Consider the following 72089-nt stretch of genomic DNA (forward strand, 5'->3'; position numbering starts at 1 on the left):
GAGGTTGGGAGCGAGAATTGATGGCACCGTCGTGCTGAGGGTGCATTCATTAGTAGCTGAGCAGGCGACAGACCGGTGGAGAGCGGGGCGGAGCGATAGGCTAGCAGAGCAAGTTGGAAATCTGAGCCGGCGTCTGAGGCCTTGCTGAGGAGCCGCTTAACGATGTGGACCCCCTTTTCCGCCTTCCCATTGGATTGGGGGTATAGGGGACTGGACGTAACGTGCTCAAAGTTGTAGTGTCGGGCGAAGCCGGCCCATTCCTGGCTCGCGAAACAGGGGCCATTGTCTGACATGACCATCAGCGGTATGCCATGTCGGGCAAATGTCTCCTTGCACGCCCTGATCACAGCCGAGGATGTGAGATTGTGCATCCAGGTGACCTCCGGGTAACTGGAGAAGTAGTCGATGATGATGACGTAGTCCCTGCCCAATGCATGGAACAAGTCGATGCCCACTTTGGTCCAAGGCGATGTGACGAGCTCATGGGGCATCAGGGTCTCCCGTGGTTGGGCAGGCTGAAAACGCTGGCAGGTAGAGCAGTTGAGCACCACTTTGGCGGCGTCATCATTGATGCCCGGCCAGTAGACGGCTTCTCTGGCCTTGCGGCGGCATTTCTCGATTCCTAAATGGCCTTCATGGATTTGCTCCAACACCAGCTGGCGCATGCTTTGTGGAATGATGATGTGATCCAATTTCAAGAGCACCCCGTTGACAACCGCCAGGCCATCGCGGACATTGTAAAATTGCGGGCATTAGCCCTTGAGCCACCCGTCTGACATTAGGCGCATCACTCGCGGCGAATTTGCATCAGTCGTGCATCCGAAGCTGGCAAATGGGAGGCTGCAAGTTGAACTTGAGCATCTATTTGGCAAATAAAGCCGTCATGATCACACAGAGTCGTGATCGATCTTGAGAGAGCATTGGCAACGGCAAGGTCCTTGCCAGGGTTATAGATCAGTTGAAAGTTGTACCTGCGCAGCTTGAGTAGGATACGCTGGAGGCGAGGCGTCATGTCATTCAAGTCCTTTTTGATAATATTTACAAGGGGGCGGTGGTCGGTTTCAACCGTGAACTGCGGAAGTCCATAGACTTAGTCGTGGAACTTCACGACTCCACTGAGAAGGCCGAGACACTCTTTCTCAATTTGCGCATAGCGCTGCTCTGTGGGAGTCATCGCCCGCGACGCATATGCAACGGGGGCCTATGACGAGGCCACGTCTCGTTGCAGGAGCATGGCACCAATCCCCAACTGACTGGCATCAGTAGAGATTTTGGTCTATTTGGTCGGTTCGAAAAAGGCAAATACTGGGGCCATGGAAAGCTTGGCCTTCAACTCCTGCCATTCACGCTCGTGAGCAGGGACCATCGGAAATCTGTGGTTTTGCAAATCAGGTCTCTGAGGGCCGTGGTGTGTGAGGCAAGATTCGGAATGAACTTCCCGAGGAAATTCACCATACCCAGGAACTGGAGGACCGCTTTCTTGTCCTTGGGCGTCTTCTTGCTGCAATCTTGTCCTCGTCCGGACGCACCCCCTGGTGGGAGCTGGCCGAAGGAGCATTTGGCCCTATTGAGGCAGAGGCCATGTTCGTGGATGCGCCTGAAAACACGCTTAAGGCGGGCAATGTGTTCCTGCGGGGTGGTTGACCAGATAATAATTTCGTCGACATATACCCGGACGCCGTCGATCCCCTCCATCATCTGCTCCATGATCCGGTGGAAAACTTCGGACGCAGAAATGATGCCGAAGGGCATCCGGTTGTAGCAGAACCTGCCAAAGGATGTGTTGAACGTACACAGCTTCCTGCTTGACTCATCTAGTTGGATCTGGCAGAAACCCTTCGAGGCATCCAGCTTTGAGAATAGTTTGGCATGGGCCATCTCGGACGTGAGCTCCTCACGTTTCGGAATCGGGTAGTGCTCCCGCATGATATTCTGTTTCAGGTCTTTAGGATCAATACAGATCCGCAGCTCGCCGGATGGATTCTTGACGCAGACCATGGAGCTTACCCAGTCTGTGGGTTCCGTGACCCTAGAAATGACTGCTTGGTCCTGGAGGTCCTGGAGCTGTTGTTTGAGGCGGTCCCCAAGGGGCGCTGGGACTCTGCGAGGTGTGCGAACGACAGGCGTGGCGTTGGGCTTGAGTAAGATTTTATACGTGTACGGGAGCGGGCTATGCCTTCGAAAACATCATGGAGTCGAGCTGCGCCCTGAAGTCTGTCAGAGGATGCAAACACATCGCTTGAAGAGAGAGAGTGTACTCTCTGCACTAAGTGGAGCAGCTTGCATGCCTGCGCACCAAGCAAGGAGGCTTTTGAGGCAGCAACAATCTCGAACGGGAGAATGACTGTGTGAGCACGATATGTCACCTCAAGGCAGCAGGAGCCGCTGACGGCGATGGCATTGCTATTGTACTCCAGCAATTTGCAGGCAGATGGCAGGACAGCAGGCTGTACGCAGAGCTTGCGAAAATCAGACGACGCGATGAGATTGGCAGAAGCGCTAGTGTCCAGGTGGAACCTGACTGGGGACCGGTTGACCGTAAGGGTGGCACACCACTCATCACCCTGGCTGACGCTGTGGACGTGGACGGGTTCAGTGCCACGCTTGGGGGACATTCAGTTCGTAGTAACGACGCCGCCTATTTGGAACGGGACCTGTGGGTCATTGCAGGCACAGTCGGAATCAAGGTCTACAGTAGGTTCATTGATGGCAGACTGGATAACCCTGACGTCTCTGAGGCTGGGTGGGCCTCCTAAAAACAGCAGGCCTGGAAGATCTGCACATTGCAGCGTAGTGACCTCGTTTGCCACACTGCAGGCAGCGTCAGGACTTCACGGGACATTGCCGCTTTAAGTGGGCGGAGCCGCAGTTGCCACACGCCGAAGCGTCGGGACATGCGACGGCCACCGCGCATGCGCGGGGTGATCCAGCGTAGCGTGCACCTGCACGAAGCGGTCAGTGACGTCAGCACGCTCGCTGCGTGCAAGCGCGGATTCCGCATAAAGCGCGTGAAATGGCCGCCATCGTTCAGATCCAGAGCAGATTTTTTAAAATAAATTTAGATTACCCAATTATTTTTTCCAATTTTTGGGTTGTGGGAGCGAAACCCAGCGGACACGGGGAGAATTTGCAAACTCCACATGGACAGTGGAGCCTGAAAAGATTTAATCATTTGGACCCGTTCTGCCTCGTAAGGGGCTTGCCGCGCCATTTCAGCAGCCTGGATGCAGGAGTAGCGCGTGGAGGCATGTTCATGAAGTACACACGTCTCAATGGCCGTAGAGCGAGTGAGCTGCTTTACTTTTAGTAGCTGCTGGCGCAGGGGCTCAGATTGAACACCAAAAACGATCTGGTCATGGAGCATGGAGTCAGAGGTGGACCCATAGTTGCAGGACTGCGCAAGGACGCGGAGGTGGGTAATAAAGGACTGCAAAGGCTCGTCCTTACCCTGAATTCGCTGCTGAAACATGTATCTCTCGAAGCTCTCGTTGACCTCGACCGCGCAGTGGCTGTCGAACTTCAGAATTATGGTCTTGAACTTCGATTTGTCCTCCCCCCTCATCGAAGGTGAGCGAGTTGTAAATGTGCAGAGCATGGTCACCGGCTGTGAAGAGGAAGAGAGCAATGGAAGAGTCCATTCTGTAGGATGGCGCGAGACTGGTGGAATGCAAATCACTGAAAGGTAGGTCTCAGAAGTGCGAGCATCCCTCAACTCCTGGTACTATGAAGTGTTGGCTAGTGTAGACTTAAGAGATGAACAGACACGTCCAACACTGATGAAGGTTCAACTCAATTTTCTTAACTATTTCTGCTAACAAACACACGATGACTGTGGGTCTAAATGATGCTAATTTAAACTAGAGACCTAAGCCTTGTCCGAACCAATTGATTCTCTCATCACGTGTTGTGAGTCTGTGCTGGGCTGGATGAGTTCTTGTTACACTCAGAGGCAGCATCCAGAATGAGCGGGAACCATGGTGCCCTCTGCCTTTATATTGTGTGTATTCTAACTGGTGATTGGCTGCGGTGTTTGTACATGTTGATTGGTCCCTGTGTGTGTCCATCAGTGTGTGTCTGCACCATGATATACTCGTGTATATTATGACAGTACGACTTTGACTTAGTGTACACGCCTGGCAAGGAGCTCATCATCGCTGATGCATTGTCCCGCTCCATCACATTGCCTCGTGAACCACTGGAAATCATCTGGCAGATTAAATCACAGGTGCAGCTGTATGCTAGCACCCTCCCGACGTCTGATGAGAAGGTGGTTCGTATCCGCGAGGAGACAGCCAAAGACTCCCTCTTGCAGCGTGTCATGCACCACCTCGCCAATGGCTGGCAGAAAGGGCAGTGCCCTCAATTTTACAATGTAAAGGACGATCTGACGGTGATTGATGGTATCCTCCTCAAGCTGGACCGGATTGTCATTCCATTCAGTCTCCAGAGCTTGGTGTTCCGACAAATCCATGAGGGACACCTGGGCGTCGGGAAGTGCAGATGCAGAGCCAGGCAGGCTGTCTACTGGCCCGGTATTAGCCAGGACATCTTGAACATGGTCCTCAACTGTGCGGCCTGTCAACGCTTCCAGCCAGCGCAGAGCAAGGAGACAATCCAGCAGCATGAAATCGAGACTTCCCCGTGGTCCAAGGTTGGCTTCGACCTCTTTCGTGCGAATGGTCATGACTGCGTGTTGATTATTGACTATTTCTCCAATTACCCTGAAGTCGTGTAGCTTTCAGACCTCACATCTCAGACCGTCAGCAAGATCTGTAAGGAGACGTTCTCCAGGCATGGTATCCCATTCACTGTCATGAGTGACAGTGGCCCATGCTTCAACAGCCACGAGTGGTCTATGTTTGCCAAGTCATACCATTTCAAACATGTCACTTCCAACCCACACTATCCGCAGTCCAATGGGAAGGTTGAAAAAGGGGTGCACATTGTGAAACAGCTCATCTGCAAGGCCGCGGATTCAGCTTCTGACATCCACCTCGCGCTGCTTGTGTACAGGGCGACCCCACTGTCCACTGGCATGTCGCCGGCTCAACTCCTGATGAACAGGGACCTGCAGACGACACTTCTAGTCATACACTTGCCCAACCTGGTACAGCAGCTCCGAAACCAGCAAAACTAGGGCTATGATGCTCATGCCACCGATTTGTCCGTGGTATCCCCGGCAGACACTGTCAGGATCAAGATACCGGATGGTGGCTGGTCTGCTCCAGCTGTCGTTGTTCGACAGGCTGCACCCCGCTCGTGCGTTGTATGTATGGCTGATGGTTCTGTTGTGCGATGAAACAGACGGGCACTGCGCAAAGTTGCCTGCCCGCAACCGCTTTCTTCTCCGTTTCCGTCCGTTGATTTGCCACCTTCTGATACCTCGAACCACGAGGCCACTAATCAGGCTTCCATCCCACCTGTCAAGGCGCCGTCGTCCCCATCACCACCTCACCGGCGGTTGACAAGGATCAGACGAAAGGCCCAGAGACTGGACTTCTGAACATTTGTTTTGTTTGCTTTGTTCTGTATTCTCACATTAGACAGCTGTCTTCACATGTAAATACGTTCACATATGCCACCGCTTGTAAATATGTTAATATATGCCACCGCATGTAAGTACGTTCCCATGTGCCAACAAAACGTAAAAAAGGGGAGATGTCATGATATGCAGACATGCAGATAATGATATACAGACAGGCAGCTAATGAACACAGAGAACAGGACATGACCAATGAGCAGGCAGAACACTCGGGTGGTATCTCACTATAAAAGGCACGAGACACTCACACTCCGCCTCTTTCCACTAATGAACATCTACAGAGTGAGGCAGGGTGTATGTACACTATCACACCTCCAGCACATGGCTGAGAGCTAGTCTGGTTCAGTCAGACAGAGTAACCACACTTAGGTTAGCAGAGAGTCGAACACATAGAGAACTGTGCTAACTGTGCTACTGGTTCAATAAATCTAACTTCAAGGTCTAGAGTATCTTTTGGTTAAAGTTGCAGCCTGTGTTATCCCAGAGTACGTAACACATCACCTCGATGTGAGGGGTCTCCGACAATGCTGACTGCGTTCCTGAGGCAGTGGAAGGTGTCGACAGAATCAATGGGAGGGTGGCAAGCTTGTTTTATGCGTTGAGCTGAGTTCACCATACTCTGCAGTTTCTTGCAATCTTGGGCCGAGCAGTTGCCATACCAGGCTGTACTACGCTCCTTGAAGTCGATAATCAGTTCCAACATTTAGTGAGAGATTGTTTTCGGTACACCATGCAATCAAGTGATCTATTTCCCTTTTGTACTCTGATTTGCTGTTGTTTGAGAAACGACCCACCAAAGTCGTACCATCTGCAAAGTTATAGAGTGAGTTGGAGTTAAATCTTGCCGCACAATCGTGTGTGTGTGCCTAGGCAGTACAGTAGAGGGCTGAGCACACATCCTTGTGGGGCCCTGGTGTTGAGGACTATTGTGGAGGAAGTGCTGTTGCCTATCCTGACAGATTGCGGTCTGTTAGTGAGGAAGTCTAGGATCCAGCTGTACAGGGAGGGGTCAAGTCCAAGTTTACAAAGTTTGGTTATTAGTGTTGGCAGGATGATAGTGTTGAAGGCAGAGCTGTAGTCTATGAACAGCAGTCTGACGTAGGTGTTCCTGTTGTCGAGATGTTAGAGTGTAGATTGTAGGGCCAGAGAGATAGCATCTGCTGTGGATCAGTTGCCGCGGTAGGCGAACTGCCCTGTACACCAAGGTCTAGGGCTTTAGCATATTTCTCAGGAAAAGAAAGGGTCCAAACAGGGCGGCACGGTGGTGCAGTGGTTAGCACTGTTGCTTCAAGGCACCTAGGACCAGCATTCGATCGCTGCCCTGGGTCACTGTCTGTATGGAGTTTGCACATTCTCTCTGTGTCTGTATGGCTCTCACCCCCACAACCCAAAGATGTGCAGGGTAGGTGGATTGGCCACGCTAAATTGAAATGAAAATTAAATGAAAATCGCTTTATTGTCACGAGTAGGCTTCAATTAAGTTATTGTAAAAAGCCCCTAGTTGCCACATTCCGGCGCCTGTTCGGGGAGGCTGGTACGGGAATCGAACAGTGCTGCTGGCCTGCTTTAAAAGCCAGCGATTTAGCCCAGTGAGCTAAACCAGCCCCTAAATTGCCCCTTAATTGGAAAAAAAGAATTGGGTACATACTCTGAATTTATTTTTAAAAAGCAAACAGCAACCCCTAGGGAATTCCACCACAAACCTTCCTCCATTCCAAAAAATGTCCAATAACCACTACTCTGTTTCCTGTCACTCAACCAATTTCATACCCACGTTGCTACTTTTATTCATGAGCTTTGATGTTGTGCAACTCTTTATTAAATACCTTTTGGAATCCCATGAACATGACATCACCAGTGTTATCTTCATCAACCCTCTGTTATCTCATTAATAAATTTGAGCAAGTCAGTAAAACATGATTTGTCCTAAGCAAACCAGTACAGTTTTTTCTTAATTAACCTGCATTTTCCTCCATGGCTATTAATTTTGTGTTGAACTGTTGTTTCAAGAAGCTTTTCCAACTCTGAAGTTAAACTGACTGGCCTTTTTTGAACAAGGTAGCAACATTTGCAATTCTCCAGTCCTCTGTCATATCCTGAGTCCGAGGAAGACTGGTAAATTATAGCCAGTGTCTCTGCAATTTCCACTCTCACTTCCCTCAGTGTCCTTGGATGCATTTCATCAATCTTGGTTCATTATCAGCTTTCAGTACAGACAACCTATTCAATACCTAAGCATCAATTGTAAAACCATAATGTATCTGAATTACTTCTTCTTTCACCATGAACTTAACAGCATCTTCTTCCTTGATCAAGAAAAATGCAACGTATTCATTTAATATCTCATGTGTACCCCTTGCTTCTATAGGTAAAACCTCCTTTTAGTCCCTAATCAGTCCAACTCTTCATTTTACTGCCCTTTTATCTAAGAGCAGTGAGAAATTCCCCTGCCCCTATCTCGCTCCTCAATGTTGACGCTAAGTTGCTGGCGAAGATCCTGGCCACCAGGATAGAGGACTGTGTGCCAGGGGTGATACACGAGGATCAGACAGGATTTGTCAAGGGATGGCAGCTCAACACGAATGTGCGGAGACTGCTAAATGTTATTATGATGCCGGCAGTGGAGGGGGAGGCGGAGATAGTGGTGGCGCTGGATGCGGAGAAAGCGTTTGATAGAGTTGAGTGGGGGTACCTGTGGGAGGTGCTGGAGCGGTTCGGATTCGGGGAGTGATTCATCAAATGGGTGAGGCTGCTCTACGCGGCTCCGATGGCAAGTGTAGTTACCAATGGAAGGAGATCGGAGTACTTTAGGCTCTACCGTGGGACCAGGCAGGGGTGCCCCAAGAGTGAGGTATTTGTAGTACACCCGGGTGATCAGGAGGAGGGAATTGGGAGACTCCCATTTAAGAGGGCAGTGAAGAGTTTCAGATACCTGGGGGTGCAGGTGGCCAGGAGTTGGGGGACTCTCCATAAGCTTAATTTTACCAGGCTGGTGGAGCAGGAATTTAAAAAGGTGGGACATGGTGCCGCTATCGTTGGCGGGTAGAGTGCAGTCCGTCAAAATGACAGTTCTCCAGAGGTTCTTGTTCCTTTTTCAGTGTTTGCCCATCTTTATCCCTAGGGCCTTTTTTAGAAGGGTGACTAGCAGCATCATGAGCTTTGTTTGGGCGCATGGGACCCCAAGGGTGAAGAGGGTCTTCTTGGAGCGGGGTAGAGATGGGGGGGGGGGGGCTGGCGTTACCCAATCTCTCGGGGTATAATTGGGCGGCCAATGTGTCGATGGTGCGCAAGTGGGTAATGGAGGGGGAGGGGGCAGCATGGAAATGGATGGAGAGGGCGTCCTGTGGAGATACAAGCCTGGGGGCCCTGGTAACGGCGCCGTGGCCGCTCCCTCCTACGAGGTATACCACGAGTCCGGTGGTGGCGGCTACCCTCAAGATTTGGGGGCAGTGGAGGCGACATAGGGGAGAAGTGGGGGGCTCGATGGAGGCTCCGTTAAGGGGGAACCATAGGTTCATCCCGGGGAACATTGATGGGGGATTTCAGGGTTGGCACAGAGCGGGCATCAGACAGCTGAGGGACCTGTTTATTGATGGGAGGTTTGCGAGCCTAGGGGAGTTAGAGGAGAAATTTGGGCTCCCCCGGGGAACATGTTCAGGTATCTGCAGGTAAAGGCATTTGCTAGGCGGCAGGTGGAGGGATTCCCTTCGCTTCCCGCGATGGGGGTGAGCGACAGGGTGCTTTCGGGGGTTTGGGTCGGAGAGGGGAAGATATCTGATATCTACAAGGTTATGCAGGAGGCAGAGGAGGCGTCAGTAGAGGAGCTGAGAGCTAAGTGGGAGGGGGAACTGGGGGAACAGATCGAAGACGGGACATGGGCTGATGCCCTGGAGAGGGTTAATTCTCCCTCCTCGTGTGCGCGGCTTAGCCTCATCCAATTCAAGGTGCTGCACTGGGCCCACATGACTGGGACGAGGATGAGTAGGTTCTTTGGGGGTGAAGACAGGTGTGTCAGGTGCTCGAGGAGTCCAGCGAACCATGCCCATATGTTCTGGGCATGCCCGGCACTGGAGGAGTTCTGGAAGGGGGTGGCGAGGACGGTGTCGAGGGTGGTGGGATCCAGGGTCAAGCCAGGATGGGGACTCGCAATTTTTGGGGTTGGGGTGGAGCCGGGAGTGCAGGAGGCGAAAGAGGCCGGTGTGCTGGCCTTTGCGTCCCTAGTAGCCCGGTGAAGGATCTTGCTACAATGGAAGGATGCGAGGCCCCCAAGCGTGGAGACCTGGATTAATGACATGGCGGGTTTCATTAAGCTAGAGAAGGTCAAATTCGCTCTGAGAGGGTCGGTACAAGGGTTCTTTAGGCGGTGGCAACCTTTTCTCGACTTTCTGGCTCAACGATAGGGTACGGGGACAGTAGCAGCAGCAACCCGGGGGGAGGAGGGGGGGGGGGACGGACGATGACTATGTTTGTTTATTTAATTTAAATTTATTTTTAAGTTCTTTTGTTGTTCATTGGGGTTGGGGGGGGGGGGGGGGGGGGATGTGATACATGCGTCGATACGGTCTGGGGGAGTTAGTTATGGGTTATTTTGTTGCATTTCATAGTTTGTTGTTATTTTTTTTAATATTTTCTCTAAAAAATTCCAATTAAAATTATATTTAAAAAAAAGAAATTCCCCTGCCCTTACTCAGTGGAAGTTCTTCGAACTGATATACACATCAGGTTGACTCTACCTGTGCTAATATAAATGTGATTCACTCTCTAATGGTCGGTTATCTTGCCGATTTCGTTCCCCGTTTTAAAAAATGTTTCAATGGAGTTTTTGGTTTACAAAATAAATACAAATATGAACAAACAATGAGAGTTACACATAGATACATAACAGTTTCCCCTTTTTTTTTATTGCTTCCTTAAAGTGTTAGAAGTGGCGATTGTGGCCCCCTGCAATTCGCTTCCCACGTCCTCGTTTCCCTTTATAGGAAGTTTTTGATTTGTAGGTACCCAAGTTTGTTTCCCACTGTCAGCTGGAATCTTTCTGTCAGCTCTTTGAGCGTTATTGACCTGTTGTTGACAATCCCTAATTGTCAGCGTCCCCCCATCCTGTCTCCACCTTTTGAAGGTGGTGTCCATAGTCGCCGGCGTGAACCTGTGGTTGTTGCAGATGAAATGAAATGAAATGAAAATCGCTTATTGTCACAAGTAGGCTTCAAATGAAGTTACTGTGAAAAGCCCCTAGTCGCCACATTCCGGCGCCTGTTCGGGGAGGCTGTTACGGGAATCGAACCGTGCTGCTGGCCTGCTTGGTCTGCTTTCAAAGCCAGCAATTTAGCCCTGTGCTAAACAGCCCCTGGGGGCTTTATCCAACATTTTGGTTAACCTGAAGTGCTGTCGTAGTTGGTTCCATGACCGGAGTGTGGCTATCACCACCGGGCTCGTTGAATATTTACTAAGAGGGGATGGGAGTGCCGCCATGGATAGGGTCCCGAGGGAGGTCCCTCTGCAGGAGCCCTCCTCCAAAAACACCCACTCATCTTCTGGCTCCTTTATCCATCCCTTTACTCGCTCTGTTGTTGCTGCCCAGTGACAATATCAGGTTTGGGAGGGCTAGGCCACTCATGGATCTCATTCACTGTAGTATTTTCTTTGGGATCCTTGCATTCTTCCCCTCCGTACAAATGCCATAATGTGTTTGTCCAGTGAGTTGAAAAAGACCTTGGGATGTAGATCAGGATGGATCTAAACAGGAAGAGGGACCTGGGCAGTACGTTCATTTTTACCATCTGCGCCCTCCCCGCCAGGGAGAGTGGGAGTGTGTTCCATCTCTGCAGGTCCTTTTTAATTTCCTCCGTCAGGTTGCACTTGTGGATCCCTGTCTAGTGGTGAGCGATTTGGATCCCCAGGTAGCTGAATTTGTGCCAGGCTTGTTTAAACAGCAGTCCCTCCAGATCTGCCCCTCCCCCTTGCGGGATCACCAGGAGGATCTCGCTTTTGCTCAAGTTAAGTTTGTAGCCCGAGAAGGTTCCAAACTTTTTCAACAGCGCCATGATTCCTTCCAGCAAGTCTGTGACCATCTCCTGCAGGTGCGGGGCCAGTGCTGTCGCAAATCTTTTGTAGAAGAAGTCTGCCAGGAAATCGCCTGGTCCTGGCGCCTTTCCCGCCTGCATTGAACTAATACACTCCATGACCTCTCCCAGTTCTAGCAGTGCTTCCAGGCCCCGTCTCCTGTCCTCTCCCACGTCCAGTCCATCAAGGAACTGCTTCAGTCACAAGTCCCCTGCTCGGGATTCTGAGGTGTACAGCCCCTGCTAGAAGGTCTCAACACTTTGTTGACCTTGTCGGTTCTGCTACGAATTTGCCTCTGCTGTCCCTGATCTGTGCTATTTCCCTCATGGTTGCTTGCTTTTGGCAGCACATGGCAAGTGGTTAGCACTGCTGCCTACGGCGCTGAGAATCCAGGTTCGAATCCCAGTCCTGGGTCACTGTCCGTGTGGAATTTGCACATTCTCCAGGTCCAAAGATGTGCAGGTTAGGTGGATTGGCCACGCTAAATTACCCCTCAATTGGAAAAAAAAATAATTGGGTACTTGGGTAAAATGGCTGCTTACTTCCTCAGCTGGTGAGCCAGCAGGTGGCCTTGTCTCTGTGCTCGTACAGGGTCCCCTGTACCTGGTGGAGTTGGTGCACTGCTTTCCTCGTAGAGAGCAGATCAAAACCATCTGTAGCTTTTTCCTCTCCGCCAGTATCGCCCGTCCACCTCCAGTAGGGAATGACTAGCTGCCCTCTCCTCCCTATCTCTTTGTGCTTTATGTGGTGAATGTGTAACCACTATAAATTCACACTGTACATTACTGTGTCTCTGTGGGCTCCATCTGTGAGCCATTGCATGGCTCTGCCCACAGGGGGAGATGAGGAGCATGTACAGGGCTCTGCCCTTTGCTCCGCCCCCAGCAGGAAGTATAAGTGCTGCGGTCCTGCGAGTCCGCCCTCAGTTCAGCACAGTTGCAGGCAGGCTCAGTTGTAAGCCGATTAAAGTCACAGTTTACTTCAACTCGTGTCTCTGAATGAATTGATGGTCGCATCACTTTAGAAGTGAGAATTTCACCCCTGATCATAGCCTTCAGCGCCTCTCAGAACATGGAGGGTGAGACATCTTCGTTCTGGTTATTAGTAATATACTAGTCTCTGATCTCTGATATTTTTGTGCAAAAAGCCTTGTCGGCCAGGAGGGCCGTGTCCAGCCTCCATGGGGGGAATAGAGCCTGGCCCGTATCCAACCTCACAGCCATATAGTGTGGAGCGTGGTCGGAGATTGCGATCGTGGAGTATTCTGCCCTTACTATCCCTGGAAGCACCGATTTCCCCACAACAAAGTAGTCGATCTGTGAATAGACGTAATGTACTTGGGAGAAGAAGGAGAACTCCTTCTCCCTGGGTGGGTGAACCGTCATGTGTTCACTGCTCCCATCTGCTCCATGAATAGTTCCTTCATCATGTTGCCGGCCGTTCCCATTTTGGGGTTCGACCTGTCTGTCCGTGGGTCCTGTACAGAGTTAAAGTTCCCCCACCCCCATAATCAGTCGGTGCGTGTCGATGTCGGGGATTTCCGCCATGGTCTTCTTTATAAACTCAGTGTCCTCTCACTTAGGAGCATATATGTTAACAAGGCCCCATCTAGGACGCCGCTGACCATGACATAACCGTCCTCGTCACTGTGAACATTTCCCTCTTACTTAGCAAAATGGCTGCTCCCTGGCCCTCATCCCATAGCAGGAATGGTAGGTCTGTCCCACCCAGTCCTTCCTTATCCGCAGTCGGTTCTTCTCCCTCAGGCGCATCTCTTGGGAGACGACTATGTCACGTTCCATGTTTTTCAGGTGGGCGAAGATTCTGGATCTTTTCACCGGGCCGTTAAGTCCCCTGACGTTCCAGGTGACTATTCTGATGAGGGTTTTTTGTTTCCCCCGTCTTTTGTGGGATCAACCATACTGACCTGTTAAACATGTCCCTGCACTCCAGAGTTTCCCTTTGTTAGAGGGCCGTCTAAAATGGCCACAGTTACTGTTCTCCCCATGAGTTCGCATCCCTGCCCGCCGGGGTTTCCCTTTGTCCAGGTGGCACCCAAGATGGCCGCAACTGTGAGCTTGCCATGTGAATGAGCCCCTGCACACCGGGGATTCCCTTTGTCCGGGGACCTTCCCAAGTGGTTACTTGCAGCGCCATTTTGTTCCAAGTCACCACGTATTGCCTGTTGTAGCCAGTCTAATGCCCTCCAATTTTCTTCACCTATTTCTCCCTTATGGTATCTTCTCCTCCCCCCCCCATCCCGCAGCTAAACCCCCCCTTCCCCCCTGCGTCTTCCCCTGGTGTACCCTCCATGTCCGTTATCTACCCCCTCCTCCGCCAGGCATCTTTCCCCTTCATCTTTCTTCATGTAACCCAGTGCTAGCTACCTCGTTAGTGTGGTGACACCCCCCTCCCCCTCCTCCACCATGGGCTTGTTGCACTCCTCTCGTTATCCGATCTCTGGGGTCCCTGTCCGCCATTCCCCTCACCTTCCCCTGTGCTTAACTATACTTGCAGGGACTGTGAAAAAGTGCTCCCTGCCTTGACATGTGACCCAGAGCTTGGCTGGGTACAACATTCCAAATCTTACACTGTTTCTGCACAACGCAGCCTTCGCTTTGTTAAATTCAGCCCGGCGCATGGCCACGTCAGTCCCAATGTCCTTGTAGATCCCGATTAGATGGCCTTCCCAGCTGCAGTTTTTGGACTGCCTGGTCCAGCGCAGGATTCTTTCCTGGTCCTGGTACCAGTGCATTGTTGCAATAATCGCCCTCAGCTGTTCCCCGGTTTTGGCCTTTGGTCGGAACGATCGGTGCGCTCTGTCGATTTCTGGTGGGTTGTGGAAGTTGTCCCTTCCCACCAGGTTACCCCGAATTTGGGCCACATTGTTTGTGGGGTTCCTGCCTTCGATCCCCTCTGGTAGGCCCACGATTAATAGGTTCTGCCGCCTCGACCGGTTCTCCTGATCCTCAACCTTTCCTCTCAGGTTGCTTTTTGTCGCGACCAGCCTTGCCACCTCCTTTTCCAGGGCCACGATCCGGTCTCTCAAGTCCATTGCGGCCCTCTCCACATCTTTAATTGTTGCCTCCATGGCCTCCAGTTATTTTTCGGCCTTGTCCAGGGCCACCTGGATGGTTGGCAGTGCTTCGGCCACTGCACTCTTCACCGCAGCTTGTTTGTCTGATTTTTTTCCATCTCGGTGTTCCTTCAACTGTCTTGAGAGGGACATCCTCCACCCCATCCCCTGTTGTGGGGGGGGGGGGGGGGGGGGGGGGGGCTTCTCGTGCGGCGGGTCGGTTCCTCAGTCTGGCAAAGTCAGTGTTTTGCCGCCTCATGCGTTGGTGGGTTCATCCGATTGCTGTCTGTCCTGGCTTTTTCCACTTGTCTCCATCCGTCCTCTGGACTGGCTCTTCTTTGGCATCCTTCCACCTTTCTTAATTTTGTTGGAGGTGTGGGGATGATTTGTATCATTTTCAGGCGTTTTTCAAGCAAAAAGTGCCTATTTTTCAGATTTGCGGGAGGAGAGCCACCTGATGTGCAGCTCCTCAGCACATCCGTCACAGAAGTCTCCTTTTATTTCTTTATTGATGTAATAAAACCCAATTCAGGAAATTCAATGTGGCAGGAGTTGTTTAATTAGTGAAGAAAGTACTCACTGACCTAGTGCATTTTATGACTGAATGGTAAAGTTAACAGTTGTAATCTAGGACCGTATATCCTATCTCCTGCAAGGAGATAGTCACGCTGTGCTTCACCACAATTTTTAGTAAGCAAGAGTTCATGTCATGTCTGTACAGGATGTAGGAATGCATACGTTAATGTGCAAAACAGAACAACAAGCTTTCCAAGACCTTCAGCTACGTAGGTCTCCAATGCCAGTTGAGACACATTCAACAAAGCAGCTGTTCAGCACACAAAACTTGTTACTAGGAGACATTTTGGAAAACAAATGTTATCTGATCATATACAATATGAGTTATATCGAGGGCAAAGCGTTCTACAAGCAATCTCAGCTCAGAGATAGGGAAAAATGCTCCCATCCTTTTTCAAATGGATATGAATTACATTTTGTCCTTTCAAGGGATGTGGATGTAGCTGGCAAAGCCACTATTTTTGCCGATCCCAAATTACCCTTGAACTGAAAATTTCAGAGGACAATTATAATAATAATAATCTTTATTGTCACAAGTAGGCTGACATTGACACTGCAATGAAGTTACTATGAAATGCCCCTAGTCGCCACATTCCAGTGCCTGTTCAGGCATACTGAGGGAGAATTCAGAATTCTCAGCTGGTATGGGAATTGAACCCGCGCTGCAGGCCTTGTTCTGCATCACAAACCAGCTGTCTAGCCCACTGAGCTAAACCAGAGGTGTCATCTTTCAAATGAGGCATTAAACTGAGACCTGAGCCTGAGGGAACTGGTGGCGGGAATATGCTATCAGTGAGACCAGAAGACCCCACTACTGTGAATGGCCAGAAAATTCTGGCCTCTGTAACTGAGCCACATCAAAGACAATGGATGAAGCGTCAATTATTTCCCGAACTGTGGATAAAATGGAATAAAAACAGAGAGGTCTGGCAGCATCTGTGGAGCAAGAAACAGGGTTAATGTTTCAAGTCCACCATAACTCCAGAATTAAAGCCACATTTATTGTCCATCCCTAATTTCCCTTGGGAAGGTGATAAGCCACATTCTTGCATTGCTGTAGTCTGTGTGATGTAGCTACACCACAGTGCTGGTAGGAAGGAAGTTCCAGGATTCCAGCGATAATGATGGAATGATCATATAGTTGCAAGTCATGATGGTGTATGACTTGGAAGGGAATTTGCAATTGGGACACAGTGGCTAGCGCTACTGTCTCACAGCACCAAGGAAATGGTTTCAGTTCCGGCCTTGGGTGACTATCTGTGAGGAGTTTGCCCTGTGTCTACGTGGGTTTCCTCCGGGTGCTCAGATTTCAACCCCACAGTCCCAAAGATGTGCACTTTGGTGGATTGGCCATGCTAAATTGCCCCTTAGTGTCCAATGATGTACAGATTAGATGGGGTTAGAGGGATGGGCTGGGGGAGTGGGCCTAGGTAGGGTACTCTTTTGGAGGGTCAGTGCAGGCTTGAGGGGCTGAATGGCCTTCATCTGCACTGCAGGGATTCTATGAAGTTCCCTTTCAGATCACCTGATGGTATTTAAGAAGAGGGAATCCTCTTTAGTATTCTGGACAAACCAACACCGTACAAAATCCCAGATTTTCGGGTGTTGTCACATTGCTTTTTATGATTTACATAGAATTTACAGTGCAGAAGGAGGCCATTCGGCCCATCGAGTCTGCACCAGCTCCTGGAAAGAGCACCCTACCCAAGGTTAACACCTCCACCCTATCCCCATAACCCAGTAACCCCACCCAACACCAAGGGCAATTTTGGACACTAAGGGCAATTTATCATGGCCAATCCACCTAACCTGCACATCTTTTGGACTGTGGGAGGAAAAGGGAGCACCCGGAGGAAACCCACACACACACGGGGAGGATGTGCAGACTCCGCACAGACAGTGACCCAAGACGGAATGGAACCTGGGACCCTGGAGCTGTGAAGCGATTGTGCTATCCACAATGCTACCCCCAATGATATCTTGTTGTATGCAAAATTGGCTGTTGCATTTTGTACAACTAATTAAATTTCAGAAGTATGTCAATAATTGTAAAGAGTTTGGGGATTCTGAGGTTGTGAAAATAGCTATAGTTTGTTCTTTATCTTTCTGATGAAGTAACAAAGATTGCATGAAGTCTTTTATGGGCACTACCAATACCCCATAGCAGGCAAGGACTCAGTAACATGCTATTAGTGGGATAGAGCTCAATAGTTAATATCTATATCCATGTGACCCAACCCTTGATGACCAAGGGAATGGAGGTCATTGTATTGGCCAGACTGCAACTGCAGTTTATTTTGGCTTCTGTGATATGGCCGTTGTAATGATACATAGATAGGAGCAGGAGGTGGTCTTTAGGCTCTTCAAGCCTGCTCCGTCATTCATCACAATCATGGCTGATAATCCAACACAATAGCCTAATCCTGCTTTCTCCCCATAGCCTTTGATCCCATTCTCCCCAAGTGCAATATCTAGCCGCCTCTTGAATATATTCAAAGTTTTAGCATCAACTACTCCCTCTAGTAATGAATTCCACAGGCTCACCAAAGAGTCAGCTTTGATAAAGAGTCATCGGACTCAAAACGTTGGCTGTTCTCTCCCTACAGATGCTGCCAGACTTGCTGAGATTTTCCAGCATTTTCCCTTTCGTTTCTTCCCTGCATTTACCCTGTCTCATCCTGTTAGAATTTTATAAGTCTTTATGAGATCCGTCCTCATTCTTCTGAACTTCAGCGAGAACATTCCCAACCTAGTCAATTTCTCCTCGTATGACAGTCCCACCATCCCTGGAATCAGTCTAGTAAACCTTAGCTGCACTCCCTCGAGAACAAGAACATCCTTCCTCAGAAAAGGAGACCAAAACTGCACACAATACTCCAAGTGTGGCCTCACCAAGGTCCTGTACAATTGCAGCAACACATCCCTGTTTCTATACTCGAAACCTCTCGCAATGAAGGCCAACATACCATTAGCCTTCTTTACCGCCTGCTGCACCTGCATGCTTACCTTCAGCGACTGGTGCACAAGGACACCTAGTTCCCGCTGCACACTCCCCTCTCCCAATTTACAACCATTCAGTTAGTAATCTGCCTTCCTGTTTTTGCTTCCAAAGTGAATAACCTCACACTTATCCACTGTACACAGAACATCCAGTTTAACTAGAAAGATGATTTATTAATGAACACATGGAAAGATAACTAACAGATTACTATACAGACAAAGGCTACTAAATGAATTCAGTGAATTCTCCTGGAACTACTCTAAGTGCGACTATCCTCTCGTACATCCTACGACCAACTGGAGGGTATCTCAAATCACGTGATGAATGTCTGACACCATCAGTTGGTTGGAGGTCATATTGCTAACTATATACAGAACATGCACAGGCATAGAACCACATCCCCCTTCCTTTGGAAAAAGTAATATTTATATTTAAATGCAACTATATATAATTATATATATATATATATATATATATATATATATATATACACACGATGAAGACCGGTTTCCTTGCTGGCCTTGTCTGTGTCACCAGCTTTAATTTCCTAACACAATGCTTCTTTTTGCATAGCTGTGTACTTTCTGGTCTGTTGGCCACATTGCCGATGTCTTGATCAATATTGCAGGTGGGACCAACGATAACCTCCACGCTCCTCCTCTTTTGGAGGGAGGGATCCTGTGACTGCGCCTCTGTTTTTGCTTTGGTAGCTCCCGTCATGCCGCTGGTCTGTGCCATGGGAGTAGTTGCTTGTGGATTGTCTGCTGAGATGTCCAGTGTTGGAATACTTATGAGGAACTGTGCGATTGCGGTCAGGTCTGCACCTTCATCTTGTGTTTAAACCCCATTGGTAGCTCATCGTCACTCAATATGATAATGTATGGGTCAATTTTTCTCTGAAGAGCCAAGTAGTGGTTCATCCTTGTCTGGTAGGATGATATATGTATCGTCTGTCGTCGTAGAGCTGCAGACAGACATAGCTATCTGTTCCTCTAGCATGTCTTTTTGTGGAGTGGCCTTGAGTATTGGGGAGTCCATGACCGGAACCATTTCATGAGCCTGAGATGATTCTCATGGCTCCGGAGCCAGTTTCTCCAGAGTGGGAATGATTTCCTCAGTTATCAGTCTGTTCGCAGATGAGTTGCTCTCATCTGAAGTGTCGGCTACTAAAATTTCACTTTCAGTCTCTGCATACGCCATCTCAGAGCTGTCACACTTCAGTGTCCTGCACAGACTTGGCATCCTTTGTGATCCATGTCGGTGCAACATCGAGGGCCGAAGGGCCTGTACTGCGCTGTATCGTTCTATGTTCTATGTTCTATCACCTCGTGACGCCCGTCAAACCGCAGAATGGCATTTCACGGCCGTCCCCTTCTGGCTCATCATCTGAGTATTCACTTTCCTCATCATAAGCCTGATCGTAATAGTTTTCATCATCATAATCGTAGTCAGCATCATTGTCTGTAATAGCGTCTTCCGTGAAGTATAAGACTACTCGTGGAATTATTATTATTTTATTTTTTTCAATTTTCAAAGGCACGTTTATTGTATCTGTCACCTCATTTTTAAAAAAAAAATAAACAATTTTATTGAGGTAGTTTTTGGCTTTGTAAACAGTTACAGACATCAACAGAAAGAAAGCAAAAAAGGCAAAAATGTGCAAACATCCACGTACATTCAATACTTCAGTCGTAACCTACTGCACAAGCCCACTCCTCTCCCACCGGTACTACCCGCCAATTTATCCCTCCTACTCTACTCTATTCTCCCCCCCCCCATCCCCTCCCCCTGCTGACGCTCACTCTCCCGCAAAGAAGTCAATAAATGGTTGCCACCTTCGGGCGAACCCCTGTACAGATCCCCTCAAGGCGAACTTAATTTTTTCCATACCCAGGAAACTCGACATGTCCGCAAGCCACAACTCAGTCTTCGGAGGCTTTGAGTCCCTCCACGCCAATAGTATTCGTCGCCGGGCTATCAGGGAAGCAAAGGCCAAAACATCGGCCTCCTTCTCCCCCTGGACGCCCGGGTCTTCCGAAACCCCAAAAATTGCCACCCCTGGACCCTTGTTTTTAGCACCCGGGACATGACGCCCGCAAATCCCTCCCAGTACCCCCTGAGCTGGGGGCATGCCCAGAACATGTGAACGTGGTTCGCTGGTCCTCCTGCGCACCTAACACATTTGTCCTCTATCCCAAAGAATTTGCTCATCCGAGCCACCGTCATGTGGGCCCGGTGAACGACCTTAAATTGAATCAGGCCGAGCCTGGCACATGTTGCGGTCGATTCTACCCTACTCAGGGCCTCTGCCCACAGCCCGTCCTCCATTTCCCCGCCTAGCTCCTCCTCCCATCTGAGTTTCAGTTCCTCCGTCTGGGACCCTTCCTCCCTCATGAGCACCTTATAAATATCAGAGACTCTACCCTCCCCTTCTTCCCCCCTAGAGACTATTCTGTCTTGGATCCATATTGTCGGGAGGCGTGGGAAAGATGGGACCTGTCTACGGACAAAGTCCCGCAACTGTAGGTACCTAAAATCATTTTCCCTTACCAGACCAAATTTCTCCTCCAAGCTCCTCAAACTCGCAAAGCTCCCTTCCAGGAACATATCGCCCACCCTCCCCACCCCCGCCCGCCGCCATGCTCGAAACCCCCCATCCATACTCCCGGGGGCAAACCGGTGGTTGTCGCAGATTGGCACCCAAAGCGACGCCCCTACATGCCTCCTCCACTGGCCCCATATCCGCAGGGTCACCACCACTACCGGGCTGGTGGAGTACCTGGCCGGCGGCAGCGGCAGAGGGCCGTGACCAGGGCTGCCAGGCTGGAGCCCCTGCACGAAGCCACCTCCACCCGCTCCCAGATAGACCCCGTACCCACCATCCACTTCCTTATCATAGCGATGTTGGCCGCCCAGTAATAATTGATCAGACTCGGCAAAGCCAGCCCTCCCTCACTGCGGTTCCTCTCCAGCTTCGCCTTCTTCACCCGCGGGGATTTTCCCGCCCAGACAAAGCTCATGATCATCCTGTTAACTCTTTTGAAGGACTGCGGGACAAAGATCGGGAGGCACTGAAAAACAAACAGGAATCTAGGGAGGATTGTCATCTTTACAGTCTGCACTCTCCCTGCCAGTGACAGCGGGAGTGCATCCCATCTCCGAAACTCTCCCTTCATTTGCTCCACCACCTTGGCCAAATTTAACTTGTGCAGCCTGCCCCAGTCTCGCGCCACCTGGATTCCCAAATACCGGAAATTTTCCTCAACCAGCTTAAACGGTAGCCCTCTCAATCTGTTCTCCTGGCCCCTTGCCTGTACCACAAACATTTCACTCTTGGCCATATTCAATTTGTATCCTGAAAACTGGCCAAACTTCCTCAACATTCCCAGTATACTTCCCATCCCGGCCACTGGGTCCGACACGTACAGGAGCAGGTCGTCCGCATAAAGAGAGACCCTATGTTCTACCCCGCCCCTCACCATCCCCTTCCATCCCTCTGCGGCTCTCAGCGCAATCGCCAGGGGCTCTATGGCCAGTGCAAACAGCAGTGGGGAGAGCGGGCAGCCCTGTCTGGTCCCTCAGTACAGCCTAAAGTACTCTGACACTTCTCGGTTAGTCCTGACGCTGGCCTTTGGGGCCTGATATAATAATTTGATCCAATTCACCAGTCCCTGCCCGAACCCAAACTGTCCGAGCACCTCCCATAGATAGTCCCACTCCACCCGGCCAAAGGCCTTCTCGGCGTCCATCGCCACCACTACTTCCACCTCCCTGCCCGCCAGGGGGCATCATTATCACATTAAGTAATCTTCTCAGGTTGGCCGCCAGCTGCCTACCTTTCACGAACCCAGTTTGGTCCTCCCTAATCACCTCCGGTACGCAGTCCTCAATTCTAACCGCCAGTACCTTTGCCAGGAGCTTGGCGTCAACATTAATCAGGGAGATTGGCCTGTAGGACCCGCACGCCTCCGGGTCTTTACCCCGCTTCAATATCAGTGATATAGTGGCTTGCGACATTGTCGGCGGCAGGGTCCCTCGCCTCATTAAAAACCCTCGCCAAGACCGGGCCCACCAGCTCAGAGAACTTCCTATAAAACCCTACTGGGTATCCATCCGGCCCCGGGGCTTTCCCCGACTGCATGGCCTTTAGGCCCCCCAATACCTCCTCTTCCCCGACTGCATGGCCTTTAGGCCCCCCCAATACCTCCTCCACTCTAATCGGGGCCCCCAGCTCATCCACTCGCCCCCCACCTACTGTTGGGAATGTTAACCCGTCCAGAAACCTTTTCATCTCCTCCGGCGGCTCCGAAGTATACAGCTTGCGATAGAAGTCCCGGAATACCTTATTCAATCCTGCCGGGTCCTCCACTTTGCGCCCCTCACCATCCATCACTCTACTTATTTCCCTGGCCGCCTCCCTCTTCCTGAGTTGCTGCGCTAACAGTCTGCTAGCCTTTTCCCCCATGCTCGTACACCACGCCCCTCGCCTTCCTAAGCTGTTCCACGGCCCTACTCTTAGATAGTGCCCCCAGTTCCACCTGTAGTCTCTGCCTCCGAGTAAAACCTCCCCTGGGGACTCCGCGTGCTCTTCATCTATCCGACCCATTTCCCTGACCAATCTATCCATTTCTGACCTGTCTGCCTTGGCTCTTTGGGCCCCAATTGAGATCAGCTCCCCCCGCACTACTGCCTTTAGCGCCTCCCACAGGGTCACCGCTGAGACCTCCCCCGTGTCATTCACCTGCAAGTAATTTTGCATACACCTCCGAAGCCTCTCACAGATCCCCTCCTCCGACAGCAGTCCCACGTCTAGCCTCCATTGCAGGCGTTGGTAGTTCGCTCCCCGAAACTGCAGGTCTACTCAGTGCGGGGCATGGTCTGAGATAGTAATTGCTGAATATTCCGTGTTCTTTACCTCCCCTATACAATCCCTGCTTAGTACAAAGAAATCTATCCTAGAATATACTTTATGGACGTGCAAGTAAACGAGTAGCCCCTTCGTCGGCTGTCTGGCTCTCCAGGGGTCCTCTGCCCCCATTTGCTCCATAAATCCTTTCAGCTCCCTTGCCATTGCTGGGAGTCTACCCGTTCTGGGACACGACCGATCCAGAGGCGGATCAAGGACCATGTTAAAGTCCCCCCCCCATTATTAGCCTGCGAGAGTCCAGGTCTGGGATCTTCCCCAGCACCCTTTTAATGAAGTCCACGTCATCCCAGTTCGGGGCATATATATTCACCAGCACCACTCTTCTCTCCAGTTTGCCCCTTACCATCAGGTATCTGCCCCCCTGTCTGCGGCTATGCCCTCCGCTTCAAATTGCACCCGTTTGTGGATCATGATTGCCACGACCCTGGACTTCGAATCCAAGTCCGAGTGGAAGACCTGGCTAATCCAGCCCTTCCTTAGTCTGGTCTGGTCAGACACTTTCAGATGTGTCTCCTGCAACATAATTACGTCCGCCCTCAGAGCCCGCAAGTGCGCGAACACCCCGGCCCCTCTTAACCGGCCCATTCAGTCCCCCGGCCCGTGCGTCACGCCATTCTTGGCCCGAGTCTTGGTTGCCTCCACCCTCGACCTCCTTTCCAGTGCCTATTTCAAGTCCCTCCCACATCAGCAGAACAACCCCCCCACCCCCCCTAACAACATTCCCCGACACCCCCATCCCGGCCAATCTGCTAGCCCGGTGACTCAACACTCCGGCGCCCTCCTGTCTCATTCCCATTGTTTCCCCGTCCTCCTCCCCACTCCCCGGCACCCCATCCCCCTCTCCAACCCACTGGAGCAAACTCACTGGCACAGGAAGGCCATGGACATCAAACAAAACAAACCCCAACCCACGTCCTTGGCCCCCCTTGCTGACCGGCACCCCATAGTTACCGTGCCGGCTCCAGTGTCCTCCGCGAGCCGCACAAAAAGTAATAATCCGCCCGAAAAAGGAAAAAACAGAAAAGAAGAGGAAAAAACAAAAACCTAAGAGAAAAAAAAACAAAAAACAACCAGTGGTCCATGAACAAAGGAAAGAGTCCCCAAATGTTCTGCTTGGCACCTTTGACCCAGCAAACCGTTGAGCAGCAGTCCAGGCCCATTCAGCGTACCTTCATACGGTAGTCCTCGGGCCCTAATTCGTGCCCGTGGGGGCTCTTTTCGGGACCAGCCCCTGATCCCTCGCAAAGTCCATCGCTTCTTCAGGCTCGGAGAAGTAGTGGTGTTGACCCTGGTGCGTGACCCATAGACGAGCCGGGAACAGCAGACCAAACTTCACGTACTTCTTGAAACAGCACCTCCCTTGACTTGTTTAAAAAGGCTGCTCGCCGCCGAAGCCACCTCCTGGCTTAGGTCATGGTAAATGCGGAGGACACTGTTGTTCCACGCGCGCTCCGGCGCTCTTTGCCCACGCCAGCACCCGCCCCTTGTCCACGAACCTGTGGAACCAATCACCATCAGGGCGGGGGGGGGGGGGGGGGGGGGTGGGTCCGCCCGGCCGCCCCTGCACTCTGTATGTCCCCTCCAGCTCCGGCGGTTGCGGAAAGGCTTCAGCCCCCATCAGCTGCATCAACAGGTCTGCCACAAACGCTGCGGCATCAGCTCCCTCCGGGAGGCCGACCATCCTCAGGTTGTTCCTGCGGGCTCTATTCTCCAGCTCCTCCACTCTGTCCAGCAGTTTTCACTGCCGCTCCTTCAGCCGTCAACTTCTAGCGCCGCAACCGTCTGCGCATCCGCCTGCTCCTCCACTGCCTCTCCCAGCTCCTTAACTTTAACATCTTGCGCATCCAGCCTCTGGTTCAGCTGATCCACCGCTTTCTGGATTGGGTCCAAGCTGTCCCGCTTCAAAACTGGATTTCATTACCTGGAGCATGTTATCCAGCGCCTGCTGGATTGCTGAGTTCGGGGTCCGTGTCTTAGGTTCCAGGTAAGTTTCTTCAGCTCCTTGTCTTTGTCCCTTTTTCTCTCTTTTCTTCTGCCTCCTGGACTCCCGCTGTTCCATGTGCCGCAGCCCGCTCTTCAGTACTTTCACTGCTGCCTTCCTTCAGGTCCGTGGTCCCGCTATCGCGGGGAATCAGCCCCTAACGCCTGCCGGAGTGAGAGCCCGCCGAATGTGCGGCTCACTCGGACATCGCCGCCACCGGAAGTCTACTCGTGGAATTATGTGTTCATGTAGGAAATGACAAGCCAGCAGCGAGTCTTGCTGCAGAGCTTCCATCTAATAACGCTCCATGTTTTAGAACCTCAGGAGGAGTGAAGAAATTGAAGAACGAGTCATTTAGTACAGTTGTCTTAACTACTTTACGAGTATCCCAACCCTTATGTGTTTACTTCATTTTAATGGTTTTCAGTGTGACATTTTTTCCTTTCTTCCAGTTGATCTGGCACCCTGTGCATCCCGTGATTGCAAATACGAAGAAGTCTGACCCATCAGGTATGTTTTTGCAATACCGCATTTGTGAAGTACTCATTCGGTTCAAACTTAAACTCTAGAGTGATGCTCATTGGCTGTCCTGTATCTGAGAGGTTTACGGCCACATCTTGTAGATATTGCAGGATGGGCTCAGGTTTAGGGGCTGGTTTAGCTCACTGGGCTAGATCGCTGGCTGTTAAAGCAGACCAAGCAGGCCAGCAGCACAGTTCGATTCTCATACCAGCCTCCCCGGACAGGCGCCAGAATGTGGCGACTAGGGGCTTTTCACAGTAACTTCATTGAAGCCTACTCGTGACAATAAGTGATTTTCATTTTTTCATGCTCATGTATCATGTCACTGAGAATATCCTCATTTTTGAAGACCGCTAACAATAACTCCGGAGTTCCCTTTGGATCCCCCATCTCTGCCTCTGGTTGATCTTCCTCCACTTCCACAATTGCTTATATCTCATCGGATAATTCTGCCACAGTATCTCGTTGCGAGTTGTAGTAATCTTCTGATACCTCCCTGTCTGGAACATACAGTTGCTCAACTAGGTTCAGGGCCTCACATGCATCCGCTCCTATGATGGACTCACATTTCGTGTCCACAATGGAAAATGGTATGATGTGACAACTGTTATGTACCCGTGCTTTGAGTTCATATCCACCCAACATCTCAATCTCATTCCTACTGTAATCTATGAGCAGTCTTGTTTAATTGACGACTTTTGGTTTAAGTCGGACAGACTGAGGAGGTTTGCCCTTGCACCCGTGTCGTGCTTGCATTTTTATCAATAGGACTCATTTTATCATTCCTATGGGAAGTAACTCACCTCCTGATCCCCCCTAAACCTGTCCACCACCTACAAGTCACAAGTCATGAGTGTAATGGAATACTCTCCACTTGCCTGGATGAGTGCAGCTCCAACAAGACTCAAGAAGCATCCAGGACAAAGCAACCCACTAGATTGCTCTGCATTCCACAAAAAACATTCAAACCCTCTGTGGTGAATGTGATTCACACTATATATAGTTGCCAATATCACTCCATGTATATATGTTCGTTATCTACCCAATGTAAATGCAGTTGCACTATCCGACCACCAGGGGGAGTCGCTCTGGGAGTACGAGAGAGTTTGTACTGGGCTCCTCCCTTGGTTCCGCCCAGGACTCCTCCCCCTGGGACCGATGTACAAAGATCAGTGCCTTAGAGCCAGCCTGCCATTTCACCTGAAGTTCAATGACGAAAAGGCTAGCTCTATTGTAAGTGTATTAAAGCCTCTGTTCAGATCCAACTACACGTGTTCGCTGGGGCAGCATCCCTAATAGCACAGTGGGTGTACCTACATCTTAAGGACTGCAACGTTTCAAGAAGGCAGCTCACCACCACGTTCTGAAGGGGAACAAGGATGGGCAATAAATGCTGGCCTAACCAAAGTCAGCCACATCCCGTAAATGAAGTTTTATAAAATGTCTAAAACAAAAAATAAAGAGAAATGCTATTGCATACAAGGCTATGGACCAAATGCTGTAAAGTGGGATTAGAACAGATAGGTGATTGATCACTGGTGCAGACACGGCGGGCCGAAGGGCCTCTGTGCAATAAAGCGCTATAACTATGACTCGAGTAGAAGAGCAAGGAAGTGATGGTGAACTTGTATAAGCCACCAATTTGGCCTCAGCTGGAGTATTGCTGTCCAGTTCTAGACGCCACACTTTAGGAAGGATATGAAGAGGATGCAGAAAAGATTCTTGATAGTGCTTCCTTCCAGGGTTAAGAAAATTCATGTATGAAGATAGACTGGAGAAGTTAGGACTGTTTTCCTTAGTGAAAATAACACTGAATGGAGTTTTGAAAGAGGGATCTGAGGGTGACACAGTGGTGCAATGGTTAGCACTGCTGCCTATGGCACTCAGGACCCAGACTCGATCCCAATCCTGGATCACTGTCCTATGTTTGCACATTCTCCCCGTGACTGCATGGGTTTCACCCCCACAACTCAAAGATGTGCAGGTTAGGTGGATTGGCCATGTTAAATTGCCCCTTAATTCGTTAAAAATAATTAGCTACACTAAATTTATTTAAAAAAAGAAAGAATCACGGCGCTGAGGTCCTAGGTTCGATCCCGGCTCTCAGTCCCTGTCCGTGTGGAGTTTGCACATTCTTCCTGTGTTTGCATGGGTTTCACCCACACAACCCAAAGATGTGCAGGGTAGGTGGATTGGCCACACTAAATTGCCCCTTAATTGGAAAAAATGAAGTGGGCACTCTAAATTTATTTAAAAAAAGGATCTGGACAGAGTAGATTGGGAGAACATATTCCCACTCATAAAAGGATTGAGAATGAGAGGGCACAGATTTAAAGAATTAGTAACAGAAGCAAAAGTGATACGAAGAAAATTGTTTTGTCATGAGGGACTACAGTCCGGAATGCACTGCCTCAGAATATGGTGGCGGCAGGTTCAATTGAAACATTCAAGATGAAATTACACTGGTTTCTGAAAAGGAACAATGTGCAGGGTTACAGGGAGAACATAGAACAGTACAACACAGAACAGCACAGTAGCATTGTGGATAGCACAATTGCTTCACAGCTCCAGGGTCCCAGGTTCGATTCCGGCTTGGATCACTGTCTGTGGGAAGTCTGCATATCCTCCCAGTGTGTGCGTGGGTTTCCTCCGGGTGCTCCCGTTTCCTCCCACAGTCCAAAGATGTGCAGGTTAGGTGGATTGGCCATGCTAAATTGCCCTTAGTGTTGGGTGGGGTTACTGGGTTATGGGGATAGGGTGGAGGGGTTGACTCTGGGTATGGTGCTCTTTCCAAGAGTCGGTGCAGACTCGATGGGCTGAATAGCCTCCTTCTGCACTGTAACATCGGCCCTCGATGTTGTGTCGAGCATTGTCCGAAACCAAGATCAAGCTATCCCATTCCCTGTCATTCTGGTGTGCTCCATGAGCCTATCCAATAACCGCTTGAAAGTTCCTAACATGTCCGACTCCACTATCACAGCAGGCAGTCCATTCCACACCGTAACCAATCTCCGAGTAAAGAATCGACCTCGAACATCTCTCCTATATCTCCCACCCTGAATCTTATAGTTATGCCCCCTTGTAACAGCTACATCCACCCGAGGAAATAGTCTCTGAACATCCACTCTATCTATCCCCCTCATCATCTTACAAATCTCTATTACGTGGCCTCTCATACTCCTCCGCTCCAAAGAGAAAAACCCTAGCTCCCTCAACCTTTCCTCATACGACCTATCCTGCAAACCAGGCAGCATCCTGATAAATTTCCTTTGCACCCTTTCCAATGCTTCCACATCCTTCATATAGCGAGGTGACCAGAACTGCACACAATACTCCAAATGTGGTCTCACCAAGGTCATGTACAGTTGCAGCATAACCCCGCGGCTCTTAAACTCAAGCCCCCTGCACTCTCTCGGGACAATGCTATTTGAATGGCCTGTTGAAAAATCAATGTTGGCTCGGCTAACAGCTTTCTCTGGGTGGCCGCATTGTTAATACCGCAAACCAAATGGTCGCGTAACATTTCTGACAAGGTCTCACCATAGTCATAGCACTCCGCAATCCTGCGTAGCCTGGATAGAAACTCTGCAAGGGATTCTCCTGTTGTCCTCTCAGCGGTATTAAACCGGTAACGTTGGACTATCGTGGATGGGGTTGGGTTAAAATGTTGCCCACTAAATTCACAAGTTCATCAAACGTTTTGGTGTCTGGCACAGCTGGGTACGTAAGGCTTAATCACCCCAAATGTATGCAGGCCGCGAGAAATATGACCACCTGGCGCTCGTTTTCAGTGATGTTGTTTGCCCAGAAATAGCAACGCATTCGTTGTGCGTACTGGTTCCAGCTTTCCAGCGCAGCATCAAAAACATCCAAACGTCCATACAGAGGCATGGTGTAATAGAAAACAACTTCCAACCTGTATCCAACAAAAATCCAGGGAGGTGGCTTCAGCAGCGTAGACAGCTCTTCACTTTAACCCTCATCGCCAGTTTTGTGAGGGCCACGAAGAATCCAGCACGAGTTTTCAGGATACAAAGAAATAACTTCCCTTGCTAGTCACTCCTCTCTCTCCTGCTGGTTCCAAACTGGCCAGCTCTATTTATGTAGGGAGTCTGCTAATGATTTCCCCGCCCCCCTCATTGGGGAAGCTCATACTCCCATAGGATTGTGGGATTGCCATTAGCCTCCAGCCAGTGGTAAGCAGGCAGGTTATAACAGGCCACCTATGTCCCTATGCCCAAATTGAAAAGAGCCACCCCCAGCCTAATTACTGGCTCTCAAATGGATTGTTTTCGCATTAGTGTATCAGACAGGGTTGGGCTTTTCTAATGTGAATCATAACACATATAAAATGTTTAGAACTGGTCAAAATCCTGCCTACATGATAAAGTGCCAATACCATTTGATTCTCTGGTGGAAGTGTGCTTGCATAACTATTCACAGCAGGCTCAGGCGAGTCTTAGGAGGAAAATTGTGTATAATTCAGAATTAAAGGGGTAGTTTCAATTAAATCAAAGAGTTATAATAAGGGAGGAAAAAAAATCAGAAACCATATGGAGAGCCTTATGGGAGCACATCGTGCATCAAGAGCCATTTCCAAGGATAGTGGGCAGGAGATTCAGAGGCGGCAGGAAATAAAGGATTGGGGAACCCTGGATGCAGATAGGTCTTCCAACAAATGATGGGGTAAGCTCCTGAGCCCATATTCTCAGCAAAGGTGACTGGATAGAAGTCTGGAGCAGACACCATGGGCAGGATTCGCTGATCCTGAGGCTAAGTGTTGACGCTGTGGTAAACACCGTTGCATTTTATGACGATGTCAACAGGCCCCTAGGAGCAGCGATCCTGCGCCGCACAGGGGGCCAGCACAGCACTGGAGCGGCTCAGGCGGGTCAGAACGGGCGCCGTGGGTCTGCGCATGCGCGCTACGGCCGGCGTGAGTTCGCGTATGCGGATGGGTTTCCTTCTCTGCGCCGGCCCCGACACACCATGTCAGAGAGCTACAGAGGCCCGGAGGAACATAGCCCCCGCAAGGATAAACACGCCCGCTGATCGGTAGGCCCCGATCGCGGGCCAGGCCACCGTGGAGGCACCCCGGGGTTGGATCCCCCCTCCTCCCCCACCAGGCTGCCCCCCCGCAGCATGAACGCCAAGGTCCCGCCGGGTAGGACCACACGTGAACGGCGCCAGCGGGACTCGGCCTATCTCGGCGGGCACTCGGCCCATCGCCCTCGCAGAATCGCCGGGGCGGGGGGGGAGCGCTTAGAGCGAAGGAATTGGAACAGGATAGCGGTGTGGGTAAAGACAAGCAGAATGGGACAGGAGAGACAAAGAGTTGAACAAAAATTGTACGTCAACAAATACGGTCATTGTGGGGAATAGAATTAATAAATGAATTTAAAAGGGCCAACGGATGGATGGGACCCCAGCATTTGGCCATAGTTAAATGTTTGGTGGAGAAGGAGCCAGGCATTATGATACTGCAGAGAGAGGCCTAGTCCTTTAAACCCCACTATTCATCTCTCTCCCTACAATGGTGGAGTGAAAGGAATTGGCTCAGTGCTTCAGTTTACTGTCATGAAAAAACATACAAGAAAATAAATAATGAGGAAGAGGAGTGGGGAACTGGTTCAGAGAGAGTGTAATGACAAACGGATCAGCTGGTGCTTTCAGTACAGGAAAGTCTTTCAGTGCGAGGGAAAAACCTGATTAATATCCACATTTGTGGATGGCTGAAACCTATCTATTTCACTCCTATTTTACCCTTTGTGGAACGTAACCCCTGAGAATAGCTTTACTATAATTGTGGGGGACTTTAACCTTCACACAAATTGGCAAGAGTGGTCTAGAGATGAATTTATAGAATGCTTTTGTGACACTTTCTTGGAGCAATCTGCTGTGGGACCAATGAGAGATAAAGCTATTTTAGATCTAGTGTTGTTCAACGAAACGAGGTTAGTTAGTATGTCATAGTAAATGACCAATGGGAAATAATGCCATTGAATTCCATGTTAAGTTTGAAAGTAATAATAATAATCTTATTATTGTCACAAGTAGGCTTACATTCACACTACAATGAAGTTACTGTGAAAATCCCCTAGTCGCCACACTCTGGCGCCTGTTCGGGAACACTGAGGGAAAATTCAGAATATCCAATTCACCTAACAAGCACGTCTTTCGGGATTGGTGGGAGGAAACCGGAGGAAATTCACGCAGACACGGGGATAATGTGCCGACTCCCCATAGACAGTGACGCAAGCCGGGAATTGAACCTGGGACCTGTGGCGCTGTGAAGTAACAGTGCTAGCCACTGTGCTATCGTGCTGCCCATAGTTGGAAGTGACATATTCCAATCCCAAATAAGAATCTGGGACAGTGGAGTTGAGGATTATCATATCAGATCAGTCATGATGTCATCGAATGGTAAAGCAGACCTCGATGGGGTGAATGGCCTACTTCTCACCTGATGTCTTATGGTCTTAAGAGACAAAAAGTAATGTATCTAAGTTTATTGTTGATACCAAGTTAGGATGAAAGTTAACCTGTGGGGAAGACACGGAGAGGCTGCAAAGAGATACAGACTGGTTAAGTGAGTAGGCAATAAAGTGGCAAATTACTGTAGGGAAGTGTGAAATTATTCACTTTGGTCATGAGAATAGAAAATCAGAATTTGAAAAATTGTGAAATTTGTTGATGTTCAAAGAGGAATGCAGAAAGTTAGCTTACAGGTGCAGCAAGAAATTATGAAGGCAAATTGCACATTGGCCTTTATTGCCAAAGGATTGGAGTACGGCAGTAATGATGGCTTTCTACAATTGTGTACGGTTTTGGTGAGACCACATGTGGAGTGCAGTTTTGGTCTCCACATTTAGGAAAGGATATTCTTGCAGCAGGGGGCGGTACTGTAAAGGTTCACTAAATTGGTTCCTGGCGTGAGGGGGTTGTCCTGTGATGAGAAGTTGAGTACTCTCTGAAGTTTAGAAGAATGAGAAGCAATCTCATTGAAACCTGCAAAATCCTTAAGGGGTTGGTTCGGGTGGCTGCTGAGAGATTGTATCCGCCAGTCGGGAAGTCTAAAGCTTGGAGAAAGTCTCAAAATAAGGGGCCAATTATTTATGACTGAGATGAGGAGACATTTCTTCACTCAACGGGTTGTGCTTCTTTGGAATTCCCTACCCCAAAAGGATTGTGGATGCTCCATTGTTGAATATATTTAAGGCTGGGATAGACAAATCTTTGGTCTCTCAGGGAATGAAGGGATATGGGGAATAGAGAGGAAAATGGAGTTGAAGATCAGCCATGATCATATTGAATAGTAGAGCAGGCTCGATGAGCCATGTAGTCTATTGCTCCTATTTCTTCTGTTCCTTGGTTTACAGTATCAATCTTTTAATATGTGCTCAAGACATTATCCAAATACTGTTCCCCACCTGTATACACTTAACATTAATTTGTACAATGAACTCACTGGATAATATTGAGGGATCTGTGACTGATTCTCTGCGCTTACTTCTCCGCCATGGCAGAGGTTTCTGAACCACTTCGAGCATCCCAATCTTGTTGGGATTAACTGATACACTTGGGGAAACATCTGCGACAGTCTGGTGGGATGTATTATAGATCATGGTGAGATCTGTAAAGATATTGGGGTAAACTTGACTGGCCATGAAAAATAACAGGCTGGATTCTCAGTTTGGGAGACTAAGCTCACGCCAGCAGGAAAACGGTGCTGTGCAGGGAGACAGTGTAGAGCTCCCAGCTCAAGCTGCCAATATGGCCCAGAGCATTGCTGGGTCCGTGGCCGCGCATACACCCGGCGGCGGCCTGTAGCGGCCGCGCCGTGCTTCATGGCGGCCTCAGCCCGCGGACCCAGACTGCAAAAATAAGATTCCCCTTTGGCTGCTCGCGTGCCCCGGACTGCCCCACTGTGCCGCCAGCCCCGAATGAAGCCCCTCCTGCCCGCGGTTCGGACCTTCCCCGACTGTGGTGGAGCCGGACTGAGTCCGCAGCCGCCATGCTGAGTTCCAGACGAGTGAGGCCACACGTGTCCCACGCTGTCGGGAATTCGGCCAGTCGGAGACGGAGCATCGCGGGGCGGGCCTCAGGCAATGGCCTATGGCTGTGGATAAGGCATGTGGCGTATTCCTCGAGTACGCTTCTTTTCAGGGGGCGGAGCATCGCAAAAGCGGCGCTGCCATTGATTTGGGCATCATCGGGGATTCTCTGCCCCCTTGCCGAACTCGATTTTGGCGTCGGGAATCGGAGAATCCAGCCCAACGTTATTAAATTGTACTTATGCTTCTACATTTGTGTGTCATTTGGAAACTGTTCCTTGGGCAATTTACAGAGTTCTGCTTAAGTGTATAAGTACAAGGTCTTCAGCTGTCAGGGAGCCTGTAGCTTCAGTATGAATTTACACTCCATCATTAACAGGGGCATAGCTGCAGAAATCATCACTACAATGGTCCCAGTGAATTGGAAATTAGCAAATGCAATTCCACTATTCAAGATAGAAGGGAGAGGGAAAAGAATCATCAGGAAAATGTTTGAATTTATCATTCAGGAAATCGTACCAATTTACCTAGAAAAATCATAATATGATTAAAGTTGTCATAGAGTGTTTTAATAAGCATTTTCCTATTTCATTATGTGTAAGGATGTCTTTAACAAAAGTGGGCATGCACGTGTGATGTCATCGGGAACGCGGGCTTGCGCGAGTTTTTAGTTTAGCCACAAGGAGCTTGTGTCTGGGTGTTTAGCCGCTGCTGGTGTCTGAAGCCAAACTGCATTTTTACCTCAATGTTTTCTGAAGTAAAGAAGATTTAACTTTTGTAACGCGTTGAACTACCTTTCTTGTGGTCAAGTTATCACAAAAGTCAACAAGGTTTTACAAAAGGGAATAAAAACAGAAAATGCTGGAAAACACAGCAGGTTTGTCAGCTTCTGTGGAGCGAGAAACAGAGTTAGCACAGTAGCATAGTGGTTAGCACTATGGCTTCACAGCGCCAGGGTCCCAGGTTCGATTCCTGGCTTGGGTCACTGTCTGTGCGGAGTCTATACGTTCTCCCCGTGTCTGTGGGTTTCCTCCGGGTGCTCCGGTTTCCTCCCACAAGTCCCAAAAGACGTGCTGTTAGGTCATTTGGACATTCTGAATTCTCCCTCTGTGTACCCAAACAGGCGCCGGAATGTGAGATAGTAGAATGTGTTAATATTAGAAAAAGGAGGGCAGCACGGTGGTGCAGTAGGTTAGCCCTGCAGCCTCAAGGCGCTGAGGTCCCAGGTTCGATCCCGGCTCTGGGTCACACTGTCCGTGTGGAGTTTGCATATTCTCTGTGGGTTTCGCCCCCACAACCCAAAGATGTGCAGGCTAGGTGGATTGGCCACGCTAAATTGCCCCTTAATTGGAAAAAATGAATTGGGTACTCTAAATTTTTTTTTAAATTAGAAAAAGGGTCAGCACTCTGTGGAACAAAGCTTAAGAACAAGTGAGGAGGATTGGGTCAAAAACTAGGATAAGAAAAGAGGGTCAAGCTGGAGGAAATAGTTTACAGTCTGAAGTTGTTAAATTCAATGATAAGTACAGAATGCTGTAAAGTTCCTAATCGGAAGATGAGGTGCTGTTCCTCCAGTTTGCATTGGGCTTCACTAGAATATTTCAGCAAGATTGTGAGATGGCGTAAAAAAGGAAGGTTGAGGGCATGTTTGCAGACAGAGTGAAGGTGTTCCACAAAACTGTCAGCGGCGGCGATGGTCCCTCGAAATCGAGGATGATGTCCGCCAGACTTGGTGAGTCTTCAAATGAGCAAGGAGCCCAAAGTGGTTATCCAGCCTGCATTTAGTCTCCCCAGTGTCATGAGTAGACAATACAGTAGACTAAATTAGGGAGAGGTAAGACCATGGAGGAATTTGAAAACAAGGGTGAGGATTGTAACATTTCTTGAATAGAAGCCATTTTAGATCACTGAGCACAGGGGCGTGGAACTTGGTGTCAATACAGAGAGAGAGAGAATCAAATGCTCTGCCATAAAGTTGTTTTTTGCTGCTGGGGCCAAGAACATTTCCTTTTTAGAATGTACCTGGTTAGGGTTGAACTTGAGATGTGGCGATGAGGATAACTGCACAACTTTTTCAAGCTGAGAATGAGCGTGATTGAGTTGACCTGAGTTACAATCCAGATGCAAAAGACATTGTATAACTCTTGCCGAACAATCTGGGTTGAACTGAAGTATGGGAAGACACAGATTGCAAGATACCTGCCAATTTGGGCCAATGAGTTTGTACAATATCTGCATGCCTGGAGAAGTAAGTGTGCACAATGCTTATTGAAACACAGATAAATAATGAGCACAGGTGAAGGAAGGAGCACTGCTCCGAAAGCTAGTGTTTGAAACAAACATGTTGGACTTATACCTGGTGTTGTAAGACTTCTTACTCTCCACATCACAGATAAATAATGAGTAAGAATAAAACATAAGGCGAGAGGTCTACTGCATGATTGTTGGTTTGACAAAGGTACAGTTTGAACCCTTGGTGTCCCTATTACCATTAACAAATGTAAGCAAACATTCCGGTGGCTGTGATGAAGTAGGAAGTCACACATTTGGGAGCTCCCGTTTTAAACGGACTTTTCGGCTCTTTTTAGAGCCCAAAACGGAAATGTTTCGACGTCTCCCGGTGGGGGAAGGTGTGCTGAACGACTTTCCCCGCAGTCCATGACTCGAACTCGGAGTGGAAAGGGGGAAAAAGCAGCAGCAGCTCCCCAGAAAAAATGGGGGAAGGAATCCAAGATGGCCACCGACAGAGCTCCAGAGGATTGGAAGCAGTGGGCCCAGGAGCAACTAGCTGCCCTCCTGCGCTGCTTCACAGACTTCAAGGCTGAGGTACTGAGCTCTCTGCAGGAAACAAACAGAAGGCTGTCGGAGATTCAGACCACCCAGGGTGCTGCCATCAAGGAGTTGCAGACGCAGGCCACTGAACGAGAGGAGGAGGCCGTGGTCCTCGTGAGTAAGGTGGAGGGGCACGAGGCACTCCACAAGAAGTGGCAGGAACGCTTCGAGGAGCTTGATCACCGTATGAGGCGGAAAAACCTGTGGATCTTGGGCCTTGCGGAGGGGCTGGAGGGGTCGGACCTGACAGCCTATGTGGCTATAATGCTGAACTCGCTAGTGGGGGCCGGGTCATTCCACCTGCCCTTGGAGCTGGAGGGAGCACACAGAGTACTGGCCAGGAGGCCTAAGGACAATAAACCCCCGCGTGCGGTGCTGGTGAGGTTCCACCGGTTGAGTGATCGGGAGTGTGTGCTGCGCTGGGCCAAGAAGGTGAAGAGCAGCAAGTGGGAGAATGGGGTAGTACGGATCTACCAGGATTGGAGTGCGGAGGTGGCTAAGCGGCGGTCCGGATTTAATCGGACGAAAGAGGTGCTTTACAGGCAAAAGATAAAGTTTGGAATGTTGCAGCCCGCGCGCCTGTGGGTAACTTATTCGGACCGATTCGGACTTATTTCGATTACCCGGAGGAGGCGTGGGCCTTCGTGCGGACAGAGAACATAAGAACATAAGAACATAAGAACTAGGAGCAGGAGTAGGCCATCTGGCCCCTCGAGCCTGCTCCGCCATTCAATTAGATCATGGCTGATCTTTTGTGGACTCAGCTCCACTTTCCGGCCCGAACACCATAACCCTTAATCCCTTTATTCTTCAAAAAACTATCTATCTTTACTGAAGTCCAGAAACTGGACTTGAACTAGGGGTTTGGGGTTGCGGGGTCGGTTGTAATATTTTAGCGCTGGATTCTGCTGTTGCTATGTTCTCTTTTTTTTTGTACTTTTGAAATTTTGATATGGTTATTTATGGGGGTGTTGTTCTGCTATGTTTTTTTCTGCTGTGGGGCATTGGTTGAGTTGTGTATCTTGCGGGGAGGGTCGGGGGGGTTTGTTGTATTCTATGTTGGGTTGGGGGCATGGAGTGGGGTTGTTATTTGGGAGCTGCGTCAGAAGGGTGTGGTGGGGCAGTGCGAAAGCGCGGGCTTTCCTCTGGTTTCCCGCGCTGCGGGGCTGGGGGGCGGAGACGGTGACGGGGGAGGCGGGGCCTTAACTGGTTCTTCCCCGCGCTGGAGCGGTGCCTGGAGGAGGGATAGATTGGGGGATGATCCCACTTTGGGAGGGGTCGGGTTATTGGCGGGGGTTTCCGGGGTCAGCAGAGGTTAGCTGACCCACGGAAGTACAATGGAGGACGGTTCGCGGCTGGGAGGGTTCCTAGCCTGGGGGGGAAGGGAGGGGGGGAAAGGGGAATACCGGGTTGCTGCTGGTAGGGTCAGGAAGGAGCTGGTGGGGGCTGGGGGGACAGAGGAGAGGTGTTGTCGCTGTGGGGACTGGGTCGGGCAGGGGGTGCTGGCCTGGGGCGGGCAGTCGACGGGCTATGGCTAGTCGACGGGGGAGGGGGGCGGGATGCCCTCTGATCCAGTTGGTCACCAGGAATGCGAGAGGGTTGAATGGGCCGGTGAAGCGGTCAAGGGTGCTGGCTCATCTGAAGGGGCTAAAGGCAGATGTGGCAACGCTTCAGGAGACCCACCTGAAGGTGGCGGACCAGGTCCGCCTGAGGAAGGGATGGGTGGGGCAGGTTTTCCACTCTGGGTTGGATGCGAAGAACCGGGGAGTGGCGATTCTGGTGGGGAAAAATGTGTTGTTTGAGGCATCGGAGGTGGTGGCGGATAAGGGGGGTAGGTATGTTATGGTTAGGGGCAGGCTACAAGGAGAGAAGGTGGTACTGGCTAGTGTGTATGCCCCAAATTGGGACGATGCGGGCTTTATGAGGCGTATGTTGGGACGGGTCCCGGATCTGGAGGCGGGAGGTCTGATCATGGGGGGGGACTTTAATACGGTGTTGGATCCTTCACTGGATCGGTCCAGCTCTAGGACGGGTAGGAGGCCGGCGGCGGCCAAGGTACTGAGAGGGTTTATGGATCAGATGGGTGGGGTGGATCCATTGAGGTTTGTGAGGCCGAGGGCACGCGAGCACTCTTTCTTCTCCCACGTACATAGGGCCTACTCTCGGATAGATTTCTTCGTGGTGAGTAGGGGACTGATTCCGAGAGTGGAGGAGGCCGAGTATTTGGCCATTGCAATCTCCGACCACGCTCCGCATTGGATAGAGTTGGAGATGGGGGATGTGCGGGACCAGCGTCCGTTGTGGCGGTTGGATGTGGGGTTGTTGGCGGAGGAGGAGGTGTGTAGGAGGGTCCGGGCAAGTATTGAGGGGTACCTCGAGGTGAATGATACGGGGGAGGTTCAGGTGGGGATGGTCTGGGAAGCTCTGAAGGCAGTGATTCGTGGGGAGCTGATATCCATCCGGGCACACAGGGAGAGGAGCGAGAGGAGTGAGAGGGATAGACTGGTGGGAAAGATGCTGGAGGTGGACAGGAGGTAGGCAGAGGCACCAGAGGAGGGACTGTTGGGGGAGAGGTGCAGCCTGCAGGCTAAATTTGATTTGCTGACCACTAGAAAGGCGAGGCACAGTGGAGGAAGGCACAAGGGGCAGTGTACGAACATGGTAAAAAGGCGAGTAGGATGCTGGCTCATCAGCTCCGCAAGCGGGATGCGGCTAAGGAAATTGCTGGAGTGAGAGACAAGAGTGGGAATGTGGTGCGGAAGGGGGTAGAGGTGAATGAGGTATTCAAGGACTTTTACGGGGAACTGTACCGGTCGGAGCCAACGGGGGAGAGGAGGGGAATGGAGAGGTTCCTTGATGGGCTTTCTTTCCCGAAGGTGCAGGAGGAGAAGGTGGAAGGGTTGGGTGCGCCGATTGAGCTGGAGGAGCTAGTTAAGGGGATCGGGCTGATGCAGTCAGGGAAGGCACCGGGGCCGGATGGGTTCCCGGTGGAATTTTATAAAAAGTTGGTGGACCTAGTGGGCCCCTTGCTGGTGTGGACACTCAATGAAGCATGGGAAGGGGGGACTTTGCCCCCGACGATGTCGCGGGCGCTGATCTCGTTAATTTTAAAGAGGGACAAGGACCCCCAGGAGTGTGGTTCATACAGGCCCATATCTCTCCTCAACGTGGATGCTAAGGTCCTGGCAAAAATCCTGGCCACCAGGATAGAGGACTGTGTGCCAGGGGTTGTGCACGAGGACCAGACAGGTTTCGTGAAGGGAAGGCAGCTGAACACGAATGTGCGGAGATTGTTGAATGTCATCATGATGCCGGCGATTGAGGGGGAGGCAGAGATAGTGGTGGCGCTGGAGGCGGAGAAGGCCTTCGATAGAGTGGAGTGGGGGTACCTATGGGAGGTGTTGGGGAGGTTTGGATTTGGTGAAGGGTTCATTAGATGGGTAAGGCTGCTATATGAGGCCCCAATGGCATGCGTGGCCACGAATAGGAGGAGGTCGGAGTACTTCCGGCTTTACCGAGGGACCAGGCAGGGTTGCCCCCTGTCCCCCTTGTTGTTTGCACTGGCAATCGAGCCGCTGGCGATGGCGTTGAGGGATTCAGAGAGGTGGAGAGGCTTGGTGCGAGGTGGAGAGGAACATAGGGTGTCGTTGTATGCCGATGACCTGTTACTGTATGTGGCGGACCCGGTGGGAGGGATGCCGGGAGTGATGGAGTTGCTAGCTGAGTTTGGGACCTTTTCAGGTTATAAATTAAATTTAGGCAAGAGTGAGGTGTTTGTGGTGCACCCTGGGGACCAGGAGGAGGGAATTGGTAGGCTCCCGTTTAGGCGGGCAGGGGAGAGCTTTAGGTACCTGGGGGTGCAGGTGGCCAGGGACTGGGGGACTCTTCACAAGCATAACTTTACCAGACTTGTAGATCAGATGGAGGAGGAGTTCAAGAGGTGGGACATGCTGCCATTATCGTTGGCGGGGAGGGTACAGTCCGTCAAAATGACGGTGCTTCCGAAGTTCTTGTTCCTCCTACAGTGCCTGCCCATCTTCATCCCCAGGGCCTTCTTTAGGAGAGTGACTAGCAGTATTTTGAGTTTTGTGTGGGCACATGGGACTCCGAGAGTGAAGAGGGTGTTCCTGGAGCGAGGGAGGGATAGAGGCGGGCTGGCGCTGCCCAACCTTCTGGGGTACTATTGGGCGGCCAATGTGTCAATGGTGCTTAAATGGGTGATGGAGGGGGGAGGGGCGGCGTGGAAAAGAATGGAGATGGCGTCATGTAGAGGTACGAGCCTGGGTGCCATGGTAACGGCACCGTTGCCGCTCTTCACTAAGAGGTTTACCACGAGCCCGGTGGTGGCGGCGACCCTAAGAATCTGGGGACAGTGGAGACGGCATCGGGGGGTAACAGGGGGCTCGATGGAGGCTCCACTGGGTGGCAACCATCGGTTCATCCCGGGGAACAGGGATGGGGGATTTAGGGGGTGGCAAAGGGCGGGCATCAGCAAATTGAGGGACCTGTTTATTGGCGGGAGGTTTGCGGGCCTGGGGGAACTGGAAGATAAATTTGGCCTTCCCCAAGGGAACATGTTCAGATACTTGCAGGTAAGGGCGTTTGCTAGGCGACGGGTAGAGGGATTCCCTCTGTTCAGATATTTACAAGTGAAGGCATTTGCTAGACGGCAGGTGGAGGGGTTCCCCCTGCTCCCCAGTAAGGGGGCGAGTGATAGGGTGCTCTCGGGGGTCTGGGTCGGAGGGGGGAAGATATCAGACATCTACAAGATAATGCAGGAGGCGGAAGAAGCATCAGGGGAGGAGCTGAAAGCCAAGTGGGAAGGGGAGCTGGGAGAGCAGATAGAAGACGGGACGTGGGCGGATGCACTGGGGAAGGTCAATTCTTCCTCCTCGTGTGCGAGGCTGAGCCTCATTCAATTTAAGGTGCTGCATAGAGCTCACATGACGGGGACAAGGATGAGCCGGTTCTTTGGGGGTGAGGACAGGTGTGTCAGATGTCTGGGAAGCCCAGCGAACCATGTGCATATGTTCTGGGCATGTCCGGTGCTGGAAGGGTTCTGGAAGGGGGTGGCAAGGACGGTGTCGAAGGTGGTGGGGTCCAGGGTCAAACCAGGATGGGGGCTTGCGATCTTTGGGGTCGGGGTAGAACCGGGGGTACAGGAGGCTAGGGAGGCCGGAATACTGGCCTTTGCGTCCCTAGTGGCTCGACGAAGGATATTAATTCAATGGAAGGACGCGAGGCCTCCAAGCGTTGAAACTTGGATTAACGATATGGCTAGCTATATTCAGCTAGAAAGGATCAAATTTGCCCTGTGAGGGTCGGTACAGGGATTCTCCAGGCGGTGGCAACCTTTCCTTGACTTTTTAGATCAGAGATAGACGTTCGGGGTCGTGGCAGCAGCAACCCGGGGGGGGGGGGGGAGGGGAGGGGGGGGGGAGGGGGGGGAGGGGGGGAGGGGGGGGGGGGAGGGGAGGGAGGGGGGGGGGGAGGGGGGGGAGGGGGGGAGGGGGGGGAGGGGAGGGAGGGGGGGAGGGGGGGAGGGGGGGGAGGGGGGGAGGGGGGGGGAGGGGGGGGGGGGGGGAGGGGAGGGGGGGGGGAGGGGGGGGAGGGGGGGAGGGGGGGGAGGGGGGGAGGGGGGGGGGGAGGGGAGGGAGGGGAGGGGGGGAGGGGGGGGAGGGGGGGAGGGGGAGGGGAGGGAGGGGGGGAGGGGGGGAGGGGGGGGAGGGGGGGAGGGGGAGGAGGGGGAGGGGAGGGAGGGGGGGAGGGGGGGGGGAGGGGGGGAGGGGAGGGAGGGGGGGAGGGGGGGAGGGGGAGGGGAGGGAGGGGGGGAGGGGGGGAGGGGGGGGGAGGGAGGGGGGGAGGGAGGGGGGGGGAGGGGGGGGGAGGGGAGGGAGGGGGGGGGAGGGGGGGGGGGGGAGGGAGGGGGGAGGGAGGGGAGGGGGGGGGGAGGGAGGGGAGGGGGGAGGGAGGGGGGGGGAGGGGGGGGGGGAGGGGGGGGGGAGGGAGGGGAGGGGGGAGGGAGGGAGGGGGGAGGGAGGGGGGGGGAGGGAGGGGAGGGGGGGGAGGGGAGGGGGGGGGAGGGGGGGGGAGGGAGGGGAGGGGGGGGGGAGGGGGGGGGGGAGGGAGGGGGGAGGGAGGGGAGGGGGGGGGGAGGGAGGGGAGGGGGGAGGGAGGGGGGGGAGGGAGGGGAGGGGGGGGGGAGGGGAGGGGGGGGGAGGGGGGGGGGAGGGGGGAGGGAGGGGGGGGGAGGGGGGGGGGGAGGGGGGAGGGAGGGGGGGGGGAGGGGGGAGGGAGGGGAGGGAGGGGGAGAGGGGAGGGGGGGGGGAGGGGAGGGGAGGGAGGGGAGGGGGGGGGGAGGGAGGGGAGGGGAGGGAGGGGAGGGGAGGGAGGGGGGGAGGGAAGGGGGGAGGGGAGGGGAGGGGAGGGGGGGAGGGGAGGGGAGGGGAGGGGGGAGGGGAGGGGAGGGGGGGGAGGGGAGGGGAGGGGGGGGAGGGGAGGAGGGGGGCAGCAATGGTCGTGGGGGGACATGCATGACTGTAACACGGGCAAGTCTGCTCGCTGCTCATGTCTGAAACTGTAGGCTGCCTTGTTTGTTAAGTTGTTGCTTGGGGGGGGGGGGAGGACTGGTGCGCGCGAGAGGGCGGGCGAGGGAGGGATATTTGCCTAGAGGGATTGTGTTGTATATAATTTAAAAAATAGTAGGGGTAAATGTTTGTATGGAAAAACTCTTTCAATAAAAATTATTTAAAAAAAAAAAAAGAGGGATTCCCTCTGCTGCCCTCGCGGGGGACGATGGACAGAGTGCTTTCGGGCGTGTGGGTCGGAGAGGGGAAGGTGTCTGACATCTATAAGGTAATGCAGGAGATGGAGGAGTCGTCAGTGGAGGAGCTGAAGGTTAAATGGGAGGAGGAACTCGGGGAGCAGATAGAGGACGGGACTTGGGCGGATGCCTTGGAGAGAGTCAACTCTTCCTCCTCATGTGCGAGGCTTAGTCTCATCCAATTTAAGGTGCTCCACCGGGCCCACATGTCCGGGACTAGGATGAGTAGGTTCTTTGGGGGTGAGGACAGGTGCACCAGATGTTCGGGGAGTCCAGCGAACCACGCCCATATGTTCTGGGCATGCCCAGCACTGGAAGAATTCTGGAAGGGGGTGGCGGGGACGGTGTCGAGGGTGGTTGGATCCAGGGTCAAACCAGGGTGGGGACTCGCGATTTTTGGAGTTGCGGTAGAGCCGGGAGTGCAGGAGGCGAAAGAGGCCAATGTCCTGGCCTTTGCGTCCCTAGTAGCCCGACGAAGGATTCTGCTACAGTGGAAGGATGCAAGGCCCCCAAGTGTGGAGACCTGGATCAGTGACATGGCGGGATTTATAAAATTGGAAAGGGTCAAATTTGCCCTGAGAGGATCAATACAAGGGTTCTATAAACGATGGCAGCCTTTTCTGGACTTCCTGGCTCAAAGATAGGTATCTTGGTCAATAGCAGCAGCAACCGGCGGGGGGGGGGGGGGGGGGTGTTCCTTATTGTAGTGTCTATTCTGTAACTTTATATTGTGTTAATTTGCGTTGTTAAAATGCTGTGTTGTTCATGGAGGTGGGGCGAATGTTTATGATTGTTAATATTATTGTTATTTTTGGTATTTTACTATGGTGCGTTATTGTTGTATAAATTCAAAATTTTTCAATAAAAATTATTTAAAAAAACAAAACAAATGTAAGCAAACTTGTGCAGCTACCTGTCCAGTAACATGGAGACTTTTGGCTGATAGATATTGATTCGAAATTATATCCATGAGCAGCAGACCCACTGAGTTCAAACAGTGAGACACCAATGAGCAATGCTGGTGATGGCTTTTATTTTGCTCTGGCTTTTTTGATTATAAACTGCATCAAGTTAATTCAAGTTAATTCTTGGATAAGATGCTGATGGCATGCAATGAGATTGTTAGTTGATGTTCGCTCTCCATTTCCTGCAGCTTGTCTTTTACATAATCACACTGCTTGTGATTTTGATCAAAAACCATTCGGGAGCTTTAGGGAATCTGGTTAATTCCCATTCTGGTTTTTATTGCAAGGACATCGAGAACTGGATTCAGAAACTGAGCACACAGTCTGTTAGTCTTTCAGATGCTGAGCAAAAGAGTGTAGCTCAGTGGACATACAGGTAAGAGCTACAATTCAAAAATAAAATCAGGCACTTATCTGCAGATTACTGAGAATATTCTTAGCAATGTTTGTTCTATAAGATCATTAAAAAAAGCTATTTGTTCTGGGTTACGGGTACCATTTACATGGTCGCATTTATTGTCCACCCCTATTTTCCCAAAAAGTGATGGTGGACCTTCGCCTTGAATGCTCTATCATAGAACATAGAACATAGAACATAGAACAGTACAGCACAGAACAGGCCCTTCGGCCCTCAATGTTGTGCCGAGCCATGATCACCCTACTCAAACCCACGTATCCACCCTATACCCTTAACCCAACAACCCCCCCTTAACCTTACTTTTTTATTAGGACACTACGGGCAATTTAGCATGGCCAATCCACCTATCCTTGAGCTATTGGTTGATGTTGCTCTTTCAATGGTGTGAGGTAAATTTGCAGCGATTTGTTTGACAACTGAGTGATTAGTATAGGCCATATAAAAGGTAATCAATCAGGTAATGTTGTACTGGAGTTAAGTCTAAGCCAGACTGGGTAATGGATCCTTTCCCTGAAAGTTATTAGTGAACAAGTTGGATTTTTACAATAGTCTGGAATCCTTTGCGGTTGCTTTCCTCTCTACTGCCAGCCCACAGGTTAGCAGATTTTATTACATTCAATTACCATAAAATTCCATAGAATTCCTACAGTGGATAAGGAGGCCATTTGGCCTGTTGAGTCTGCATCAATTCTCCGAAAGAACACCCTCCTCAGCCCACTCCCCCAACCGATCCCTGTAACCCCACCTAACCTTTTGGACACCTAAGGGACAGTTTAGAATGGTCAATCCACCTAACCTACGCATCTTTGGACTGTGGGAGGAAACTCGGAAGAAAATCCTGGAACTTCCTTCCTAACAGCACTGTGGTTGTACCTACATCACACAGACTGCAACAGTAAAAGAAGGTGACTTATCATCACCTTCCCAAGGGAAATTAAGGATGGGCAATAAATGCGGCCTTGACTCTGAAGGCTTATGGCGGACTTGAAACGTTAACCTGATGAGGTTTTCCAGCCCTTTCTGTTTTTATTCCACTTTAAACACAGTTCAGGAAATAATTGCTACTTCATCCATTGTGTTTGATGTAGCTCAGTTATAAAGGGCGCAATTTACCGCCATTCACGGCAGCGCGATCTGGTCCCACCAAAGATGCATGGCTTTCCTGGCAGCAAGGGGTGCATTTAATGGGAAGCCCTATTGACAACGGTGGGACCAGACCACCACCAGCCAATTGCGGGCCACTTCCGCCACCCCAAAACACTCGGCGGGTTGCGCGGAAAGTCCTGCCCACATTTACAACAACAGCTAGCATTTATATGACACTTTTAACTTAGCATAGCATCCACAGGAGCAAAATATGACTGTGAGCCACAAAAAGGGATGTCAGGACTGGTAACTGTTAGATGTTGCTAATGACACTGATCCATATATTTTCTTTACAGTAATGACTTTGATGCGAGTCAAATTCCGCAACTTCTAAGGAATGCAAGCTGCAGCCAATCACCCTGCTTCATTAATAATATCTACCATCCCCCCTATGCAGCTGTCAACCTGGCCCTAAAGTTGCCGGTGCTGGAGCACACACAAGATAGCACTCTGACCCTGGACTATGAGAATGTGGTGGCTGTCTGTCTCTGTCTCCACGCCAACATCCAACCATCGAATTCCGGCTTTCGGCTCCAGATTTCCATATTCAGAACTGCCATCTGTGAACATCATTTATATGAAGCTGGCAACTCTTTAAACTGCCAAAAACAAGTTGTTTATCTGTGGGCATGCGACACGTAGATTTATATTACATTGAATTTACAGCTCAGAAAGAGACCATTTCAGTCCAATTGTTTCCACATAAGCCTCCTCTCAACTTTTTTTGTCCAACCCTATCAGCACATCCTTCTATTCCTGTCTCCCTCGTGTACTTATCTAGTTTTCTCAAGTAATTCATTTTTAATTTTTATTTCTATTCCTGGTGTTAACATTGTTGATATTTTTTAAGTAATTGAAGTAATTAAAGTAATTTGTTTCCCATGTTCCATTACATGGATTTAACGTTTTGTTAAATAGAAGAAATCTGCAGCATCACACCCTCTGTTCTGTTTCAATTTATTTAACTTGATGCTTCATGTTCTCACATGGCTGTGTTACGGGTAGGGGTCAGTACTGGAGCTCATGCTTCATGTGAAATGCTTCATGCTGGGGTTAGAAACGAAACCTAGTATTTCTGGATGGCATCAAATTGGGAGGTTGTGGGAAGAGTGGTTGAGAAATGGGTTATAAATAGTTGGGTTCTGCTGAGCCAAACTAAATACTAAACGGATAGGCCAGGAAACATAATCTGATAGGTGGAAAATAGTATTCATATTATGATGGGGGAATAAGCATTAAATAGCGACAACATAGGTTGCATGATCCAATTGAGATGCTTGAGACTGATGAAAGGATTTGGTTGTATTTTCTCTAGTGGGGCAAGTCCAGAAGAAGGGAGACCTAACCTTAAACTTCGAGCTAGACCATTCAGGGGTGATGTCATGAAATACTTCTTCACAGGAAAGGATAGTGGAAATCTGAAAATTTCTTCTTCCAAAAGCTGTGGAGGCTCGGAGTCAATTTAAAAAATTCAAAATTGGATTAATAGATTTTTGTGAGAGGTATTAAAGAATATGGAACCCAGGTGGATAAATGGAACTAAGATACAGATAATGAGTTAAGATACAGATAATTGGTGGAGGATCTTAAAGGGCTACTCCTGTAGGCTTCCTGCCCATGGCTAATGAAGAATTGCAGTCACTGATGTCAAGCTTTCCCTGGACAGCAGCGAGATGTTTTTGGAATAACGCTGCCATTGAACCAGACAAAAATCCAGAAGTTCGGACACAGGGCCACTATTCACTTTGGAGAACATAAACTGAACAATCCAGGTCATAGGGCGGAACACAGATGAAATCTGGAGCTGTTGGTAGAAAGACTCACTAAAATGAATGGAGCGGAGGAGCAGCCGGGCTGATGGGATTTTGAGGTGTACCATCAAAAGGACAGAACCCAAATCTCACATCGTGTTAATGGAGTGATAAGTGTTACGATACACTGGGCAAGTGCATGGTTAATTTCATCCCCACTCGTCCCAAAGTCGCAACAGAAACCAATTAACCAATAATTCTTATAAAAAACACCCAAAGTCTTTGGCCCTTGGCTGCCCAATAATTACAGTCACCAGGTTTGTAAGTTTAAACACAATTACTGTTTATTTATAATGAGAACTATATTGAAATATGTAGTAAATACAACTACGACTACCCACTTTAACTGCTCCACACAGACAGACACACACAAGACAGACAAACACAGAGGCGTGTAAAGGGGTAAAATAATAAAAAGGATGGAGGTCAAAAGATGAGAGTCTTGGCTTTGGATGGTTGTCCTTCATTAGCACATTTGCTGGTTAAGTCTCTGGCTTAGATGGTCTTTGTTGTAATTTGTTCAGAATCCCGGTAGTTTAGAAAAATGCAGTACTCACAGGCAGCAGACTTTCTGGAGAGACACTTTATTTCTCATCAAACTGGGCCTTCAGCTCGAGGTTTGCATTCCGGTCTCTATCTTCCTGCAGGGACACTCTATTTTTCATCGAACCTTGCTTTCAGCTCATGGTTTGACTTCAAGCCCCTGCAGCTGCAAGAGAATGGCACCCAGACATTCTGGAGAGAGAGAGAGTCAGCCCTCACAGTGCTTCAGGAGAGAATTAGTTGGATCTTTTTTGGAGAGAGTTAGTTAGATTTGTTCAACAGCCTGCCGGAATCAAAACTGAACCTGAACTGGATCCTCGGGACTCTGTAAAGTCTTCCAGTGGAATAATATCAAATCACCACCTGTTACCAGGCAGAGCACTGCCTTCTCGGTCAATTCATTGGCCACCAGCCAAATCAATCAGGACGAGACCCAGCCGATCTCTGTCATGGATGCCGGTCAATCTACATTCAGTATGAACCAGCACAGAGATCTCTCCTGCTGCCGAAAACCTCTGCTTGAATTAAAGGCACAGGCCACTGCTTTCTTCTACTTGAATTAAAGATACAGGCTGACCCAAATACACATGCCCATAAATCATCCATGGATCAAAAATGTAAAGGTAAAAATAAAAGAAAGTGGAAACAAGGGAATAGACAGGGAATGAACAGGAATGACACTTACAGAAGCATCAGGTCTATCTGAGCCTGTGAGGAGTTAGGGCAGTAAAAGTTAGGGCTGAGTTCCGATACCAAGTTGTCCACTGCTTTTTGCCCGTGACATACTATTTTGGTGCAGGAAGAAGTTCTTACTTCAAAAAGTGGGCACTTTGTTATAATATTTTAATGAAGTGGGAGTTCAGTAGTCTTGTTACGCTGTTGACACTTACCAACGGCAACTGGAAATAATGCTTATTCTAACTGGGTATCTTCTTCCGCCTGATGGAAGAAGTTAGAAGAGAGACTAACCTGGGTGGGAGGGGTCTTTGATTATGCTGCCGGCTGTCCTAAGGCAGCGGGAGTTGTGGACAGAGTCAATGGATGGGAGGTGGGTTTGTGTGATGGACTGGGCTGTGTTCGCGACTGTCTGCAGTTTCTTGTAGTCTTGCACTGAACAATTGCCAGACCAAGCTGTAGTGCAGCCAGATAGGATGCTTTCTATGGTGCATCAATTTTGCCTCTCACTGTGTTTAGTGACTTTCCAATGAATCTTCTCCATTTTGGCTGATCACAAGTCAAGGACTCCCATAAGGTGGCAGGGACGTTTGATCTCTTCAGAAATGCTTTGAGGAAATCTCTGAAAAGTTTCTGCTGTCCTCCTGAGAGTCTGCTGCTGTGTCAGAGTGCCAAGCGGAACAGATTCTAAACCTGGTGATAGGCTTGGAGGGCCTGTTCCTGTGCTGTATCGTTCTTTATTCTAAAACTTGGTGACAGGCATACAAATGCCTGTCGCACCTAGCAGAACTAGTTTTATGTGATTAGCGTCCCAATGCTGGGCATGTTGGATTGGGAGAGGAAGCTGCTGATGGACCACCTTTCTTGCACTGGATTTGGAGGATTTTGTGATGACACTGCTGGTGGGTCTTCACCAGTGCTTTGAGGTGCTTGCTGTAGTCTGATTCAAGTTATAGAGCAGGTTCATCATAAAGTGATTGAGAGGAAGAACTTTACAATTAATCAAACAATTCAAGTGCGCTTAGTGTTGGAACACAGTAATCTACCTGTACACACAAGAATATACTCCAAAATGACATCTTTGTAAGATGTTTGAGGGATAAATATTATTCAGGATATTAAGGAGAACCCTACTCAGACTCTCAAACTTACAGCACACAAGGAGGCCATTTGGTCAGTCCTCTGCTTGGCCCTTTGAAAGAGCAATTTTTGTTGTTGTCTAAAATCCCCTTTTTTGGTCTGTAACCCTCGCAAATTCTTCACCCCAAAGTAGCTGTTCAAGTTATTTTAAAAATCATTTATTGTATCAGCTTCCACTATTTTTTGAGGTAGAACATTCATGATACCATAAACTCAGTGAAAATATTATCTGCCTGCTCGTTATTTTTTTAAAAATCCATCATACCTGATTGCGAACCTACTCACCTGAGCAAATGTTTCCCCCCCCCCCCCCCCCATTTCCACTATCAAAATCTCTCATCAGCCAGGGCACCTCTAATGAGTTGCCAGGAATATTAAAAACCCATTGCACGGTTGAGGCTCAATGAAAAACCCATCTGACAACCTGTGCCATGCGATAACCACACACTGCAGACATAAAATTTAATATTGCCTTTGTGTCACTTTTGGTCTTTTCCTCAATTTGGTCACTTTTATAATCCTGGGATATTTTTAATTTTATTGCTGCTTAGATCACTCTATCCTTTGATTCTGTTTCTGCTTTCCTCTGATAGTTTATGGTCCCCCTTCCTCTCCTAAATTGGGTCAAACATGGCTCAAAGTGCTTAGTTGACCTCTCTGCAGGGACATTGGTCGTCGCTTTGAGATCTATTACAGCACCCTGAAGGGGCAGAAGGAGCCCTGCTTGATTATGTCTGCTTATAGACAACACCTCCCAGAGTGCAGCACTGAGGGGATCAGCTTGGATTACATACTCAAATCCCTGGATCTGAACCCAAAGGAATTCTGTCTGGAGGCAGGTGGGCCAAGACCGCCATCTACTGGAGCACCGTGTATAGTTTTTTTTGTCCTTACTTGAAAAAGAACAAATTGCATTTGAAGGTTCGCCCGGCTGATTCCGAGGATGAAGGGATTGTCTTATGAGCAAAGGTTGAGCAGGTTGGGCCTGTCCCCATTTGAGTTGATAAAATGAGAGGTGATCTTATTGAAACGTGGTGCAAATGACTTAAAATTAGCTCTGCTAGTTGGGACAAGTCATTTATATGCCTGTCACCAAGTTTTAGAAGCATCTGTTCCATTTGGAACTCTGTCACTGCAGAAGACTTCGAGGAGGACAGCGGAAACCTTTTACGGATTTCCTCAAAGCATCCCTGAAGAGATCAAACCTGAGGGGATTTTATAGGGTGGAAGTTGAGGGGATGCAGAACTAGGGGACACAGTTTAAAATAAGGGGTCTCCTATTTAACACGGAGATTAGGAGAAATCTTTTCTCAAGAGGATCGTTAGTCGGTGGCTTTCTCTTCCCCAAGAGAGTAGTGGAGATGGAGTCATTGAATATTGTTGAAGCTGAGTTAGACTCTTGACTGACAAGGGAGTCAAATATAGGGGTTAGGCAGGAAAATGGAGGCCGCAATCAGATCAGCCATGATCTTATAGTTGTGGAAGTTCTCAATAACTTTGAAGAGTCTCGGGCGGCGCGCTGGCGCAGTGGTTAGCTGAGGTCCCAGATTGGATCCCGGCCCTGGGTCACTGTCCGTGTGGAGTTTGCACATTCTCCCCATGTCTGCGTGGGTCTCACCCCCACAACCTAAAGATGTGCAGGTTAGGTAGATTGGCCACGCTAAATTGCTCCTTAACAGGAAAAAAAATAATTGGGTACTCTAAGTTTATTTTTTAAAAACGTCGAAGAGTCTCAGACGCAGTGCTCAATCGATCTTCATTGTACCAATGTGGGGAGAATCCAGCACAGCCATAGGGAGGCCAGGCAAGAACTCTAGCACCCACGGCAACAGACAGAAACAAGGCTGATTAGATTGGGACAGTTCCCATATCTAGCAGTTACAGATTGGATAACTTGAGATAAAATAAGAAATGTAGTTTCTGCTGCAAACACACTCGGCCATTTCCCTTCCTGCAGATACTGAGAGCCCAATAATGTAATTATGGAGCTGAGTCAACCTCATCTACTCACAATAGACTGTAAAGGTATAAAAACATGGGTACCATTAAATGAGAATTCATTCAGGTGAAAGACCATGTGGGCTCTCTCAATGTTGGTACAATGAAGATCGATCGAGTACTGTGTCAGACATTCCTCAAAATGATTGAGAATGTCCCACAACATGACCGGTACAGGCTTGGAGGGCCGAAGGGCCTGTTCCTGTGCTGTATTGTTCTTTGTATGTTTGCATACAAGTACGGAATCTTAGCGGAAGAGACAAGATATTCGGCCTAACCACAGAAGCAGAGGGCTCAGACAGTACGCAAGAGACTTTAAACTTCACAGAATCACAGAATTTACAGTGCAGGAGGCCATTCGGCCCATCGAGTCCACACCGGCCCTTACGAAGAGCACCCTACTTGAGCCCACCCTATCTCCGTAACCCCCACTTAATGTTTTTGTACACCAAGGGCAATTTAGCATGGCCAATCCACCTAACCCGCACATCTTTGGACTGTGGGAGGAAACCGGAGCACCCGGAGGAAACCCACGCACACACTGGGAGAACGTGCACCAAGTTATTGTTGAGCGTATGGGGCAATGGTGAGGCAGGTCTTGGGTTTTCAGATGCAGCCTTTGAGAGGTTTTGGCTGGAGTGTCGGGGCTTATCCTCTTAAAATCAGAGAATTGGGAATGATTGGTCACGAAGAGGCAGTGATTGAGGCAAAGATCATGGCTTCTTTCAGACAACCAGGGCAGTTGTAATAATTTGGCAATGAACTGGCACAGACATAATGGGCTGAATGGTCTCTTTTGTGCTCTGGTCTACATTCCTACATGTAATCCGAGTAACAAGTGGATTCTCAGGCAGGGAACGCGTTAAGATAAGCCCATTTTGAAAACAGATTTGTGGAAATGCATATGGTTACTTTAAATTTGTTTTCTGATGTGAAGGCTGCAGGGGTGGGGGTGGGTTGGCAGTGGGTAGCCTTGCCCATACTTTGAATATACACCAGTCCTCTTTGCATCTAGGGCCATTGTTTTTGGGGCTTTATTGGTATGAACATGCAAAGAGGAACACGAGGATGCCATTCACCCCCTCAAGCCTGTCTAATCGTTCAATGAAATCACCACCAGTGTCCACCCCAACTCCATATACAAGCTTGAATAGATAGGAATGTAACCATAGGTGTGTAATCCCACCCAGCTAGTTCACTGTGGAGGGGTGTTAGAGGATTGTATTGCTAACCTTTCCAAAGGCTGCAAATACGTTGCAAAGGCAGAGAGGAATAGTTGGCCTTCAGTAGTCACATCGAATATCATTTGTGACTTTGATAAGAGCCACTTCAGAAACCTGATTGGAGGAATTGAAACAAAGATGGACATAGATTTGGGAGCCACCAACACATTCAATGTGTTGAGAGGAAAGGGAGGTTGGCGACGGGATGCTAGTTTGTAAGGACAGAGGGATTGTGAATTGTCTTGTGGGAAAAGTGGGGGCAGCAGATTTAAAACGAGAGAAGGATGGGGGGGGGGGGGGGGGGTGACAATCACCATGCAGGAATGTTCCCTTCCAGTCGGGGAACACTTCAGCAGTCAAGGGCATTCAGCCTCTGATCTCCGGGTAAGCGTTCTCCAAGGCGGCCTTCAGGACGCGTGAGAGCACAGAATCGTCGAGCAGAAATCGTCGAACACGAGTGCGGCCTCAACCGGGACCTGGGATTCATGTTGCATTATATTCACCCCCCACCATCTGGCCTGGGCTTGCAAAATCCTACCAACTGTCTTGGCTTGAGAGAATTCACACCTCTTTAACCTGTGATTATCCCTCTCTCCAATTGCTCCGTCTGGACCTGTAGACTTCATTACCTGCAAACACTTGCATTCAAAGTAGTGTATTACATCTTTGACTTTGTCTATATAAATGTTTCTGGAACCCACCTCTTCATTCACCTGAGGAAGGAGCAGTGCTCCGAAAGCTAGTGATTCGAAACAAACCTGTTCGACTTTAACCTGGTGTTGTAAGACTTCTTACTGTGCTCACCCCAGTCCAATGTCAGTGTCTCCACATCACTGTCATACCTGTTTAAGCTTGGGATCCTTAGAATGAAAGGAGCAGAGATATGGGCCAGAGGGAGGAGTGGTTTTAAAGAAGATTAGGCATCAAAAGTTGGTGGCAAGAGCTGAGCAGATGGGTATTCGCTGAAAGGTAATAGTAAATGGCATTTGAATTTTGAAAATGCCGTTGACAGTAAATTGGGAAAGATTCTCTTTTCTCGGAGCAGACACAGAAGGATTGGGAAGAGGGAATGTGAGCGAACATCGATGGCCTTATTTCTGAGTGACACAATGAGAATCGCAAGGCCACTTTAAATAGCAAAGTCAAGGGAGTGGCTATGAACATGGGTTGAATTTATATAGAGAGAGATTAAGGGAGGTAGGAGAGTAGCGAACTAAGAGAGAGAGCGCATGATCTCTCAAATCAAGATGGAGATTGAAATTGAGGATGAGAAGCTGCTTGATTCAGAGACTGAGGGACAAAAATAGTAAAAAAGGTAACTCAGCGAGAATTTGTTTTAGGAATCCAAGAGCAGGAGGCTATTCAGCCCCTTGAGCCTGTTCTGCCATTCACTAAGATCATGACTTGATTTGGGACCTAACTCCATCTACCCATCTTAGTCCTGTATCCCTTAAAACTTTTGATCAACAACAAAAAAAATCCCAGGTTTATAATTAACTTTTAAACAAGCACCACTGTCCTTTGTTGAAAGAGTATTTCCTAATTTCACTCCTGATAGGTATAACTCTAATTTTTAGATGATGCCTTCGCGTCCCACACTATCTGTCCCACTTCATATCTTGAAAAATTGGATCAAATCACCCCTTAATCTGCCGAATACCAAAAAAATAGAATCTTAGTTTGTGAAATCTTGTGTAATTTGGCCTTTAGAGTCCAGGTACCATTCTGGAAAATCGATGGTGCACTCCCTCCAACAACAATATAACTTGCCCAAGATGTAGTGTCCAGAACTGCTCACTGATATACACATGTGGTCTAACTTGGGCTTCATATAGAAGCAGGACTTCAACATTCGTCTGTTCCACTTGGGTGATCGGCATAGAACAAAGATTTTAAATGAGAGATGAGAGGGGTGGAATAAGGTAATATACTCAGAAAAGGAGAAAGTGTCCAGATATGGGAAAGAGATTTTGAGACGAGTTGTATCATCACCCCAGAGGCCTGGGTGATGCACGATGCACATGACGGTACGTGGATACCAAGGCAGTTGACATTATCCTTCAACGAGGTTTCCATCAAGACCATGATGCACAATAATCTACAATTAACTGAATTACACAATAAATGGTAGAACACCTGCGTGTACTTACAGGCAGAGAGATTTGGACATGCATGTCCACCAATCACTAAAAATGGCAACACACGTGGATAAGGTGATCAAGAAGGCACACAGCATGCTGGCCTTCAATCGGTCGGGGCATTGAATATAAAAATTGGCAAGTCATGTTGCACTTGTGCAGGACCTTAGGCCTCATTTGGGATATGGTGTACAATTCTAGTCACCACACTACCAGAAGGAAGTGGATGCTTTGGAGAGGCTACAGAAGTGGTTTACTAGGATGTTGCCTGGTGTGGAGGGCATTAGCTACGAGGAGAGGTTAGATAAACTCGGTCTGTTCTCACTGGAACAACGGAGGTTGAGAGGCGACCTGATAGAGGGCTACAAGATTATGAGTGGCATGGACAAAGTGGATAGTCACATGCTCTTTCCTAGAGTAGGAGAGTCAATTCCAAGGGCCATAACCTTAAAGAGCGGGTGGAAAAGTTTAGAACTCATATGAAAGGCAAGTTTTTTTTTTAACACAGAGGGTGGTAAGTATATGGAAAGCACTGCCTGGGAAGGTGGTGGGAGAAGGTACGATAGCAGCATTTAAGGGGCATCTATACAAATATATGGATCGGGTGGCAATGGAAGGATACGGACTCCCTAAATGTAGACTGTTTTAGTTTAGGCAGGTAACATGGTCGGCGCAGGCTTGGAGGGCCGAAGGGCCTGTTCTTGTGCTGTATTGTTCTTTGGTGACGAGGACCTTGCTCAAGTGAACAGACACTGAGGAGGAAAGTGCAGGGAGGGATATTTACTGGCACAGCCCACAAGGACAGCAGTGCAAGAGGTGAATGGCACAAGATTGGCAAGGAACTGAGGACATTCGGCATGTCCACATTGACTCTTACTAACTTTTACAGATGCACCATAGAAAGCATCCTATCGGGCTGCATCACAGCCTGGTATGGCAACTGCTCGGCCCAAGACCATAAGAAACTAAGAGAGTCGTGAACACAGCCCAGTCCATCATGCAAACCCGCCTCCCATCCATTGACTCCATCTTCACCTCCTGCTGCCTGGGGAAAGCGGGCAGCATAATCAATGACCCCTCCCACCTGGATTATTCATTCTTTCAACTTCTTCCATCGGGCAGGAGATACAGAAGTCTGAGAACACGCACGAACAGACTCAAAAACAGCTTCTTGCCCGCTGTTACCAGACTCCTAAATGACCCTCTTATGGACTCATTTAATCTCTTCACACATTTTCTTTACTATGTAGTACTACACTACATATGCTTCACCCGAAGCCCTATTTTTTTCCCCTAATGTTTGGAATGATCTGTCTGGATTGTACGCACAACAATACTTTTCACTGCACCCCGGTACACGTGAGAATAAAACAAATCCAATCCAATCTGAGATTGATCCCCGGCAGGCACACAGGGCCTGAGATGGGAAATCAAGGTTGGCAAGAATGTAGAATGGGGCAGTTGGGGTTGCTGCTCAGAAGGAAGCAGAGACAAGTACATTGATGAGCCTTTTAGAGATACAGAGAGGAAAGATGGAGGCTTGTCGAAGAGGGTGTCAAGCTGGACTTTGTGCCAGCAATAGGGATTTGGGAAGGTGAAGGACCGGAGAAGGGAGAACTGAAAGAAGAGATGACAACAGGGAGAGGTGCCTCGGAAGGATAAAGCCTCTGGGATTGAAGGGACTGTGACAGCATGGATGCAAAATTGGCTAAGAGACAGAAAGTAGGGAATAGCTTGTTTTCAAACTGAGAGACCTACACAGTGGTGTCTTCCAGGTGCCTGTATCAAGACCACTGCTCTTTTTCATACGCATTACTATTTTTGGGTGCACAAGGCACATTGTTAAACCTTGCAGCTGGCTTCAAACTCAAGTGTAACAAACAAGGATAGTAAGAATTAGGGCAGCCAACTCTCCAGGATTGGCCTGGTCTCTCCCCAATTGAAGATCAATTTCCAGGATTCTGCGTGCGAAACCCTGGAGAAAAACCCTCACGACATTGATGTTTTTTATCTTAACCATTTTTTTCTCTTTACCAGATATAAAAATATTGAAAAAAGGCTGTTTGGCTGACAGTCAAACATCATCCAATTGGGCAATAAATCTTTTTACTTTCCAATGAGTGTCGGAAGGTAACGAGTTATTAGGATGGATGTGTTGGCTGAATAATAGCTGGAGCCTGGGGGCAGGTCATGAGAAGAAACATCCAGGAATATATTTAGTTACAGTTGGCAACCCCAGAAAGCATATCGGCAGACGCAATAGGCAGACATGACAGGTAAGGTTTAGCACAAAGGACTTCCGATGATGGGGATGTGCTGAGTAGTCCCACATCAGGAGGCTCTCATCCATAAGACACAAAATAAGCACATTTAAAAAAAATTCAGAGCACCCAACTAATTTTTTCCAATTAAGGGACAATTTAGCGTGGTCAATCCACCTAACCTGCACATCTTTTGAGTTGTGAGGGTGAAATCCACGCAAACACGGGGATAATGTGCAAACTCCACACAGAAAGTGACCCAGAGCCAGGATCAAACTTGGGACCTCAGCGCTAACCACCGCCATGGACTCTATGTCTTAGCCCTTGGCCTCCAGGTGCAGCCTGACGGGAGGTGCATTGCGTTGCCGCACACAGTAGCAAGTCCTCAAACAATCGAAATCTACAACATCTATGCTTTTGATAGCGAAAAGGAAAGCAGGAGCTACGATGAGGTGATAAATGACTTTGGTTGGCACTGCTCTCCGTAAAAAACCATAAACATTTGAAAGTTATCTATTTTGTATATGTACTAAAAAAGCCGATGAATCGTTTGATAGTTTTGTGACAGATTTGAAGTTGAAGGCACAGTCTTGCAATTCCGATCGTCTGCAGTCATCGATGATCCGTGACCAGATAGTCTTTAGCACGTCGAATGATGGACTCTGTGAGAGATTGTTGCGGGAAGACAACCTCACATTAGAAAATGCCATCGAGATCAGCCAGGGAAGTTAGTTGGCTACACAGCAGATCAGTATGCTCAGCTTAAAGAATGTTGTCGTCAATCTCGAAGAAGACACTGGCATCATAAGCACTGTGGCGCAGTCGAAAAATAAACATGGTCTCAGTGTGGGTGGCCATTTTGAGTGCACCATGACGCAGCCTCACAAGAAACGTGGTCTCAATGCAGGTGGCCATTGTGGGCAGCTGACCGGATTCACCATTTTGTGTCAGAAATGCAGCAATAGGCATTTGCCACAATGATATCTTGCACTTGGAAGTTTGTCATGAGTGTGGCAGGGCAGGTCATTTTGCTAGGCAATGCACCTTACATCCGACAGTTGATCGAACAGAATCGATGAGTGTGGTTAAGGATAAATGCATCAAAGACCGGCTGATGTGCGCATGATCTCAGAAAGGGACACAAAGAGTTTGACCAGCCAAAGCAAAAACATTTTTCTCAATTTGCAGCCACAGTGAGGTGAATGAGGGGATCATAGAGGACAGATGGACAATCCCGCTAACGGTTAATGGCCCGCCAATCAACTGTAAACTAGGCACAGGAGCAAGGACCAATCTGATCCCATAGTCAGTGGTGGAACGACTAAAAATCAAGCCAACAATGGTACCAAGAGCAGTACTCCTGAAGGATAACAACGGTCATCAGACCACGACCTTAAGAGCATGCGAGCTCGAAGTCACTGTCAAGGACAGAAAGCACAGGATCATATTCACCATAATGGAGACAGAGCACAAATCGCTCATTGGAGTGGAGCCATGTGAAGAACTTGGGCTCATCAAGCGGGTGTACACTGCACAAAGAATGGCACCCCGCCGATATATAATCATGAAGGACTATCCAGAGGTGTTTCAAGGATTAGGCACTCAGCCTTTTACATATTGCTTCCAGCTGAAGGAGCATGGGAAGCCAGCCGTGCACGCACCCAGATGTGTGCCTGTTCCACTGAAGGACAAGCTGAAGACTGAGTTACACAGAATAACGGTGGCTCTGAGAGTCATCAAGCGCATAGAAGAGCCCACCAACTGGGTTAACTTCATGGTGTGTGGAAAAAAGAGGAATGGGGACCTGTGGTTATGTACGGACCCAAGGATCTCAACCGGAATATAAAAAGGGTGCACTACCCAATCCCGAAGATGGAAGAAATAGTGCGAAAATGGCTGGAATGATGTGTTTCAGCAAGCTGAATGCGTTGCAAGGCTTCTGGCAACTTAAGCTTGACAACGCGAGTACCAGGTTGTGTACATTTAACACTCACTTCAGGCGCTACTGCTTCCTCCAAATGCATAATTTCAGCATCTGAAATTTTCCATCGTGCCATGGAGCATGTAGTGGAAGGATTACCAGGCATTCGTGTCTATGTCGATGATATCACAATCTAGGGGTCCACACGTGAAGAGCACGATGAAAGGCTTCTTCAAGCTCTACAATAGGTAAGAATAAATGGCCTCCAGCTCAATTAGACAAAACGCCAAATCAGAGTTGATACCATCACCTTTTTAGGGGACAGGCTATTGGTAAAAGGTATGCAGCCGGATGACGAAAAGATTAAAGCCATTCTAATGAAGCCACGACCCATAGACAAAAAAGGCGTCTTACGCGTACTTGGGATGATCAACTTTGGGCAAATTTATTCCTAAACTGGTCTCCAAAACATCCCAGTTGTGAGACTCGATAAAGAAGGACGGAGTGGTTCGGTGATCTTCCAAATACGAGCAGGAGTGGCAAGTGCTGCATATCTCACTGATGACAATGCCTATCCTTGCCTTCTTTGACCCTACAAAAAAGACTGATGTGTCCCAGGGTGGCCTTGGAGCGGTGCTTCTGCAGTAGGGTGCAGACGACAGCCAGCTGCCGGTGGCATTAGGTCTACTGGTATCCCTATTACATCTTCTCACACTCTCCTGTACTCCGCTGCCCTCGTCCCCTCCCTCCTATGATTGGTTCCCCTGTTCATAGTGGATGATGCAGTAGTGCGCAAAATTGTCCATTAATTTCCTTCACCTCCTATGTGCCTTCCTCATCGCTGCCTCTCTTGCTGTCTGTCCAAACTGTTCTTACGGACGAGCTCGTCCAACTCTGCAGGGGCAGTAAAATAATGTTCTTTGCCCTGATATGTTACCCAGAGCCTGGCTGGGAATAGCATCTCGAATTTGACTTTGTTTTTATTTAGGGCCGGTTTTGCATGATTAAATTCCGCCCTGCGCTTGCAGATCCGTCCAATGTTCTGGTAGACTCTGAATTTATGTCCCTCCCAGTTGCCAGCCTTCATCTGTCTGGCCCAGTGAAGGATCCTTTCCCGGTCCTAATACTTGTGCAGCTTGGCTATTACCACTCTCGGCTGCTCCCCCACTTTGGGTTTTGATTGGAATGACCTGTGGGCTCTATCGATCTCGGCGGCTCAGGGAAACGGTCCCTCCCCACAAGGCTGCCCAGCATTTGAGCCACATAGTCGGTTGGGTCTCTGTCTTCTGTTCCCTCCGGCAGGCCCACTATTCGGATGTTCTGCCGCCTCGACCGATTCTCTTGGTCCTCGACCTTCCCTTTCAGGCTCCCCTGGGTCGCCACCAACCTCTTGATCCCGGCCTCCAGGGCGATGATACGGTTGCTTTGGTCCGTTGATGTTTTTCCAGCTCCCTTATTGTGCTCCCCTCAGCTTCCAGCCTCTTTCCCATTCTGCCGAGAGCTGTCTGCATGGCAGCTATCCCCTCCATCTCCGCCACCTTGACTGCCACCTTTATCTCAGCCTTGATGCCATCCTGTATCGCTTTCTGTTCCCCGGTGAGGAATGTTTTCTATCCATCAGCGTGTGTGTGGTGGGGGGGGGGGGGGGGGGGGGGCTGCTTTCCAGGTGACTGGGGACCCCTCACCTCATGGGTCCGCTGTCCCGCTTGCTCACCGCCCCTGTCCCTTGTCTAAATTCCTGGTCTCCCGAGCTGCTGCTTCCTAGCATTTTTGCCATCTATTTTGTCGGTGAGGGCGAGGGGATGTTTTGATCCGCTTTTGTGTGCTAAATTCGGTCAAACGTGCTTATTTTGTTCAGGGCAGAACAGTGGCGGCCCAAACTGTTGTTTGAAAACACGGCAGTTTTCGTCTATGTTACCCTCGACTTGAAGCTGGTGGGGTGCCTTGAAACCTTCTATCTGTAACTTCACCACCGTCTGTTGCGTTGAGTCGCAGATAGTCGTAGTTCACCAGGTAGGCAGAGAAATTTATTTTTTCCTTCTTAGGCTTACTTTGCCTCGTCCCTTCTGTTGTTACCTTTAAATGCACTGCATTCCTGGTACCATGGTGTGTTCTGTGGTGTCACCAATGCCAAGGATACACAGAACATATATATGTTAACTGAAATGATTTATTGTCAAACACATGGAAAGATAATTAACAGATATATTACAGGCAAAGTTACTCAAATTCCTTGCTAGCTATTTGCAACTGTCCTGTTGTACATCCTACTACTGTACCAACTGGTGGGTCACTCCAGTCACGTGATGGATGCCTGACACCACTTGCTGGTCGGAGGCCATACCGATGGTTACATGTACTGCAACTTTATACATTTATACAACTATATACATTTGTGTGCATGCATATTACCACAGATGGCACCATAAACAGCCACTTTGGACAGTCCCAGACAAATGGAAATCCTGGAGTGCAGGGACTCACCCACATGGCGTACATTGCTGCCGGCCATGTTGTGTGGCCCCTGAACACAGGGAAACCCCGGAGCACATGGGCTTGGCCTCATGGTGAGAACGATGACCAGAGCCATTTTGGATGGTCCCCTAACAAAGGGAAACCCCGGAAAGCAGGGGCACATCCACAAGGTGAGTCTGGTTAATCCTGCAGGAGGGGTGGGACAACCCCCCCCCCCCCCCCACCCCACCCCCCCACCCCATCCATCCCATAGTCACCTGGAGCATCAGGGGACTTAAAGGCCCAGAGTGTTTGCTAACCTGAAAGGTATGAAAGCTGACATAGACTTCTTCCAAGAGACACACCTGAGGGAGAAAGACTGACTACGCGTATGGAAGGACTGGGTGGGTTAGACCTAACATTCCTACTATGGGATGAGGGCTGGTGGGGTAACCATATTGATAAGTAAATGGACGTTTTTTATAGTGGCAAGAATGGTTACCCCAAAAAGTGGTTACCTGCAAAAGGTACAGAGGATACCGGACGTCTGCAGAGGGATTTGGATAGGTTAAGTGAATGGGCTAGGGTCTGGCAGATGGAATACAATGTTGACAAATGTGAGGTTATCCATTTTGGTAGGAATAACAGCAAAAGGAATTATTATTTAAATGATAAAATATTAAAACATGCTGCTGTGCAGAGATATCTGGGTGTGCCAGTCGCAAAAAGTTGGTTTACGGGTGCAACAGATGATTAAGAAAGCGAATGGAATTTTTTCCTTCATTGCTAGAGGGTTGGAGTTTAAGACTAGGGAGGTTATGCTGCAATTGTATAATGTGTTAGTGACGCCACACCTGGAGCATGGTGTTCAGTTTTGGTCTCCTTACCTGAGAAAGGACGTACTGGCACTGGAGGGTGTGCAGAGGAGATTCACTAGGTTAATCCCAGAGCTGAAGGGGTTGGATTACGAGGAGAGGTTGAGTAGACTGGGACTGTACTCGTTGGAATTTAGAAGGATGATGGGGGATCTTATAGAAACATATAAAATTATGAAGGGAATAAATAGGATAGATGCGGGCAGGTTGTTTCCACTGGCGGGTGAAAGCAGAACTAGGAGGCATGGCCTCAAAATAAGGGGAAGTAGATTTAGGACTGAGTTTAGGAGGAACTTCTTCACCCAAAGGGTTGTGAATCTATGGAATTCCTTGCCCAGTGAAGCAGTTGAGGCTCCTTCATTATATGTTTTTAAGATAAGATAGACAGTTTTTTGAAGAATAAAGGGATTAAGGGTTATGGTGTTCGGGCCAGAAAGTGGAGCTGAGTCCACCAAAGATCAGCCATGATCTCATTGAATGGCGGAGCAGGCTCGAGGGGCCAGGTGGCCTACTCCTGCTCCTAGTTCTTGTTATGTTCTTATGTTACAGACCAAGGGGGACAGTGCGCCATGGTCAGCAGGGTGGGGGGGGGGAGGAGGGGAAAGAGAGAAGAGACTTCAACTGCACAGGACCCACTGATGGACAGGTCAGGAACAGGGAAAACAACAGGCACGGCTAGGGAACTGGGAACGTTTATGGATGCGGGCAGTGGACCCATGGCAGTTCATGCACCCAGGTGATAAGGAATTCTCGTTCTTCTCGCCAGTACACAATTGTACTGGACTTCCGGAGATAGTCAGGGCGGAATACTCCGCGATCATCATCTTCGACCATGCTCCACATTACATGGATGGGAGGTTGGAGACAGGCCGTGCCCAACACCCCACATGGAGGTTGGACACAGACCTCCTGGCTGACGAGGTCTTGTGTCAGAAAACATCACAGGCTGCTTGAGAATACATCACCAACAACCAGAATGGGGAAGTCTCACCTTCCACATTCTGGGAGTACTGAATTAGGAGAGATATTATTGCCTATAAAGCTCACCAAGACAGGGGAGAGAGGGAGACTGGGCAACTATAGTGCTTCTGTCAGAGAGGAAAAATCTACAAATGGACTTTAGCCTGCGATTCACCAGGAAAGCAGTGCACCAACTCCGGCAGACACTGTGGACCTTTTACGAGCATGGAGTCAAGGCTAGCCAACTACTGGCTCAACAGCTGAGAAAGCCGGCAGCACAAGGGAAATAGCACAGGTGACGGATAGCAGCGGCTGACTGGGAGCCAAACCAAAAAAGGTCAAAAGTGTTCAAGGCCTTCCACTGAGGACCGTATTCATCTGAGCCCCCCCCGATGGGGACTCAGGGATGAAACAGCTCCTCAACGGACTGGAGATGACAGACTGGGGGGTGCTGGAAGCAGCACTAGGATTGGGAGAGGTAATGGAGAGCATCAACTCCAGGCAGGCGGAGAAACCTGGTGGGTTCCCAGCAGATTTCTACGATGACACTCAGCCTGCACCTATGGAAAAGGGGCACTCTGCCTCCAACACTAACACGGGCCATCATATCGCTGATACCAAAAAAAGGCAAAGATCCAGCGGAAAGCGGATCCCACAGACCCATTTTGCTGCTCAATGAAGACTCGAAAATACTTGCCAAAGTCCTTACTAAGCGACTTGAGAACTGCGTACCAGAGGTGGTCGCAGAGGACCAGATGTCCTTTGTTAAGGGTAGATCGCGAATTGCGACATCAGGTGACTACTGAACGTGATAATGACCCCATCCAGGGAGAGAACACCAGAGGTGATCATCTCTCTGGATGCAGAAAGGCCCTTTGACAGAGTTGAGTGAAAATACCTCTGAGGAACTAGGGTGGTTTGGGCTAGGGACAGAGTTAATTTCATGGGTGAAACTCCTGTACAACGTCCCCAAGTTGTGCGTATGGACCAAAGGCACCAGCTCTGAATACTTCCAGCTGCATAGAAGCACATGGCAGGGATGCCCGCTGTCCCCACTCTTGTTCACCCAGGCAATTGAACCCCTGACAAACGCTGAGAGCTGGAAGATGAGGCAAAGACCAGAGTCTCCTTTACACCTTGGACACAAAAAGCAGCAGTAGCACAGTAGTTAGCACTGTTGCTTCACAGCACCAGGGTCCCAGGTTCCATTCCGAGCTTGGGTCACTGTCTGTGCGAGGTCTGAACATTCTCCCAGTATCTGTGTTGGTTTCCCCCCACAAGTCCCAAAAGACACACTGTTAGGTAATTTGGGCATTCTGAATTCTCAGGGCAGCACGGTCGCACAAGTGACAAGCACTGTGGCTTCACAGTGCCAGGGTCCCAGATTCGATTCCCTTCTGGGTCACTGTCTGTGTGGAGTCTGCACGTTCTCCCCATGTCTGCGTGGGTTTCCTCCGGGTGCTCCGGTTTCCTCCCACAGTCCAAAGACGTCAGGTTAGGTGGATTGGCCATGATAAATTGCCCTCAGTGACCAAAAAGATTAGGACGGGTTATTGGGTTACAGGGATAGGGTGGAAGGGAGGGCTTGGGTGGGTCGGTGCAGACTTGGTGGGCTGAATGGCCTCCTTCTGCACTGTATGTTCTATGTTCTAAAGCAGTCTAAGGAATCATGAAGCTCCTGGGAGAGATTGGGGCCTTCTTGGGTGACAAACTCAATCTGGGCAAAAGCAAAGTATTCCACGTGAACCGGAGAGGGGGAGGGGCAGAGCTGGAGGGAGTACCATTTAAACTAGCCCAAAACAAATTCTGCTACCTGGGGAAAGAGTCGCAAGAATCCCCCAAAAATTGCTACAAAGGAGAACATAGGGTGTCTGACCCTCCCGAACCTACAATACTACCACTGGGCAGCCACGGCGGAAAGTGTGGCGCTACTGGAGCAGGTCAGGGACCGGGAGTAACTCACGTACTGATTCTCCAAAGCCTGTCCACCATCTACAAGGCACAAGTTAAGAGCGTGATGGAATATTCTTCACTTGCCTTAAGATGAACACAGATCCAACAACCCTCAAGGAGATTCATCATTCAGGGGCTGGTTTAGCACACTGGGCTAAATCGCTGGCTTTTTAAAGCAGACCCAGGCAGGCCAGCAGCACGGTTCAATTCCCGTACCAGGCTCCCCAAACAAGCGCTGGAATGTGGCGATTAGGGGCTTTTCACAGTAACTTAATTGAAGCCTACTCGTGACAATAAGCGATTTTCATTTCATTTTTCATCATTCAGGTCAAAGCAGTCAGATTGGATTTGAAGCCCACTCACCACCTTAAACATTCACTCCCTCCATCACTGATGCACAGTGGCAGCAGTGTACACCATCTACAAGATACACTGCTCACCAAGGCTCCTTCAGCAAAGTTTCCAAACCAGTGACCTCCACCATGCAGAAGGACAAGGGCAGCAGACGAATCGAATGGGAACACCACCACCCGAGTGCACCGGTTGCCTCCCACAGTCCAAAGATGTGCAGATTAGGTGGACTGGCAGATGGGGTATATAAATCAGATCCATTTATACTTGGGAGAACATATGTAATGAAGCACTCAAATCTACTTAATACAGGCTCATAAGACAGGTCACACTGAATTACATACACATCGACACAAGATGCATGCATTGTTGACCATAGAGCCACATCATTTGATAAGGATATGGTCACAAGAGGATAATGGCATCTCATAACTACTCAGCCCAAATGCATAAATTTACGTCATTTACAACTGTGTGCATGCAATCACGATGAAAATCTGCGGTATATATACAGAAGATGCATCGCCTCAAAGGAACAAATGCAGGATGCACAGGAAAGGTGCACACACAAATGAGACTGATGCATAGCTCTACATAACAAATGAATCGTTGTATGGATTGGGCGTACATATAGAAGTATGCAAAGCTTTTCCAAGTCAAATTGTGTGCATGCACTTCAAGCTCATTTACACATCACACTCATCTTTTCTCACCCCCCACTGGTTAACTCAGTTGAGTGAGAGGTAAATTGCCAAAAGACACACCAACAGCTATCTATTGAAGCATCTATTTCAGCATCCATATAGTCAAGAGTTCTGCAGCATAGAATGGGCCTTTCAGCATAGTGCCTGTGCTGGCCATAATGCACCTATCGATTCTAATCCCATTTTCCAGCACTTGGCCCATATCCTTCTATGCTATGGCGTTTCAAGTGCTTATCTAAATGCTTCTTTCATGTTATGAGGGTTCTAGCCTCTAATACCCATTCAGGAGGCCAGTTCCAGATTCTCACCATCCTCTGATTCAAAAGGTTTTTCCCTCAAATCCCCTCTAAACCGCCTCACCTTAAATCTATGGCCGCTAGTTTTTGACCCCTGTACTAAAGGGAAGAATTTCTCCCTATCTACATCTCTCTGCTCGAAAGAAACCAACTTCAGCCTATCTATTTTCTCCAAGATGCTCATAAGAAGCAGACAAATGAAGGCTGCAATAGGGTAGGGAAGAAACATTTCCCAAAATATAAGGTGACATGTGTGTTGCACGCTTACATCTATGCACCCAATGTCCAAGTTTAACCATGGCACATTTACACAAGATGCAGGAACAATCCGTATCATCGATGTTTATATCAGACAGCTGTCAGGAAAACCATGTTAACCATTTGTCATGAGCACAGACATTAATTACAAAGCCATTGCTTAAACCATATTCAGGCTCTTTTGGGCAGATCAGCCAGGGGTTACCTTTCACCTGCCATCAACCACTCCCTCCCAGCACTGGTTTAATGTATATATAAAAAAAGTGATGAGAATGACATTTTCAGCCCAGCTGTCATTGGCAGGATATTTCCTTTTTGATAATAGCACTTACTGAAATTACACTATCTGAAAAAGAGTCACCGACTCAAAAGGAGCTAAAGTTCCTGAATTAAAGTTGCTTATGTGAGTCATGCTCTCAGCCAACCTATCGTGCTTGGTGACATTCATTATTTACAGTTGTGGCACTCACCTTGAAGTCTATCAAACATCATATTCTTTGTGCATAATGGGCAAATTACGTTTGCACGAACACACTTGCTTAGATGGTGGGGACTTGAGGATTTATGTTACTGTTAATAAATTCAAAAGTGTTACTAATGCCTGCCCACAATATGAAGTCCACAAATACCTTGAGGAACATAATACTCTATAATAATATGGTGAAAAGTGTAGAAATTACATACACACTTAAGGATACATATATGTGAAGAGCACATGATAAAGAACTGCAGACAGCAGCAAAAGTAAAAACATTGGCATATGCTCAGTTGAGGCGGTTGCAAACCTCCCCTCCTCCCCCATATACAAGGCACAAATGCACAGGAACTCCAGAAGCTCAAATGCACACAATACTCAGAAGCGAGTGCACATAGTTGCAGACAAAAACAATATGCAAAGACAATGATCCATTACATTTTCTTTGCTGCATGTGGCTGGTTTATGTCAACGTGCAAGTACTTTTAATGTTTTTTGCGCAGTATCTTAAAATGAGTAGCTTGCACCAGCCAGAACTATTCATGGGGAAGAGAGCCGATGCCCTAGCCTTTGCTTCTCTCATCGCCCACTGTTGAATCCTGCTTGGCTGGCCATCAGCAGCACCACCCACAGCTGCAGACTGGCTGGCAGACCGATCAAATATTCCTCTACCTGGAGAAGATCAAGTTCACCATCCGAGGTTTGGAGGATGGCTTCCACAGAGTGTGGAGACCATTCTCCAACTTGTTCCATGACTTGCTTAAAGTCAACAGAACGGGGGTGGTGAAGGAGCAGAACCTCCAAGGGAAGGCCGAAAACAGGACGGATGGACAGGGGGCACCACCGACTTGTAATAATAATAACTACCCATTGTACAGCGAAGGGCCCATGAAAAGACCCTGAAACACTGAGTGAAGGAGAGGTGGGGGAGAAATGGGGACACCCAACAGAAATTAATATGTACTTCGGCACAGTTACCCTTACTGTTTGCATAGTATATAACAGGGGTGGGCAAACTTTTCCATGCAAGGGCCACATTCAGAAATTCACAATTTTAAAGGGCTGCATAGTATATTAAGTAAAATAATTACTTCACCCGGTTATGATTCTAGGCGCCTCATATAGAACATAGAACAGTACAGCACAGAACAGGCCCTTCGGCCCTCGACGTTGTGCCGAGCAATGATCACCCTACTCAAGTCAACGTATCCACCCTATACCAGTAAGTAACCCAACCCATTAACCTTAAAAAAAAATTAAAAATTTTTTTTTTTTTTAATGACTTGGTGGGCCGCATAAAGACTTTTTGCGGGCCGCATGCGGCCCGCGGGCCGTAGTTTGCCCACCCCTGGTATATAATGTGTAAAAAGAAACTTCAATAAATAATTTTTTTTAAAAAATGGGTAGCTTGCGAATAGCTTGTGCAGTACCGTTAAGACTGTTGCACATGTATGCAGCTTAGAGGGGCCACTGAAACAAGGTATATTTTCATACAAGACATCTACATAATGTATATGCTATCCAAACACAAACGTGAGGCATCAACACTTCAGTTAACAAGGTTTGCACATAAGTTAGGCATATTCAAAATACAAGAATTGGGTACACAGATATAAATATACACGGTTTGCACACGAGCCAAATAGGGAGTGCAAGAACACACATTTAAATTCAGATCATGCATAACTCTTGCAAACACAAGATATTGATACAAGACATGTTGATACATTTGAATATGTATTTGCATTATGTATGGTGTACTGGCCATCACGAGACATGCAGTTATGACGTACGGCAAGCCATCAGGGATGCAAAAAGACAATACCGCATCAAACTAGAGTGCCAGGCCTACGCCACTAACCCACGAAGACTATTGCAGGGCCGACACAAGATCACAGGCTATGAAGCAAGACCAGGCGGAATATCTGGGGCTGGAGCATCCCTACCCGACGATCTGAACAAGTTCTATGACTGCTTTGAGCAGTCAGCCAATGTATCAGTGCCACCCACCCCAACAGCCCTGGACACACCCATACCCACTATTACAGTTGAAAGTGAATCCGCGAAAAGGGACGGGCCCCGACGGAGTCCCTGGGTGAGCACTCAGAGCCTGTGCAGACCAGCTGGTGAGTGTATTCGCAGATATCTTCACCACCTCACTCCTCAGCTCTGAGGTCCCCACCTCCTTCAAGAAGCCACCATAATACCAGTACCATAGAAGCCTGTCTCAATGACTATCGACCTGTGGCCCTGACGTCTGTTATCATGAAATGCTTCGAGTGGCTAGTCATGAGGCGGATCACTGGCAGCCTCCCAGACACAATCTCGATCCACTGCCGTTTGCCTATCACCGCAACCGGCCCACGACAGATCACCCTGGCTCTACAATCAACACTCAAACACCTCGACAACAAGGACACCTCTATAAGGCTGCCGTTCATCGACTACAGCGCCCCCTTCAACACCATTATCCCAAGACTAATATCCAAACTCCCCAATCTTGGACTTGACCCCTCCCTGTGCAGCTGGATCCTCGACTTCCTTACCAACAGACTGCAATCTGTCAGGTTAGGCAACAGCACCTCTCCACAACAGTCCTCAATACCGGAGCCCCGCAAGGATGTGTGCTCAGTCCTCTACTGAATTCCCTATACATACATGACTGTGTGGCAAGATTTAACTCCAACTCAATCTATAAGTTTGCGGATTATACGACTGTGGGCCGTATCTCAAACAACATCAAATCAGACTACAGGAGGGAGCCAAATCACTTGGTTGCATGGTGTACCGAAAACAACCTCTCTCTAAATGTTGGAAAGACCAAGGAACTGATCATCGACTTCAGGAAGCGCAGCATGACACACTCCCGTCTGCATCAATGACTCCGAAGTGGAGATGGTCAATAGTTTTAAGTTCCTGGAGGTCACCATCACCAACAGTCTGTCCTGGTCCACTCACTTTGATGCAACAGACAAGAAAGCCCAACAACGTCTCTACTTCCTACAGAAGCAAAAGAAATTTGGCATGTCTGCATCGACTCTCAAATACTTCTACAGATGTGCGATAGAGAGCATTCTATCTGGCTGCATCACAGCTTGGTATGACAACTGCTCGGTCCAAGATCGCAAGAAACTGCAGAATGTGGTGAACTCAGCCCAACGCATCACACAAGTTTGCCACCCTACATTGATTCTGTATACACCTCCCGCTGCCTCAGGAAGGCAGACAGCATTATCAGAGACCCCTCCTACCCAGGCATTGCCTTCTTCCAGACCCTCCCATCAGGCAGAAGGCACAGTAGTCTGAAGCCCCGCATATCCAGACATAGGAACAGCTTCTTCCACATAGCCCCTAAACGACTGCCCCTCGGACAGATCTGTTCCCTGTAAGAACACTATTTGTGACGCCCTATTCTGCTCTTGCTCGTGTATTTGCTTTGTTTGGCCCCTTGTTCCTCACTGTAACCATTCACTGTTTGTCAATGTACCATTTGTCAATGTTCTCTGTTGATTATTCTTTTGTCAACTTTGTACATCTGTGTACGTTCCCTCGGCCGCAGAAAAATACTTTCACTGTACCTCGGTACATGTGACAATAAATCAAATCAATCAATTGCGCACACTAGGGTAATGTATAAACCTTCTAGGAAAGTCATGATCAAATCATAGAATGACACAGCACAGGAGCCGTTTGGCACATCATTCCTGTGCCTGCTCTTTGAAAGAGCAATCCAAATCATCCCATTCTGCTGCAATTTCTCCCATGGCCCAGCAAATCATTTCACGTCCAAGTATTTATTTAATTCAGCTTTTGAAGTTGTTGAATCTGCTTCCATCACCATTTCACATAATGCGTTCCAGATCATAACTGTGCCAATTTTATTTTTCCTTCCCTTTACCAATAAACCCAGGCTGTGTGGTTAACCCAGCCTTTTGGCACTGAACCAATTTCTCCTCGTTTACTCAGTCAACATCCTTCGTGATTTTGAACACCAGTTCATCTCTCTGCTTGTGAGGAAAGCCACCCCAGACTTTCCAGTATCTCCACATAACCCCAAATCATTTATCCCTGGTACTATTCTAGTAAATCCCTGCAACCTCGCTAAAACCTTGGCATCCTTCCTAAAG

At 49.2% G+C, this 72089-nt stretch overlaps 1 protein-coding gene across 1 annotated transcript; it reads right to left on the reverse strand.

The window, feature by feature from the left end:
• Positions 1-19579: 19579 nt before the first annotated feature.
• Positions 19580-43736, reverse strand: LOC119966375 (basic proline-rich protein-like; the record flags this gene model as incomplete). Its single annotated transcript, XM_038798372.1, has 3 exons — positions 19580-19816; positions 41990-43082; positions 43723-43736. Coding segments are annotated over 3 exons (1344 nt in total), but the record flags the coding sequence as incomplete, so codon positions are not given.
• Between the last annotated feature and the right edge of the window lie 28353 nt (positions 43737-72089).

This window comes from Scyliorhinus canicula, chromosome 1 (assembly GCF_902713615.1).
Source record: "Scyliorhinus canicula chromosome 1, sScyCan1.1, whole genome shotgun sequence".
In the NCBI taxonomy this organism is placed as follows: domain Eukaryota; kingdom Metazoa; phylum Chordata; class Chondrichthyes; order Carcharhiniformes; family Scyliorhinidae; genus Scyliorhinus; species Scyliorhinus canicula.